Genomic DNA, 69,239 nt, shown 5'->3' on the forward strand with positions numbered 1-69,239 from the left:
TGCCCAGGGGTGTGGCCGCGTCAGCCTTCGCCTTGTCACACAGACTGCGGAGTCAGCTGTCCTTGGGGCCCGCGCCGCACCTGCGGACCCTGGGGGCCTCCCGGAGCCGGAGCCGCGTCCCCGTCGCCCGCCGGGCCTGGCGCGGTGGGCGGCGGCCGTCCGTGGGCGCTCTGACCGTTCCGCTGGCCGTCAGACGCTCTGGCTGTAAAGACGGGCGGGGCCCTGTCACTGTCCTCCTGCTTGGGCCGTCACAGGATGCATGTAGTTGTTTCCTCCTAAATTCGATTTTGATCCCTTGCAAGGACTAAGTGGAGTTATTATGCCTGTTTCCCTGAAATGTGTGTTTCTGCTAAAAATGGAGATCATTAAACCTAGACCGCTGGGGTTGATGCGGGCCACCAGGCGGGTTAACGAGGAAGGGCATGTCCGCAGGGTGCTGGCGCTTCAGCCGCTGACAGCGGCCCGCCCGCGCTGGCCGGCTCGGCCTCATTAGCCGCCTCGCCCCCGACCCTGCAGGCGCCGTCCCCGTTCTACCCAGTGGTAGAGGCCGCCATCCAGCAAGTGACCAGCGTTGGGGGAGCCAAGTGTCCTGGCGGGCAGGCCCCGGCACAGCCCCAGCCCCAGGCCTCTGGGACACACAGCGCTTGCTGGCTCTTAGCGCTTGCCCCTCTGCGGTGCCTTAGCGGGGCCCGGGAGGCCGCCGGCCACCAGGTGTGGCTGGGGGGACTCCGGGGAGGACGCGCCTTTGCCGTACGATGCTTTGAATGCTTCCCCCGTCCCCCAGGAGGAGGCAAGATGACAAGGGGCAGGGGTGGAGCCAGCCCTGACCCCGGCCGGCTGCGGGGGGCGGCAGGGGTCCTACCTGCCGGAGCTACGGGCTTGATAAGTGCGATTTTAAAGGGTGACATCACATAAGACATCACTGTTGTCACGCTACGTTTGAATATGCTGTTTACAAAATCAATTGTGCTACTAGCAAGTAATGCCCTGAGTAGGCAATGTACAAAGTAATCACCCAATCAATTATTAATAAAAATTTTCCAAGTGAAGAGCCTTTACACAAGGCGCTAACAGCGCGGTCTCGGGCGTAAAGCGTCGCGTGTGCACATGCGCGTGCGCGCGTGTATGTGCCTGCGCACACAGCGGGGGCAGTCCCAGGTCCGCGCGGAAACACCCTCCTCCTCACCCCGCAGGGCACGGGCTGCTCCCGGACGTGCTCCGTCTGCCGTGTGGGCTGGGACACGGGAGGGTGGGACTCCTAAAGTCACTGCTTACCAGGCACTTCCCTTGAGTGTCCCCGTGTGCTAAACGTGTTTGCACGCAATGTGGCGCTTGGCCGTAATGGCCCCTCTGAGCGCAGGGTTGTTACCTGGGGAGGGGAGAGTGCTTCCCTCAAGTGGTGCTGAACGATGGAGGCCCAGATGCAGAAAAGAAGACAGAGCCCTCCACCCCGTCTTTGCACCGTAACTGAGGATTAGGCTGTCTCAGCAGCGACCGAGTGTGCCACGCGTGTGTCTGTCCAGACTTCTGTAGGTTCCTAGTCACCCCACCCATCTGCCCACGACGGTCGCCATCCGCCTGTGCCAGCCTGTGGCCCAGAGAGAGGGCCCTGCCATGCCCTTGGCTTCCTTTTGTTTCTGGGGCTCCCTGCCCAGCCTGTTCTCTCGCCCCTGGGCCGCTGCCTGGGCTCCAAGGGCCTCCCTGGGCTGGGGGGCAGGGTGGGGGCAGAGCGCCGGGGCCGCTCCTCCCCCAGCCCATTCCTGGCTCCTGGGAGCAGGGGGACTCTAACCCCGGAGGTGCCTCAGCCTCGGGAGGTCGGTGGGGACAGGCTCCGCCACAGGGACCCACCCAGGTCACAGCCTTTCTGCTGGGCTTGGAGTGAGGCTTGGCTGTCTGAGTTCTGGCCCCCTCTGCTCGCCCGAGGCCTTCCCCCCACCCCCAGGGGCTCCGCAATGCTGCCCTGCCCCCCAGATGCCACGGCGCTCTGCTACGGAGAGCCCAGCCTTTGACAGGCCGCGATGGCCGCGATGGCGCGGAGACATTTCATCAAAGTCAATCCAGACACGTCCGAGTGCTCAGCTTCTTAAAGAGAAGATGTTTTGGAAGCTTCCCCCCTTTAGGTGTTCGGTCAGATGGGGACGTCCGTTTAACCGGTGTCCAGGGAAGCTCCGGCGCCCCAGGCCCTTCGAAGTACGAGGTTCCCACCGCAAGCACCCACACCCTCGCTCCGCGCCTCCTCCGCCTGCCTCGTGCACGAGGAGGCTGCGTTAGGCTAGACTTTGAAGGTGGAACTGAAATTAAAAGATCAAATCAGACCCTGAAACCAAGGACACTGTTTACTAAAGCCTGTTTTTTTTAAACCAGACATTCAAACTCAGTTTTCCCTTCAGTTTCTAATCAGCGCTGAACCCCCCTGCACCCGCCGCTGCCCCCCCCAGGAGGAGGAGGGAGGCTTTGTAAATCATAAATCAGAGGCAGCTGGGAGAGAGAAGACAATTAACGGGGAAGTCCAGGTGATTCGATGAATATTCACGGGGACAACGCAATCAGGGCCTGCTCCTTGTCTGCGTCTCCGTCTGCAGCGGTTCGGGCCTGGGAGTGGAGGGAGGCCCGGCGGCCGGATGACCGCGGCTGCCACCGACGTCGGGGGGCGCCCTGGCGCGCGCCCTGCTCAGTGTGCAGTGGCTCGGGCAGCACCGGCGTCGCGGCCGCTGTCCTTTCTTCATAACAATGACGATAGTGATACACGTCCAAGGCGGGGGAGGGGACAGAGGGTGTCACGGCGCGTGATCGTGGGCCGGGGGCGCTTGCTCCCAGGGCGTCCGCAGGCGCGCGCCGGCTCGGAGGATGCGGCAGCCTTGGTCGCGGTGGCCTTCTCCCTGGGGGAGGCGACAGCCGGTGGTGACCGGCCCTGAGGGTGCGGGGCAGGGACACTGTGCGTTTGCCTGTCGCCGGTGGGCTCAGCCCCTTCCAGCCGCTCCCACTCTTTGGAAAGGAACCTCCAAACCACAGCCCTTAGGAAACGTAGGCATCGTTAGCACTCCAGCAAATAGAGTGTGGAGTGACGCTGTGCTTCGGCCGTGCCAGGGATGGGAGCGGCCGAACGAAGCCCCGGGTGAGCCAGACCCGGGGGCCCGCAGTGTGGCTCGAGCCTCGAGGGCTGCGTGTCCCTGTCACAGCCTCTGGGGACGTGCAGACCCTCCGGTCCAGCAGACTCATGGCCAAGAGGTTCGTCCCAGAGAAGTCGTCAGGTATCATTTTCGCAAAGGATGTTAATTAAGGGACTGTAATAGTGAAAAAGAAACAGTTTAAATGCCCAGCAGGTGTCCAGGTGGGTCAGCAGCTCTAACTCCCTTGTGCGCCCACCAGCTGTTGGGTCCCAGGAAGGGGCGCTGGAGGGTGTTTGCAGGTGACAGGACAAGCAGAGGGCCTCTCAGACACACACAGCGGGCGGGGACCGCGCACGGGGGCAGGGGCGCCGACCTGACAGCGTGCTCGGACACGTTAGGGAAACAAGCAGGGCAGGGAGCCGCGCGGCCTGCTCCCCGCCTTCCCCCACCGCCGGCAGCTTGGCCCCGGCCGGCGGCTGCTGCTTTGGTGCTTCCACGCCCCTGGAGCTCCTCCCCTGCGCTGCCTCACGCCTGGTCAGCCCTCCATCAGTGCAGGAAGCGTTACGGGAAACCCACCTCCACGTGATTTTCTCTCTTCCATTTGTTCACTGGTCGGTTCTGCTCAGGCCCCAGCCCCCAGCCCCCGGGGGCACCTGCTGGGCCAAGACCTTTCCGAACTGTCTTACCTGGCCGGGCCCACCCTCTGCCTCCGGGGAGCTCCCTACTCACAGTGCTTTCGGAAGGATGGGCTCTGCTCCGGCCCTTGCGCTGGGGGGTCCTATGGAAGGGTGGTAATCCTGGAACTTAAAGATTTAGCGGTGGCTTGTTAGAGTCGCAGAGCAGGAAGGAGATGAATGAGCCCCTGGCTCCGCCTGTGTCTCGGGGAAGAGAGTCCTTTAGCTTTTAACTTTGTAAAACTGGTGTCCACTCCTGTTTTGCAGGAGTAGTTATTTTGCAACACGGTGCTTCGCCCTCCAAGGAGCTGATTAAAACAAGCCTGCGGAGCCACCGCAAAGATGCAGAGGGCAGCTCAGAGCCCCGTCCTGGCTCACGCAGGGTCCGGGGCCAGGTGTGGGGGTGCAGTGCTGCGGCGGGGCCTCCTCCCCAGGCCTCTGTTCACATCTCCCTCTTTTGGGGGCGGGGGCGGAGGACCTCTGTTTGATAGTTTAAAAATACGCCTGCACATTCACGGACACTTCTCCATTCAAAGGCGAAGGCTGACCCGGCCCGACTGGCCGGGCTGCGCGACGCCCCGTGAGCCAGGACCGCGCGGAAGAGACCTGCGACCGCTGAGCCCAGCCCCCGGGGGTCTGCGGCGCCCCACCTCCCACCAGGGTCACTCGGCCTGGGCGGGGGCAGCGGCCAGGCCGGGCGAGCCCCCGGCAACCCTGGTGGAGGCCTCACAGCCCCCGAGTGAGCCTCTGGGGCGTGGACCCCGCAGCCCGTGTCAGACGCCGCCTCGGGGACAGCCCTGGGCCCGGGCGCCCGCGGGCCACGCTGACACGCCACGCGCAGGTGCCCGGGTCGGAGAGGCTGCCTGTGCTCGGCCCCCGAGTCGGGGGCTGTGGTGAGTCGGAGCTCCCTCCGCCGCGGCGTCTCCTGTCCCCACCCCTCCTCTGTTTTTTGCTGAACAAATTCCAGATATGTCATTTCATCTGTAAATAATTCAGCAGCATTCTTTGCACTTTTGAAATGAAAAACTTTTGGAAAATTACAGAAAGAAAACAGGAAATACAAATGCACCCATCACTCCAAACGCTGACGTTTCGCTGTTCCCGTCTGCAATACAGCGTTTTAGGTCGGGTGGAAGCCCTCGCGGCGGCCAGGCCCCCCGCCGGGGAGGCGATGCCCGTCCGTCCGCCCGCACCGCCTGCACGCCCTGCCCAGGCACTTAAGCCCAGAGCACGGCATGGCGTGTCCTGACACACGCGTGGCCGTGGTTTCAGCCTTTCCACATCACTGCCCCTTCCGGGGGAAGATGAAATACAGCGACAGACGTGGGCTGCTCCCTGAGCAGAGCGAGTGGCCTGTGTGGAGTTAGGGTTTTCTCCCCCCAGTGTCCCCCACGGGCCGACGTCCCCCTTTGGGGTGGCGTTGCCCGTCACGAGAGCTGCCGTGTGGGGCCGGGCGCTGTGTCCTGCCGGCGGCGCGCCCACTGACGCCAGCTCCCAGGTGTGCGGTGCCGCCCCGCAGCCTCGGCGCCCTTGGCGGGCAGGGCCGCTGCGCCCGCGTCCTGGGCTGTCCTGCGCGTTACAGAATGCTCAGCGGTGTCCCCTGTCTCTCCCCAGCAGGTGCCACCTGGCAACCCCGCCTTCTCAGTGGCCCGGGGTGCCAGTCAGTCACGTGTACACTGTGGTGGCACTTCTTCCGGGCACAGGGCACGTTTACCCCCCTTCCCTGCCCCGGTCCTGCTCTGCGTGGACGGCGGAGGTGGGCAGGATGTGACCAGACACACGGCGGCCCCGTCTTCGGAGGCCCCACGGAACGGGGGCGTCTGGGGACCGCCAGGGTGGACAGCAACGCCGCCCTGACCCGGGGACTCCAGTCAGGTCGCCGCACACTGTGCCGCCCTCCTGTCCTCGCCCTGCCTGCTGGAGGGGGCGGGGGCGGCCTGCTCTCAGGCTGCGGGCCCTCCACGCGCCGGTGGCAGCCTGGCGCCCGCGGGACGGGCTCTCGCCGCGGCTCCTCGGCTGCTGGGTGGGGCCGGGGGTCCCCCTGTCTGATGGGCGCCCGGCCACGGGCCACCGTCAGGCTGCCCTCCTGGGAATGGCTCCTCGCAGCCTCGGTGCCTCGGTCCCCGGGCTCTGTTCCGTTCTCCGCGGATCCCTGGGAGCACCGTCACGCTTCCTGGCACCGATGGGTCACCGGCTGCCCCGCCAGCTGCCGGCCGCGCCCCGAGTCTGTTCCCTACCCGTTTCCAGTTTGCTCCTGGGGCCGCCTGACATCAGGACGCACATGTTGATGTGGTCGTTTTTACGAGGGCCTTTCCTCGTGACCTGCGTTTTTCTCTTCCCTCCTGGGGTCCGTTAGAATAATCCTGTACGTTTTCCCTACTCTGTTTCCCATCCCTGCCTTTGGTGCGTTTGGAATCGGGGCTGTCCTTGGCAAGGACGTCAAGGACAGCCCCGAGGATCTACGACGTTTCCCAGACGGAAGCCCACACGCCCTGCGGTTACTTACCGAGTCCTGGGGGAAGCAAGGCCCCTCCCTGGGCGACCAGGTGCTACCCGTCAGTGGAGGGTGCCCCTTTCTCCTCTGCTTCAGCGCCCTGGCCGACCCCCCGGGGCCTTCGTGACCTGTGTTGGCCTCCTTGCAGCATTACAAGGAGCCTCGATCATCTAGAAGGACAGTCCTCCCTCCACGCTCTTCTTTTCCAGAACCGTCTTGACCAGCGTTGGGCCTCTTACGTTTTTGTGTCTCCTGCAGAATCCATCTCACCAGTTCCCCATGAAAAAAGCCTTCGCGGCTGTGACGGGAGAGAGCGCCACCTTCTGGGCGTCAGGCCTTGCGGCCGTCCACGCCGCATCCCCCGGGGCCGCGCTTCCTGCGCCCTGAGCCGTGTGCTGGTACCGCTCTCTGTGAGCACCTGGGTTGTCTTCCGCTGGTTTGGTGTTAGAGAACTCACAGGTCCTTTCCTTCTGCCATTGTGAACGGGCTCTTTTAAAAAAAGATTTCATTTATTTATTTTTTGGAGAGAAGGGAAGGGAGGCAGAGAAACATTGAAGCACAAGAGAAACAGTGACTAGGTGCCTCTCATTCACTCCCAACAAACCTGGCCCACAAACCGGGCATGTGCCCCGACGGGGAACGGACCCGCGACCTTTCCGTCTGTGGACTGTTGCGGGAGGAGACAGAGGGTGGGCTCCGAGTCAGGGTCCTGGTTTCAGCACCATTCACGTTGCAGGAGAAGCCCGGTTCTTCTCGGCCGAGAGTCACGGATCAGCGCAGAGCAGGGTTTGCTGGAGACGCGTGCTCGCGGAAGCGCGCGGGCCGTGCGGAGGCTGGTGGGGGGTGGCCAGGGCCGGGCAGGGCCGGGCAGGGCCCCGGGGCCCCAGGGCCCTTGTCCAGAGGGCGCCTGCAGTTGGCGGGGTGGCGGGGAAGAAGGTGCGCGTTGAGGACAGGGGAGGCGGCGCCGGCTTCCCCGGCGAGGGGCACGTGGCTACCGGGCGCGGGTGCGTGTGGGGCTGTCCGCCCGAATCCCGTCCGGCCCCAGACCCCACTTCGTCGTCTTCTCGTCAAATGGGTCCGTGACAGGAGGCGGCTCATTGAAGTTGGGGCAGTTGCCCACGGTATTCATGGGCCCTTTCTGTGAGCACCAAGGACCCCCCGTAAAGCGGGTGGCGACCAGAAGTAGGCGATGACCAGTCGTTTTAGGGGCTCTTCTTTGGGCCCTGTGGTCCCCGCCTCCCCTTCCAGGCCTCGGGATGGAAGCACTGTTTCCAAGGCCCTCCCTCCCAGATAGGGGAGGCGATTCAGAGAACTTCAGGGCCCCCCGCCCCTGCCCTGGGCCGACACAGTGTTTCCCGTGAGGCCGGGCCCCCCGCAGTGTTGCGGGCCAGGCTCCGGACTGCAGAGCGGGTGGGTGAGCCGGGCCCGCGCCCCCGCCCCCGCCGCCGGGTTTGCCGCTGTCCAGCCCACTGAGCCTTCCGGTCAGGGTGTGAACCGGCTCTTTTACAAGTTGCGCTTCCTTATTGACGAGGAGCAGCAACACTTTCCTCTTTGTAGGGGGCCTGTAAGCTGGCAGGCGCCTTGCTGAACCGTTTGATTAGTTCTAAATTTTCCTTCTGCGTTTTTTGCAAGCAGCTCGAACGATCTGCTAATAATGATCTTCTATGACCTGTGCGCCCCATTTTGAAACACGGCGCTGCCTCGGCAGGAAGCCTGGTGCCGCGGTCTCCCTGGAAGCCTCTGTCGGGGGCGGGGGCGGGAAGGCCAGGGGGCCGGGGGGCCCAGGCGGAGGGACTGGGAGCCAGGGAGCACCGTGGGTCTGAAGGCTGGGAACGTCCATTTCGGCTGTGGTGGGGGCAGTGGAGTCTGGGAAGGAGCGGGGAGGCGTGGGCGCCGGAGGCGCGGCTGGCGGGGCGGCCGGGGCCAGGCTGTTGGGGATCTTGACTCTGTCCTGTGGGCTGTGGGGGGGTCGGTGATGAGGTTTTCAGTCGGGAGCGGCAGGATAACTATCTTTACAGCGGCCCCATTCTGGTAAAATTTACATGAGGCAAGTTCACCAGATTGAAGTGTGCAGTGGAGTTGGGTTCTGACCGGTGCACGGCCACTGCGCGGCCGGAGCCGGGCCACTTCCCGCACGTCCCCGTGTCCTTTGGACGCCGGCCCTTATCTCTCGCCAGCCCCTGGCGTCTTGCCTTGTCTAGACTTCCTCACACGTGGAGCCGAGCCGTGCGCAGCCCTCTGTGTCTGCCCGCGCTCGCTTAGCCCAACGCCTGTGAGACCGGCCGTTGTTACTGCCTGCGTCGGCCGCTCTGCCCTTCCCCGTTGTTACGATCCCCTGGTGCGGCTCCGCCACCGTTTCCTTCGCGACTCACCAGTCGATGGAATCCGCATCGGTTCCAGTTTTTGGCTATTTCAAGTAAAGCTGTCAGGAACACTAGCAAGCGTGTCTTCATGGAGATGCGTGTTTCCCTTCTTTGGGTGAACACGAGGCATGGGCTGGCCGCGTTCGGACAGGGCGTGTACTTGAGCGCCGGAGGGCAGCGTGTCGGTTTGCACTCCCCACAGCGGTGCGGGAGGGTTCCCAGCGCTCCGCATCCTCACCGACGGGGAACCTCATCCGCCTTTTCGATGTGAACCACCTCGGCGGGTGCGCCCTCATATCTTCACCCTGGTTCTTGTTTGTATTTCTCTCGGGACAAATAATGTTGAGTCTCTCTTCACGTGCCCGCTGGCCATTTGTATTGGTTCTTTTATAAATAGCTGTTCTACTCTTTAGTTTTGTTATTTTAAAATAAAATAGTTTTTTCTTACTCAGTTGCAACAGAGGCCAGAGTGCCCGGGCTGCAGGCTCTGTGTCAGGTCCGGTCACGCAAAGTGTCCCCACGTCTGTGACTGGCCTTGTCCTTTTCTTAATGGCGGTTTTCAAAGAATCAAAATTTAAAATTGTGAGTCCAATTTTTCACTTTTTTCTTAATGATTCTTCCTTTTGTGTTCTTTTTAAGAAATCTTAACCAACTGAAAACGGCAGCTGGTTTTCGCCAGCAGCTTTGTAGTGCGGGCTCGTACGTGCGGGTCCGCGATCCGTCCTGGGTCCCTTCTGTCTGACGGGAGGTAGGAGCTGAAGCTCCCTTTGCTCCGGTTTCCCAAATGGACTTCCAGCTCCAGCACCACGGGTCGCGTGTCTGTTCTTTGGCCTTTGTGTGCGTCTGTGCCTCATTTCAGACAGTTCCTGTTTCCAGGGCTCAGGGTGGCCAAGGTCTTCTCCCAGGGGGTCGCATCGGCTGCGGGCCCCCCCAGCGCAGTCCTCGCGTAGACTTTCCGAAGCCGCCCAGGCTCAGGGAACTCTGCACGGGCGGTGTGGGTCCCGCGCACCGCATGCCCACGCCCCTCGTGAGCGCCTCGGAGGCGAGGCCCCTCGCAGCTGTGGGGAGCCAGCTCCGCCCCGGCCGCCAGCCGCGGTCCCCACCTGCCTGCGACTTCACCAGCTCTTCTCTCGTGTCCTCTTTCTGTCCCAGATCCCGTCCAGGACACAAGCGTAAGTTTGGTCATTGTGTCTCCTAATCTCCTCTTGGCTGTGACCCCATTGCAGGCTTCGCCGGTTTTTGGTGGCATGGACAGCGTTGGGGTGTCGCGTACGCTGTCCTCCAGCCGGGACTCGCCGGACGTTTCGACCGTGGGAGGTGCTGGGGGAGGAAGCGCTGCTCTCACGACGTCGCATCTCAGGCCCGACTGTCAGCGTGATGTCCCCGCGGAGCCCGGCCGTCTGCCTGGGCCGAGGGGGCGGGTTCACCCTTTGAGAAGCCCGCTTTCCCGGGCTGCATCTTGGGACTTGAACCGTCCTGCACAGCAGGGGTTCGGTTCCGCCTCCTCGAGTGGCTGGGCATTCTCCTGCGCGGGGCCGGCTCTGCTCTCCCTCACGCATCCCCCCGCATCCGCGGGGCAGCGTGGGCGTGCGGGCGCTTGTTCTGTGCTCAGACGCCACACCCCTTGTCTTGAGGCTCAGGTCGCTGCAGCCTCGGGCCCGGGGCGCCCCCCTTGGCCCCTGTGGCTGCGGCTCGTCCGCGTGGCGGCCTGGAGGGAAGTGCTCCCTCGCTCCGTGGGGTCTGCGTCGGCGTCCCTGTGAGCCCGGCCGTCCCGCGCACACGCTGCCCCGGCCTCCGTCCGGTGTGTGTTTCGCTTTAGATACTCAAACGTGTCTCCCCGGAGGTTCCCTTCGGCCTCTGTGTTTTCCACGTTCCGGCACGTGCTCCACGTGCGTGCCGTCGCCCTCCGGGCACCCTCGCCTGCTGCTGCTGTCATTTCTGGGCTGGAGTCCATCGACGGATTTGTCTCCTGGTTACGGCGCGTGTGTTCCTGCCTCTGGGAACACCGATGACTTTTGATTGGACGCCAGGCACTGTGAATGTGACGTTGTCGTGGGGCAGAGTTTGCTGGCCTTTCCCTGGCCTGTGGCAGCCACAGAGGAGCCGAGCCCTGAGGGGCGAGGCCATCAGGCTGCGTGGGCAGACCCGGTGCCGCCCTTCCCGAGGGCTGGCCAGCCGCTGGCTGGGCGGGGGCCGCGGGCAGCGCCACTGTCTTTCAGGCAAAGTCTTCCTGAGTGTTCAGAAACAGAAGCAGGTTTTCTGTTCATTACGTGATGTGTAGGTTACAATTATAGCCATTTCTGAAACTATGCCATTGCTCAAAAGAACTAATTAAAGCAGTTAATTTTAGAAACAGATTGGGAAGGACGAAATAAAACTGTCTTTGTTAATAGATGACATGATTTTTTGTGGAGGAGATTCAGAAGAACTGATAACAAAACAAAACACCTGGAAATAATAAACAGTTACATAGCAAGGTTTTAGGGCACAAAGGCGAGGCACCGAAGCCACTTTCTTCCCGCCGTCACGGAACACACGGGCTCTGACATTGAAAACTCAGTGCCTTTTACATCGGCATCTCCCCAACACGGTGCTTTCGTGTAAGTCCCACAAAATACCTACCGGAGCTGTATGAGGAAAACTATACAGACTGATGACAGAAGTCAACGATCCAAATAAATGGAGACATGTTCCATGTTCATGGACAAGAAAAATGGACAGGAAAACTCAATATTGTCAAGAGGGCAGTTTTTCCCAATTTGATCTATAGATTCACTGCGACTCCAATCACAATCCCAGCACGTTATTTTGTGGGCGCTGACAGACTGACCCCGAAGGTGCACGGAGGCAGAACCCCCAGGGCAGCCCACTCTGCGGAAGGAGAAGAGCGAAGTCGCAGGGCTCAGCCCCCACCTCGGGTCTCGCCGTGAAGCCACGGTGATCGGGACAGTGTGGCCGTGGCAACGGACTGGACAACAAGGCCTGTGGGGCAAAGGAGAGAGTCCAGAAATAGACCCGCACGCGCACCGTCAGCTGTGATCTTCGACAAGGGGGCGGCGGCAACGCAACGGACGGACGCAGCCTCTCGGAGAAGCGCTGCTGGGGCAGCGGGACGTCCCCGCGCGGAAGGAAGGACCCGGTCGACGCAGACACCGCACCTTCCCAGGAACGCGCTCCACCGGCGCCCCTGCTCCCAATGTGACACGCAAACCCGTGCAGCTCCCCGAAGGCAATGAGATAAATGCTTGGTGGCCTTGGGTGTAGCGATGGCCTTTCAGACACAATACCAAGGGCAGGACCGTTGGCTTTGCCGCCACTAAACGCCTGTGCCTGGGGAAAGGCAGCGTCCAGGGACGGAGACAAGCCGCTGCTAGGAGGACGCATTTGCAAAAGACGTATCTGGTAGATGGCTGTTACCTAACATGCACAAAGAGCTCTTCAAATTCAACAAGAAAAAATGAACAACTTGATTAAAAATGGGCAAAAGACGTGAACAGACACGTCACTGAAGAAGAGAAGCAGGTGGCAGGCGAGCCTATGAGAAGATGCTCCGTGTCAAATGTCATTGGGGAGACGCGAGCCGAAGCAGCGCTGCGAGACCGCCGCGCGCCTGCTCGAGTGGCCGGAATCCAGGGCGCAGGCCGCGGTGAGGCTGGGAGGACGGGCAGCCACGGGGCTCTCGACCGCCGCTGGCGGGAGGGCAGAGTGAAGGCAGCTTCGCAAGAGACGAAACACAGTCTCAGCCCACGAGCCGGCAATCGCAGCACAGTCCTTGGTATTTACCCAGCGAGGCTGGGACGTTACACCCACACGGACACCTGTACCCCGACGTTGACGGCAGCTCGGCTCACAGCCACCGAACCCGGCAGCCGCCGGACGCCCTCGGTGGGGGCGGGTAAAGAGGCTGCGGCGCACGCAGACGGCGGAACGCCACTCGGAGATAGAGAGCGACAAGGGGCCGAGTGGAGAAAGGACGCAGAGGACTCCAGGGCACGCGGCTGGGTGAGGGAAGCCGGCCGAGCCGCGCACGCGCGATCCCGACTCTGCGACGTCCTGGGCACGGTGACACGAGGGAGCCGCGGAGGGCCCGTGGCGACCGGGGTTGGGGGGACGAAGGAACACGCGGAGCCAGGGGGCCGTCAGGGCAGCGACACTACTCGGTGGGGCACCGTCCCGGTGAGCGCGTCTCGTGGCGCCATCGTTCACACCCACGGGGCGGCCACGCCCGGGGTGCCCGCCGACGAGGCTGTGGACTCCGGGTCACGACAGCCAGTGCGCGCGGGCTCCGCGGTTGTGACACGCGTGTCGCCGTGGGGAGGCTGATGGCGCGGAGGCCGTGCGGGCGGCGGGGCGCGTAGGGGATACACAGGAACTCCGTACTTCCCACTCAACTTTGCTGTGAAAACTGCTCTAAAAATAGTTTATTAATAAAAATATCAGGAAAAACACTAAATTTCAGATGGAATAATATTGCATAATCACTTCAGAAAGCCTCACATTTAAAAGCCATTTTCCCCAAGTGCCGTTTTCTGGGAGTGACTGCGCTGCGCACGTCCCCCCCAGCAGGAGCGCCTTCCTCCCTTCGACCTGCTTAGAAGGATCGAGAATTAATGGAATTGCTTTATTTATACTGCCGCCTTCACTTGATGCCGGCCCTGGTTTTTTTAGAACTCTTGAAATAATACAGACGAATTAATTAAGACGACGACTTGAGTATGCACATTACAGTTCCTTTTTGGTATCGGGGTTTGGATACACTGTAATTTGAATTTACTGCATTTTAATTCCTGAGCACTTTCCCGCCCTTGGGGAGGGAAGAACAGCTTTTCAGGGACGCACGGGGCTGGGCCTGCTGACCTCCCGCCGGGGACGTGCCGGGGTGGCCGAGGGCACTGCCGGGCGGCCTTGTGCCCGCCCGCCCTCGTCAGGTGCCTGAGCCGGGCGACGTCTCCTGCAGGGAACGGGCGTGGCAGACGGCCCGCCTCCCAGCGGGGGCGCCTCCCGAGGGGGCCGCACACCTGCACGCGCTTCGTGACGAGTCAGCGGAGGAGTCCCGCCACCGTGTTTCCTGCGCTTTGTCTGGAAGAGGAGGCGGGACTGGGAGGGACGAGGGGAATTCCTCCTGGGACAAGGCGGGGGTGGGGGCGGCCCTCCTCGCCGTCCTCTGTGGAGAATGCAGAGCCCTGTGGCCCGGACCGGCGTCGGGGCGCAGGCCGCTTCCGGCCTCTTGGGGGCAGCGCCGTCCCGCCTGACGCGACCTCACTGGGGCTGCATGTGAGGGACAGACGCATCCCTCCCCTGCCTGCCGGCCCCCTTTAGTCTGGGAGGTGCAACAGGTGACCTCCCAGAGCTGGGATCAGCTTCCAGCGGAAGGCCTTGCTGAGGGTGGGCCACCGCGGGGGTGGGGACGCCTCCCTATGAAGCCGCCTCTGACCACAGGCAGAGCTGGCCCTGCCCCCGCGCCGCCCGCACCTGCACACGGCCGCCCGGCCCCTGGCGCGGGGAGAGCGAGCTGTGGGGTGAGGCTGGGGACGAGGCCGGCAGCCCGCTGGCGGGCGCCCCTTGGGAGGGCCCGCCTGCTCCGACTCCACCCGTGGTACCGGCCCTGCCGCTGCCCCTGGCCCCCTGGCGGCCTGGCAGTTGCCGCTTTCATTCTCAAATCATGTTCACCCTTGCGGACAGTTAACTGAGTTCTCCCTCACAGCCGAGGCGGAGGGGGCCCCCGGGGCGGAGGGCGCGGGCACTGTTGTGAACGAGGCACACGCTGGCCTTGCCCACCGTGTGGACGTCCTCCCTGGTGGGGAGGCAGCGACACCACGTCCAGCGCCTCTCGGCTCCTGTGCCCCAGGCCTGGATGCTGACCTGTGACGTGTCCTAAGCCAAAGGTGCCACCTGCTCCGGGCAGGTGCGTGGATGGCGTGCAGAGCCAGGGCCCAGGGAGATGTGTCCACTGTGACGGGAATCCTCGTGGACAGGCCCTCTGCTCCCAGGCCTGCGCTGCAGGGACCCAGAGCCACCGTGCCCGCGCCCGTCCCCGGCTCTCTGCTGCCCGGTGGCCTTTCCTGCTCCGGTGCACGGACGTCACGGCGGACTGTCTTCCTGTCGCCCCCGAGCCGCCTGTGCACGCGGGACCCTTGGACCCTGGCCGCCAGAGAGCCTCCCTCGGACGGAGCCGACGCCTCTCACCAGAGAAAGCGAGACGTGGGTTCAGTTTCTCAGAGTTCATGGCAATAAGTCAGCAGTGTCTAACAGTCATAGGAAAAGCATCCTAACATGATTTAATCTTAAAAGAGGTTCTAATGTAATATTCGAAAATTATATTTCAGCTCCTACCTGGTTAGCCTGTGGTGAGTGTATGCAAATATCTGGGGAAATATTAATATATACCGCCAGCTTTAGCTAATTAAAGAAAGAAAGAGTTTTAGGAGGCCCCCTGATAATTTAATCATGGCATCGGTCTTTGCAGATAATTACAGTATTTGTTATTAGGTTCGCTCTGATCTTCCAAGGAATGAGAAATCTGATCTTTTACCACATGAACCAAAAATTCAATTTTATGTAATTGTGACAATTATTCTGATCTGAATACTTTTGAGGCTGTTTCTGGGGACTTCTCTGTCCTGGAGAGCAGCCCGTGCCCCTGGACGCGGCCGTCACTGAGGGCGGCGACCGGCACACGGGCGCCCGCGGCGGGGTCCCCGAGCGCTCGCTCTTATGAGGGTCTCCTCACAGAGGCTTCTGGGCACGTTCTACAGAGCGACAGTAATCACAGCGTTTTCACCCACGCACGGGCGGGATGACCCGCGCGTCCCGTGACAGGGTGGCCTGTGACTGGGGCCACGAGACGCCATGCGAGGCGAACCCGTCCGGCCTGTGTTCCAAACGCTGCTGTCGTTACAGCTTAGAGGGAGAACAGACGTGAGAGTTCTATGTACTTGCACAGTCCCCGTGTGGGGAAAGCGGCAGAAGAAACCGGAAGGACCACGTCCGAGTGGTGAGAGCTCTGTGGCCGGAAGCCACCGGGCTCGCCGGCATCCGCCGAGAGCGCCTGCTAGTGGGCCCACCGCTGGGACAACCAGCGCGGCTGTCTCCGCGCGTCGCCTCGGCTCGGAGGGTCTAGCTCCCACCGGGACCCCTCCCGGCGCCGGGCCTCTTGCATCTGGGGCCTCGCTCCCAGCTCAGGACACTCGCTGGTCCTCCCAGGTGGAGCCCTTGGCTGTGGCCCTTGAGACCGAATATGGGAAAGGACACCGAGCAGACCATCATAAAAACAGGGCGCTGACCCCCGAGCCTTGCAGGGATGGCCCGTGGACCCGGCCCCAGCCCTGCAGGGAGGCCGGCGGGCGGCCTGCTGCTGTCAGGGAGACCTGCAGAGGCTGGCCCAGCGTGTCCGGCAGCGGAAGCCTCACGCAGCCCCTGGGCCGTCAGCCCCGGGCGGCCGGGGCCTGACCGACGCCCGACAGCCTCCCCGATGCTGTCCTGCTTCCAGCTTGGGCCCCTCCCTCGCGCGCCCCTGGAGCCCTGTGCCACCCCTAAGCCTCCCGCTGCCCGGCCGGCCCTGGGGTCTCTGTGGGACCCGGGGCTGCGGGGCCCCTGCCGTCCGCCCCGGCGTCCTCGGTTACCCGCCACCCCCACCCCTCGTCGGGCCTTCACCCAGACTCGCCTGCGGGGACTTTTGCTGCTGGAGCAGCGCTCGGAGGCCCAGAGGTGTCAGAGCCAGGGGTCCCTGTGGCCACACCCCGGCCCTCACATGGCGCAGATGAGGAGACGGGCCACACGGAACAAAGCAGCGGAGGGCCGGGCCCGCGGGCTCTCGCGCTGGCAGCATCCTCCGTCCAGGCGTCCGCCTGCGGCGCGTCCGCGCTGTGGTTGGAGTCCTTCCCGCTCGAAGGGCGTGGTCCACTTACCCACTCCGCTTACGACTGTGTTTTGGAGACATGTCAATATGTAAAATGTGGGTTATCATCTCCCGCTTCGGGTAGAGCTGGGGTGTGAACCTGTTTGTCTCCTGCAAGTCCTGTTGTGAAGCTTTCTGCGTTGTTAGCTACGGAACGAGCCGCTCGCCGGGACGGGTGACGCTGTGACGCGGGCCGGGCTGTCCTGGAGGCGGCCGGGCAGCGGCGCCCCCCGAAGCCTTCCTGCCGGAGCCCCTCTCCAGCCGCGTCCTGCAAGGCTGCACTGGCGGGGCCGCGCGGGCTGCGCCCACAGCTCCGGACGGCCTGTGCGGGCCTCTGCCGGCCACCGGCGCCCGCCCCCACGCCCGGGACGCGGACCTGCAGACGGAGGCCACCCTCCCCAAGGGCACGACAGCGAGGGGCCTCTCTGCTCCCTGGGGATGGGCACCCTGCCCCGGGGATGAGGCGGGGTTGCGCAGGCACCTTAGTGTCCTGTCCGGCTTCCGAGCAGAGCTCGCGCTGCGTTTTGTGTTTCTCGATTTTACTCCCATCAGACCTGTGTTGTGGTGAGAAGACCTGACAGGAGCCCTGTCCGCCCACCTCCAGGCCGAGTGCGCGGTGCGGTCCGGTGCCTGAGGCACCAGGTCGCCCAGCGGAGCGCCAGGGGCAGGGGCGGCAGGGCTGCCTCCCCCTTCCCCAGGGAGGCGGCCACGGGGCAGGTACCCCTCCCCGGCCCTGGAGCAGCCGCCCTTGCGTGCGCCTGCTCCTCTGCCCTCCAGCAGGTGGGCACCAGGGCCCCCGGGCTCCCTGGGGTGGGAGACCCATCTCCTCACGGCTCGCTCTGCTCGTCCCGGTGGGTCTGGGAGGTGGGCGTGTGCACTACGTACACACGTGTGTCTCGTGCATGTGTAGGCACGTTCTCTCTTGTGTTTTGAAAACACGTTCTCTGCCACAGCTCTCTTATGGCAGATGGAGCTGGCAGAAGTGGCCCGACTCTGTGTCACCCAGAGGGGACCACCAACCCCGAGCTCCTCGCTGGGCCCAGCCAGCTGGCATCGCCCGGCCGGGGTGGGCATCGATGCCTGCGCCGTGACTCCTCTGGCCGGGCCTTCCGGGGCGCAGCCGAGTGCTGGGAGGGAATCAAGAGAGAAATACGGTCATATTTTATCAAGGAAAGTTATTAAAACACTGACATCCTGCCCGCCCAGGGGCGCCCTGCGGACGGGCTGATTCAATTGCGCGGCCCTGCCTGAGCTGCCGATCGAAGCTGCCGCTCCAGAAAGCACAGCCACCACTGAGTTCCGGAGCCTTCCCGGGGGGGCCCCAGGCTGCGGCGGCCCTCTCACTGCGGACCCCCAGCAGACGGGGGGAAGGCCGGCCCTGTGGGCCCCAACGCAGCCTGAGCAGGTTGCTGTGTTTACCCTCCTGATGTTAACTCTTCTCAGGGAACGTCCTAGATGCAACCGCCGCCGGGAGCACCCGTCCTCCGGGGGGACCATATGTGAAGCTGGGGTCTCCCCAGGGGGGCTGCCTGGACGGAGCTGGGACTGTGCACGTGGCCCCAGGGCGCTCAGAGCCGCCCCCTGGTGGTCCGGCAGGGGTCACCCGACGAGCCGCGTGGAACCGTGGGGCAGCGCAGGTCAGGGGAGCGGCGTCTGCGCCGGCGCGCGTGTGGTGTGTATGTGTGTGCACATGTGTGCACGAGGAGACATCCTTCGTGCTTAAACAAAACGCTTTCATTCAAGGGAAATGCAAATAAATCATCTCTAGGAGCGGACAGAAGGAGCGCGTCCTCGGGCTGCTGTGGAGAGCTCGCCCCCGACGACCCTGCGGTGGGGCCGCCCTCTGCTCTCGGGCATGTGTGGCTGCATCCTTGGCCCCCGCCCCCCTCCTGGCCACCCAGCACGCTGTGGCCACGCGTCTCCTGGGCAGCGGGCGGGGGCGCCCTGCACTGGGAGCAGCTGTGCAGTGGGCGGAAGCGGAGGCGGGCTGGCCGGTCCCCGTCGCCCGTGCTGGGCGGGCGCAGCGGTCAGGGCGCAGCGGTCAGGGCGCGGCGGTCAGGGCACCGCTCGTGGCGGGCGGAGGGCCCGCTGAGGCTGCATCTCCTTCGCTTCTGTGCGTGGTCGGCACATGGAGCTATTTAGGGGCCAGTGTTAATGGAATAGTCCTGTAGGAGATTTTGACAGTTGAAAAACTCAAAATCGCCTGTGGAATAAGATCACTCTGGCACCTGTGGCGTTGATGTCACGTGGGAGCCGCATCCAGAGCAGCCTCTCTCCCTCCCTCGTGTCCTGACGGGAGGCTGGGTGCCTGGGGGCCAGGGGCTGACCAGCCCCCGCGGGCAGCCAGCGGGTCGCCCCCCGGGCCCTGGAGGGCAGGGTTGGCCAGAGGCGCCCCCATCCCCCGGAGCTCCAGGGCGTCCCGGCTGCCCGGCCTGTCGGGCTGGGCCTCGCTCGGTGTGGGCTCTGCCTGCCTCCCGGGCCCAGCGCCCCCACTCCCTGGGGCCCGGGACCTGCCCGCCCCCGCGCGGCGGCCCCCACACCAGCTTGTCTGCGCGGGGGCGCTGCCGCCTGCAGCTCTGGGGCGGGGGCGAGGGGGCGGGACTGACGTCTGCACCGACCACGGTCCGACGTTTAAGGCCCAAAGCAAGGCGGAGCCCGGCACACAGCGAGGGCGCCCGTCCCCTCCGAACGCGGGGCCGGCGCCGGGCCGACAGCGACGGGACGTGGCAGGAGGGTGACGCGCGGCCTCCGGGAGCGCCGATGCCTGGCGCCAAGTCCTCGGGTGGCCGCGCCGGCCGCGCCGGGTCCTGGGGCGCGGGTCCCGGGGCCAGGAAGGAGGATGGTAGCATTAGCGCATTATCAGGGAGACTAACGCCGTTACGTGTTATTTTGAGTGAAACAGCAATTTGGGTTTTACGGACAGAAACCATCCATTTCAGCAAATCGATGTGTGCACCGAAGAGGCGGGCTCGCAGCCCGGCAGATATTGACCCCGGCTGATTTAGGGAGTGGGCGGCGGCCAGACGCGGGGCGAGCCGCAGAGTCGGAGCAGGCGCGGAGGCGGCGTCCACACCAGGGGCTCCGCTGGGCTCCCGCCCACCCAGGCGGCCCGGACGAGGCCCCCAGCCTGCTCTCGGCCGGAGCCAGCTCTCCCCCCGACGCCCAGGCCGGCACCCGGTAGACTCAGCAGCCGTCATCCATCAGCATTACAGCACCTTCCTCTCTCTCCTTTTTGAGCATGAAAATGAGCCAGTTTTCAAAAGTCCTGGACCATGACCCGGTCTCCGGGCCCTCTGTCCTGTGCACAGAGGACGCAGCGTCGCCTGGGCGACCGTGGGAAGCGGGGCGGAGCGGAAGCCACGCTGGCCTCTCGCCCCTCGGCGCCTTTTCGGGTGGCACCTAAACGGACAGGCCCCCTCTGCCCCGTTAGCTCAGAGAAGCGGGACGTCTGGGATCAACTCCGTGTCAGGTGGCAGCAAACAGCTCGAGACCCACTCCAAACCGGCTCTCAGGGGGCTTCCTCTCTTCACCCTCCAGAACCAAGTGGTGTTACGCGAACGAACTTCGGCACAGAGAGGCCCTGCTGAGGAGTGGGGTGTGGACTGGCCTGTGTGCACACGCAGAGCAGCATTTTCATGTGCCTGGCCGCCCCGCTTGCTCGCTCCGCATCACCTGGGCGCAGCCCGTGCTGAGCTCAGCCCCGGGGCCCAGAGCACGAAGGCGCCACAGGTGGGTAGGTGCGAGCAGAGCCGCCTCTCTCCCTCCCTTGGATGGTGGAGCCGCGGATGGTGGGAGAGCACGCTTATCTCCCCGTAGGGGCGTGCGCACCCTGTGGGTCCTGAAAAGCAAGACGCCTGCTAAGAAGGGCTCTCAGCGGCTTAACAGGGCTCAAGGCAGCGCCTAGCAGCTGCTTGTAAACTGGGCCTCTCACACAGACCGTACTGCCCGCCTCTGCCTTGAGCTGCCCACCTGCCCCGGGCTTCTGCACCGCCCACTCACCCTCCTCGCGCCTGCCCTGGAACTGCGTTACAGCCACCAGGACTGAGCTTTACCCAGCCCAGCCAGGAATGGTGCAGCTTATTGGCCAACCCATCAGAGCGGCTCCGTTCTGACCAATCAGGACAGTGCCATTTGGACCCAACAGCGAGGACTCGGAGCCCCCCTTGTATGAGGGACCAGGGACGGGGACTTCTGGCCACGTAAGCCAGCCCCCCTCTGGCTCTGAGAGCGCCCTTCCCTCTCCACCCAAGACTGGCGCTCGCTGGGGACCGTGTGTCCCGGCGGGGGCAGGGCTCTCGGCGGGCGCGTGCCCCGGCCCAGCTGTTCTCACTGAGCAGCGCCCTCCTCCTCCACGCCCCGAACTCGGGATCCCTGTCGGTGCTGAACTGACGCCAACGGCCACCGTCTGAAAAACCGCGCTGCCTTTACAAATGAAATGAAACCCTGCTGTCCCCGGACCGGGGTCAGTTTCCAGCGATGCCCAGGGGACTGGAGGGCGTGGCGGTTGGCAGGAAGGGACCTGGCAGCCGCCACAGGGGACTGGCGGGTGGACCTGCTCCGGCTCCCGTGGGCCAGCTGGCCACGGCCTGGGCGGTCCGAGGACACAGGCTCGCGGACACGTTCTGAGTTGCACGGATGCAGCACTGGCTCATTGCAAAGCTTTTCTTAAAGAACCGCACACAGCTTTTAAGAAAGCTTGGCTCCGACTTCAACACGGCCTCCTGCACCTGGACTCTTCCTCGCTGTCACACTTGTCAACGAGCAAGATGTGTGGGAAGGACGGAGCGCGGACCCAGCTCGAGCGCCTGGTGCCTGCCCGCTGCAGGGCACAGCGCGGCGTTCGAAGGCCGGCTGACGCGTGACGGGAAGGAGCTGACGCGTGCACCCCACTCGTGCTTTCCTTCGGCCGTGACCTGAAGCCGCGGGAGGGAGGGAGCCGCAGGCAGAGCGGAGGGGGCCCGGCCGGGGAGGCCCGGAGCCTGGAGCGCGACCTCGGCTCCGCCAGCGCGAGGCCAAGGGGGGTTCAGCACAGGGGCCGGAGCCACGTGGGGACCGAATCGGAGGGCGTGGCGGTCACGCTCGGAGGACGGCTTTACAACGATGGGTTTGAGCTTTTACAAGGACGACAAGCGACTGATGAGGAGCCGTGAAGGGAGCTGACAAAGAGAAGCAGGCAGTTGCCTGTGGCAAGACCCGCTCCCGGTTGCGGCCCCGGGAGGGTGGCTCCCAGGTGCCCACGCTGTGCAGGGAGCGGCTGTGACAAGCACGAGTGTGTGAGCGTGAGCGTGAGCGTGGGAGGGCGCTGTGTGCGCGTGTGCGCACGCGTGGGGCGCAGGTCAGGGTCGAGGCCCCGGACCCTGGTCTCCCCTCCCCCCCTTGCTGGGTGCCGTCGGTTTGGGCACAGGCCCGGGGTCCCGGGGGGCCCTCCTCCTGCCGCCCTGCACCCTGGTGGCCTTTGGAGGACCCTGCATTGTCAGGGACTTTGGGGGGAAGCTCCCGCATCCTTTGAGGGTGTGGCGGGAGCCCCCTTGGGGGGCTGTCGTGAGGCCACCTGCCCAGAGCTCCTTTGCGCTGAGGACACCCGGTGCTTCTCCATTTAATGTGTCTGAGGCTTGGGTTTCCATGGAAACCCCCATAGCAGGAAGCCCAGGCCCATGAAAGTTTTCCAACTATCGTTATTTTAAGGAGTCTCATTCCCTCTTCTTGGCCTACTCAGCGAGCTGTTTCCATGGAAACTGGGATGGACACTGTGGGTCGGCGAGTTAGGCGGGTCCGGCCATCCCCCGGGTGCCTGCCGGCTGGGCAGGGGCAAGGCCGGGGCACCCTTCCCTGGGTCTCGGTGTCTCCATGCACCTGGAAGGAGGTCTCTGGAACGGCGAGGGCCAGCGGGACCAGGTCGGGGCGGGGGGCGGGGCGGGGGGCGGGGCGGGCGTCTGAGGCCCAGGGCGATGCAGGGACCCTCCACGTCCAGGGTGGCTGCTGGGGTCCCCAAACCCCATGAGCACGGCTTCAGCAGAACGCCTACGTCTGGTTTCCTTCTTGGTTAATGTTTAAAAGCATCCGCTGAATTTTGAAAAGTAGCTAAACACCTTTATTTCTGCGCAGAGACTTGAGGGAGGAAGGGCGGCTGCATCCTCTTCCTCCCAGAGAGGCCGCGGCGCCGCTGTGCCCATGCGCGCCCAGCGCCTCTGCGGCCCGCCGCCCCTCCCCCCTGGGCACCTGCAGGCCGCCCTTGCCGTCGGGGGCGGGCAGACCCCTGTGTGCCTAGACCCGCAGTGGCCGCCAGAGCCCCCTGCACCCTCTCGCTGCCCCACCCCCACCTGCCCCACACCTGTGCCCCCCTCCCCCGCACCCACCACAGGCACTTTGCAGCCTGTTCCCTGGGGACTGACCCTGTGCAGCAGCAAATGACACTTTTCTTTTAAAAAACATTTTCACGGACTTGGCAGGAAAAATGGTCTTATGTTAATGACAAATGCCATGTGATGTTCATGACAATAATGCCAGATGATCTTTCTGTTGTGCGGTCTCCGGAGGGGACCTGCCCTGCCCCGCCCTGCCCTGCCGGTGGCAGCACCGCGTGCCGGGGATGGGCTGCCGTCGGGCTCCGCACGGCTTGCTGGCGTCCCCTCGAGAAGAGGGAGCCCACACGTGATTCCAGAAGGGTTCAGAGTTTTATACGGTTTTCCTTTCTTTTCCTTAAAAACAGGGTGTATTTTTGCCTGTTGCTGCTGTTAACAGTTACTGCAAAGTTTCTTTTTTTGGGCCGAGACGTCAGAAGTCTGAGCGGGGTGAGCCGGGCCGGCTCCTCCGGGGCAGAAGCATCCGGAGACTGTTCTGGAAGCCGCCGCGTGCCTTCGCCAGCAGCCCCAGCCTTGGCCTTCAAAGCCAGACGCGTCATGCGCGTGTCTCTGTCCTCTGCTGTCACCTCGGTTCCTCTCTGACTCTGGCCCTCCTGTGAGGTCTCCCCGGGGACCCAGGTGATGGCTCAGCTTGGACCCTTCGCTTCCTTGCCTCTGCAAGTCCCCTCTGGCAGGGAGGGTGACGGTGTGCACTTCGGGAGCCCTTGTTCTGCCCCCAACACAAGGCGGATCTGCATTATTTTCCTTCCTACGTATCAGGGAAGTTTTGTAACTTCCTTACATGTAAATCTCTCCTTTGTAGAGCAATAATCCTATCAAAAATGTATATTTTCTGCTGCTGTAAATGAAAGATGTCAGGATTTTTCCCTCAAATGATTATTGCTGCTGTTTAAAAAAATACTGACTGACTAACATGGCCATATTTTCAACAACTCTACAAACTCTTCTGAATTCTCATAGGTGTTCGTCTTACTTTCTTGAACCTTCTAGGCACACACTCACCGCACCGACAAACCGCAGCAATTGTAACCCTGCTGTCCGGTCACCGGAGGCCACTCTGGCGGGGTGACGGGGCTGCTCCGAGCCCCGCCGCAGCCCCTCCCCCACCCGGGACGGCGCGGAGACTGCGCCTGGCGCCATTAGACAGAGTGTTTTTCTTCCAGGAATCAGTAAATTTTCACTAATTTCCTCAAACATTGCCAGAATCTGTTTTCTTAAAGTACAAACATATACAGTATGTTCATCATTTAAAATACCATTTTCTTAATGCTTGAAAACGTTCTCTAGCTGTTTTTTCCGAACTGTGAACAATTAGAGAACAGTGCATTTCATTTCAGAAATAAGCAGCGTTAGCGATCTTCACAAACATCAGATTGTGGGATAATTGAATTAGGGGGCACACCACCCTCTCTGCCAGTCGCCGACCGCCACAGTGGCGCTGACAACCCCGAGGGGTCACGCCGGCCCGTGGAGGCAGCCGCAGCGTCGGGACGGGCCCCAGCTGGCGAGCCTGCACCTCCCTCCCCAGGCAGTGGCCGGCGATGCCTGACTCCGCGCGGCGCGTGCTGGGTTGGACACCCTGGCGGGGCAGGGGGATGGGCCGTGGGGGGAGACCCCGACTTCTGCTCGGCAGGTGCCCTGGTGGCCCCCACACACTGGCACCCGAATGCTGTGCCCTGACGCGGGGGCCTGGGCAGGGCCCGTGGGGGCGCAGGGGGCCCGGGAGTCGCAGGTGAGAGGGCTGGCGGCCGCACTCCCTCGGGCCTCTCCCCGGCCCGTGGCGAAGGCCCAGGCCCCCTCCCTGGACCTGTGGCCGCCGCCCCAGGGACACAGGGGCCCAGGGGAGTGGGCCACAGCTCGGCCCCTCACACGAGCTCTCTTCTGTGAGCTTCTGCCAAGGGGCTCCTGGCATAAAAGCATCAACCACAAATCAGTGACAGGGAGACAACAGGACAGCGTCTGAATGTGGGGAAGTCAGTGCACTTCTAAACACTGCCCAGGCCGAAGAGGGGGTTTCAGAGGACACTAATCAGGAAAACGGAAATGAATAAAAACGAAAACACAGCAGATGACGCGGGATGCGCCTAAGCGCTGAGAGCCAAGTTTACGGCATTAAATGCTTACATCAGAACAAGGAGGGTCTCCGATTCATCTCCTGAGTTTCTAACTCACGATACTAGAAAAGAGCAAAACAAGCCCAAAACAAGCAGGAGGGAGAAATGATGGCAGAAACCACCGATGCTGAAAACAGGAAAACAATAGACGCGATGAGACAAAGACCTGGCAGAAATGAGGAGACACAGCCACCAGCAGCAGGAAGGGGACGAGGCTGTCCCCACGGCCCGTCGCTGGAAAGACGCCGGAGGGCGGGCCGGGCTCCGGGGCTGGAGCGTCGTCCGCCACCTGCGAGGCTGGGGCTCGGGTCCCGGCCCAGGTGTGTGCGGTGTGCGTGGGAGGCGGCCGCGCGATGTCTCTCCTTCGTTTCCTCTCTCCCCCGAAGAGCAGCGAAAACGTGTCCTCAGGGGAGGATAAAAAAAAGATAATGAGGGACCATCACAAACAACTTTATGGTCATAGATTTAACAACATGGGAGAGATGGGGCCGTTCCTTGAAAATCGTGCACTATCAAAATTCAGCCAAGACGACCTAGGCAATCTGAATAGCCCGATGATGAGCCAGAAAATTGAGTTTGTAGTTAATATTCCCCCCCAAATAAAACCTTTGGGCTTTGATTGATTCACTAGATAATTCTACTAAAAGTCTAACATGTGACTACTAATTTTACACGATTCCTTGCAGAGCACAGAAGGAAGGGGCACTTCTCAACGCATCTTGAGGCCAACAGTACCTTGATCCGAAGCCGGACAAAGATAGTGCAAAAGAGAGAAAACTACAGACCAACCTCTCTTACCAACTTAAACACACACATTGCCATCGAACACCGGCAAACCCAATCAGATGATGTGTAAAAATGGAGATGGGGACACGGCCGCCGCCCTGGGACCCGCGGTCGTTGAGGGAAGGCGCCCGTGACACCCGCGTGGCCTCGTCGGCCCCAGTGACCGCCGTTCGGATGCAGGAGTTTGCAGGGGTCGCGGCCCCTTGGAGTGATCAGCCCGTGTGCCCGCGTGACCTGTGTAAACTTCACCCTCCAGGACAGGCCCTGTGAATCACTGTCCCCACGGCGGGGGGCACACAGGGCCTCGCCCCCGCTGCCATTCCCCCCCCCCCCACAGAGTGCAGCCCTGCGACCTGTCCCTGGCAGGCGGCCGCCCTCCCGCGGTTGGACCTGACGGTCCTTCAACACAGCTCTCCCGCTGCCTCCTGCTTCGGGGCGATGCCATGTCGCCGAGCCCACCGCGGCCTCTCCCCCCTGCCCGCGGGTGTCCCCGGCACACGGCCCTCCTGCCCTGTGTTCTTGGCCCCGCCGTTGCTGGCTGGCTCGGCCCGCGGGCCCTGTCTCCGCCCAGACGCGCAGGAGGCAGCGTGTCCGCCTTCCTCCCACAGAAGCACGCGCCCAGGCCGTGGCGCACGGAAGCCGCACCTGCTGCGCCTGCACAGGGAGAGGCACTGTGTGCGTGGTCTGGGCCGGCCCTCTGTCCGCTCCGACCGCAGCCGCCGGGCGCAGGAGTCGCTGCTGGAGCAGTGGGCGGGGGTCCCAGGTCATTGGCCAGGCGTGTGTTCTCCTGTCTCCACCTCACTTTGCAAGATGCTCTGCGTGGCGGCCGCTCGCGAGGGATGCGGAGCCGCCGAGCTTCCCCACTGGGCTGGGCTCCCAGGCTGCCCAGGGCCTTTAACTTTGGGGCTTTTTCTTTTTTTGCCAACATTACCTCACTTTATTATCTTCTCCCTCGTAAAATAACTTAACATAGACTCTACCCTTGACCTTCAGGAAAAAGAAAGTATCGTCCTTTGCAACAACGTACACGCATTTCATTTGTCTGATTGCTCGTTCAGCTTACATACAAAGACTCATCAGCCCACATCAGCATAATCACACGGGCGCTGCCCACCCCCGCTCTGCTCCCTCACGGCCTCAGCTGTCGACGGGTCTCGCTCCGGGCACCTCAGGGAGGGCGAGTCCTCCGGGCTGTGGGGCGAGACAGCTCGGGGCGCCGAGACCCCAGCGGCCACGCCTGCCCCAGCTCTCACGCTGGCTCATGGGGGCGTCCTCGGGAGCGGGCCCTGCGGCGAGGGGTCAGTGCCGCCGGCAGGTGCCCCGGACTCGCCACGGAGGGACTCGGTCCTGTCACCCTGCCAACCGAGGCTCCGTGGTCTGGGGCCGCTGGACGCCCGCCCAGAACGTGGCCCACAGTTTCCAGCGGGGGGAGGGTGCTGGGGACGCGCCACTGGCTCCCGTCCTTTGTCTTAGGGCAGCTCCTGGGCAGGACGCCCCTCTGCAGCGACTGTGCCCGTGGGATTTACAGGGCGGCTGAGCGGTGACGTGGAGGGGCCAGAGCCACCGAAAGCAGAGTCACTGTCATTCACAGCTGCCCTAGAAAGGGGAGAGACGGCAGTTGCGCGGGGCCGCCAGGATGGGTCAGGGGCGGCAGGCGCCGCGTGTGCCGGAGCTCCGGTGGCCCGTGGCCGGGACTGCCCGTGGAGCGTCGCGGTGCTCCAGCTGCCACACGTGCATCTGGACCGGGCTGGGTTCAGGGTCAGGTCGTGGGCGTGCAGGAGAAATTGAGGCCGCTGCTCATAGGATTTGCACCCATGTTCTCCGGGGACTTACTGGAAGCAGGGAGCACCGATCCGCCCCAGTCCCCATGATTCTCCCGGACCGCCGAGACCCGGTCGTCGGAAGGCGGTGCCGCTGCTGGGCGATGCCCGTGAGGTTCTGTGCTCAGCTTTGGGGCCCGCAGGGTGTTGGCTGCCCGCCCGCTCCTCGGCGGAGCCCCGACAAGCCCCTCAGTAGCCGCACCCGCCCCCGGCTGCCACCCCGTCCCGGGTCCTGGCCGGCTGCAAGGCCGTGGCGGCTGCCAGACCCGCCCCCAGCCTCTTTCTATTCAAGTCCATCCTCCCCGCAGCTGCTCAGAAATCGATGTGGTTTTCAGGGAACTAACCTTAAAATGTGCGTTAGGGCCCACGTGATAGGGCAGGGGACAGAAAAGCGAGTCCAGCTGAGCCGGAGCACGCAGTGTGCTCGCAGGCCACGTGACCGAACGCCCGGGGACTCATGAGGAATTCATGAGCGCCTGTGGGAGGCCCACGCACGCTCCGCGAGTTAGCCCCGTTGTTTTCACGAAGCAGCACCTCCCTGTGGCAGCAGCAGCCGGTCAGGACCCACACGCGGAGGGACCCGTTGCAGTGACGGCCAGGCCCCGGGCTGCAGCTGGGAGGGAAGCCCCAGGCCTCGTGGAGCCCGGCCAGAGGGGGCACCATGAGTTTGTGGGCGGGGCGGGGGGGGGCTGTTGCTCAGGGGCCCCTGAATCACAGAATTAGCAAAATGATTCTTGGATTAAAACACCGGCACATTCTAAAATCATGGAATTCTCCCGAGAATAAACATGCAGTGGAATATCGAGCACATGACCCAGGTCCCACCCGCCAGCTTGAAAAACAGGCTTTTTATTCCTCGCCGTCCGGGACAGTTTCTCACCCCGAGGATCGCAGGCTTGGTGCCCACGGGCTGGGTGCCCACTCACCCCGGGGGCGCACTTCCCCGAAACAGGGAGACGGGCCCTCAAAAGGGTCAAAAGGGTCATTTCTCAGGGTCTTTTCAAAGCGTCACTCCAATGCGCTGCTGTAACGAGATCTACAGGGATTGTGTTTTCTGCCTTTAAGAAAAAAGGAAAAATGCTATAAATCATAGTTTTCAGGTGAAAGATTTAAAAAGAAAATCTGCAGTAACTGCAGCCGTTTGTATCAGAAGCCGTGAGCGGGGGGGCTGATGGGACACGAGGCTGAGCCTGGCTCTGGGGAGCGCGGTTTCCACGGTCTGTCCCCGCCGCCGGGACCCGCCCCCACGCCCTCGCTGGGCCGCGACGGAGGCAAGTGGCCAGTCCCTCCGGACACCCTCCCACCACCTGAATTTATTGTGTGAAATAATCGCTTCTGAGTCCATTCTGAAATGTCAGGGAGTGAGTAAAGCCTTGAATATTTATGGACATGGGGACCCGCCTGCGGGACGCGGAGGGGCCTCGGGGCTGCCCGGAGTCTGCAGGCAGGCGCCGTGGGGGTGTGGGCCCCCAGGGCCGCCCCTCAGACCTAGGACGTTCGCCGAGCGCTGCCCGGGGGCTGAGCCAGCTCTGGAGCGGGAGGGGGGCCGTGCCCGCCCTCTGGGTCCCTCCGCCTGCCCCTCCCTGTCTCTCCGTTTCTCTCCCCGGGTGCGAGGTGTGTGGAAGGGGCGCCTTCTCGGAAAAGCCACATCGGCTCTGAGGCCCAGCGAGCCTGTGGGGGCCTCGCCAGCGGCGGAGGCGCTGAGCCTGGGAAGCTGAGAGGCGGGCCACCTCGGACCCCTGAGACTCTGGTGCGTGACGGCCGGGGGAGAGTCCAGTTCTCGAGTGGGCAGCACACGGGCAGACGCCAGCAACGCCGCCGCCTTTCCTGAAGAGCCGCGGAGCGCGGAGCTGCGCAGGCCAGGCGGCCCTCGCTGGAGGAGCATGCAGGCCTCAGGAGCCGAGAGTGCCCTGCGCCCTGGGCGCCATCCCTGTGGCCCCCCGGTCCCCTCCATTGGTCTGGGAGCACAAGTTGGGCGGCAGGTGCTCAAAGCGAACGGCCTGTGTCGCCGTAGCCAGGTCCCGTCCCTGTCCCCAGAGGGGGACGCGCGGGCCGGGCCTCCGTGCGGGTCCCCAGCCCCTCTGCGCTCTGCCTCCAGGGCGCGTGGCGCAGCGCCCGCTCGCCCCCGGAACCCAGCGTGCTTTGGGGTGAGAGCCTCCCAGCTCAACACGGGCGTGACTTGCAGACGGTGCCTCCTGCAGCGCGGCCCGAGCCGGGGCGGCGCTCGGAGACCTGCCCAGCAAGGGCCGCTCAGCGTGGCAGGGGAGCCAGCCCCACTGTGCGCTGGCGCCGGGGCGGCTCGGCCTCCGGGCTGCGCAGCTGGAGCGGGGCTGGCCGCCGGCAGGGGGAGATCGGGGGCGTGACCTTGACTGTCGGGGCCCCTGCTGTCCCCCTGGACCGCAGAGTCGGCTCAGCGGCCCTTGCGCGGCCGTGGGAAGCCCGTGAGCCCGTGTCCTCTGAAGGCGCTCGCCGGCCTCGGGGGGACAGAAGCCTGGGTGCCAGGCCCCGGCGCAAACAGCAGCGTCACTGCGGGCCCAGAGCGGGGAGCCTGAGGCCCGGAGGGGGCGCCGTCGGCTCAGGGCCCAGAGCCTGTGGGGGGAACGGCAAACCCACAGTCAGGCAGAGGGTTCATGGGGGAAGGGAAGGCAAGGTGTTCCAGGAGCCGGGGAGGCCGGCCTGGCTGTGGGCGAGGCTCCTGCTGTGCGCTAAAGCAGACACAAGGGCTTCCACCCACCCACCCACCCACCATCCACCCACACACCCTTCCCACCCACCCACCATCCACCCACCATCCACCCACACACCCACCACCCACCCACCCCCCACCCCCACCCACCCACACACCATCCACCCCCACACCCACCCCTCCCTCCATTTCTCCCTGTGACTCGTGCCGCTCGCCGGCTCTATCCCAGGTGCTGTCCCGGACCAGGTAACGCCCAGCAGGGAAAAAGCACCTCAGACAAGCTTCCTGCTCCCCCGAGCAGCTCATGAACTCCGCCTCCTCGCAGGAAAGGCAGATAAAGCATGACAACGGTCACCTCCCCTGCTGGGGACCGAACATGTCCCCCCAGGTCTCATAGGTCGAAGTCCTAACCCCCATCGGGGGGGCGGGTCTACGGGAGGTCACAGGGTCAGAGGAGGCCGGGAGGGTGGCGTCCTCCTGGCAGGACCAGCACCCTTGTAAGACGGCACCCGAGATAAATGAGCCCTGGGGACCCCGTGCCCAGCCAGCGGGTCTGGCTGACAAAGCCGCCGCGCACGTGGACGCTGCTGGGGGTGGGGGCGGGAGGGAAACGGGATTCCCGCACTCGGAGCAGGTGCCGTGTGACATGCGGCGGGGCTCGCTGATGCCGCGGTGGGGCCGTCACGCGGCACGTGTGAGAAAAGCGAGAAGAGACGGAGGAGAGATGGCCTCTCGGTCTCCCTGGCTTGGGCCGCGCTGGCACCCCCGGCGCCAGCCTCGCACACGCCAGGACGGTGAGGGCGTGAGCTCAGCTGTTCCAAGCCGCTCAGTCCGCGGTCCGTTTAGTGGCCGGGACACTCCCACCAGCCTACAGGACAGAGAAGGACTTGCGTGTCCCCGAGCAGAGCAGAGCGCCGGGCCCGGCAGGCTTTGCTGCTGGGGATGAGAGCGCGTCTGAGCTTTAGGTCCGGTTTCAAAGAGCCTCCGGAGGGGACCCGCGGCCTCCAGCTCGTCCGCGAGCTGCTTCGCACACGAGGGGCGCGCCGGAGAGCTCGCCAGCGTTCGCGCCACCCCCCGCCCTGCTGCGAGGGCCCCCCTGCGTTACTTCGGACCCCGCCTGCCTTTGCGCTCACGGAGGCGGGGCGCGTCCTCCTGCCGACCGCGCCCAGGGCTCTCTCTGAACGAGGAGAAAGGGGCTGAGCTCTGACACCGCCCGCTGGGTCGGGTGAACTCGGGCTGGCAATGAGGACCCCCCTGCCCGCGTCCGTGACACCCTGGGGCGGCCTGCAGGGCAGAGCTCAGCCGGCAGGGGCTCCGGGGCGGGAGGGGCCCCGGCTCGCTGGGCCCCCAAGGGGAGCAAGGTCAGGGCTTGAGGCGGGCGCCCCGAGCCCCGGCTGCGCTGGGAGCCGCTGGGGGGCGCGGCTCCCGGGGGCGGGGAGAGCCGTGGTTGCCTGTGTCCTGGGGGGCGGGGGGAGGCCCGCAGTCCTCCCAGGAGGTACAGGGCCGCCCGTGATGTGGCAGCTGCCTGTGCTGTGATCATCTCCAGGGGACCCCAAGGCCTCGTCCCCAGCGCACCTGGCCCTGGGCGGCTCACCACGGACAGGCAGACGCCGGCCGCAGAGCTCTGGGGACAGCGCGGTGGCCGGGGGCAGGCGGCAGGCCCTGCGGGGGGTGGGGCGCGCGACAGGTAAGACTCCCTTCGTTGTTCTGCATTTCAAGCTCAGCGTGAGCCTCCCCTGAAGGACCTACTCCGAGTCCTGCACTTGTGACGGGGGCGCCCTCCCCTGGGGCAGAGGCTCCGCTGGAGGGCGAACCGCTCGGAGGAGACCGACCGAGCGGCAGATCAGGACGGGAGGTGAGCCTGACCCCCCTTGTGCGGTGGCCGGGACGCGGGGCGCACCGGCGTTGCCGCCTGCGCCTGGGGGGCGTGGGCTCGCTGGCCGGCCTGTTCCTGCTGCCCCCGAACCTCCCGTGCGTGTTCGCACCCAGACCGCAGGGCCTCTGGCTGCGCGCCGGGGGGCCGGGAGCAGGGCAGCAGCTCCGGCTTCCTGGTGGTCGGCGTCGCGGTGTGTTCCCTGGCAGCGCTTTCTCCCCCAGCAATGGAGAGCTGATCTGTGGGTGACACGTTTTATGAAGCAATTTTGATTTTATTTGGAACTAGAGAGTAGGCAGTATTACGTCTTTTTGAAAAATGGTATTTTCCGCAAAAGACTTTGTTATCTACACCAAAAAGGACAGCAACAGGCTTAAGTTGAGCCGTCGGCACGACTCTTCAGAGTTCACGTTCGGTGGGGCATGGAAGGGGAACCGCAGCCACAAGCTTTTCAAGGATAAACCCACGTGAAGAGCATGTTTCTGCAGCCGCAACCTCCTGAGCCACGGCCGGAGAGGCCGGGACGGGGCAGCGGACGCTCGGCCACGCGGGGGCCGCACCACATGCGCACACGCTGCGCGGGGCCGGTGGGGGCAGGGAGGGCGCTGGGGTGGGGGGTGTCCGGGAGTGGAGGGCCCGGGCGACAGGAGAGCCCCCTCCTCCGGGTGGGCGCGGAGGCCAGGAGGGCCGGAGCCGCGTCGCTGCCGGACCCCGTGTGGCCCTCACCTCCGCAACCAGAGGGGCCCCACAAGGGCGGCCCCGTCTGCACCTCATGGTCCCGGCTTCCGTCCCAGACGTGCGGGCCTGAGCCCCTGCTCGGCGCAGACGCCCACGGCCGCTAACATACCAGCGACGATTAAGCCGCAAAGCCACCCGGACGACGAGGGGGGACGTCGCCCCTGCCGGGTGGGTCGGCGCGCCGGGCTCGCAGGGGCGGGCATGTGGCGTGCGTTCCGGGGGTGCGGCCTCTCGTTCGGTGCCGACGCGCCCTCCGGAGCTGCCGCCTGGGATCTGGCGTCGTCACGCACGTGCCCCCCCACCGGTTTGCCGCCTCTGGCAACCGCCTTCCTGTCGTCTGTGCCTACGACTTTGTTTTGGTTTCCTTCTTGGGCTCGCCTGCCTCCTTTTTGTTTTATATCCCACATAGGAGTGAGATCACCCAGTTTTCGCCTCTTTTCCACCTGGCTCCGTTCCCTCGGGTCCGCCCGTGTTGCTGCACATGGCGGGATTTCGCGCTTTCTCGGGGCGAGGGAGGCTCCGCCGTGTGAGCGCACCGCCTCCGCTCCAGGCCGCTCCCGCGTCTTGGCCGCTGGGGTAACGCCGCAGCGGACGCAGGCGCCCGCCTCTTTTCAAGGCCGTGTCCTGGATTTCTGCCGGTAAACCCAGGAGCGGAATGGCTGGGTCGGAAGGTCGCTTCATTCTTGCTTCTTGAGGACGCTGCGCAGGGCCTTCCACGTGGCTGCGCGTCCGCCTCCCCAGAGCCCCTCCCATCCGCGTCCTCGCCTGCTCCCGCTGCCCCTCTCTCTAGCGACCGCCGTTCTGGCAGGTGTGAGGTGGCTCCTCGCTGCGGCTTTGATTTTCATTTCCTTAGTAACTAGTGAAGTTGAGCACCTTTTCACGCGCCTGCTGGACACGCGTCTGTGTGACTTGCTTGGAAAAAGTGTCTGTTCAGACCCTCTGTTCGTTTTTCAGTCGGGTGGTTTGTGTCCTCGCCGTGGAGCGGCCTGCGTTCCCTGCATGTCCTGTCGGAAGCATTGCTTGCGAGTGCCTCCCCTTCGGCCGCCCGCGTGTCTGTGGGTGCAGTTTTCTCGGCAGCACCGTGGCCTTTCACTCCGTGGCCCTGCTCGCCCGCGCCTGTCCCCCCGCCGTGGGAGGGGGCCCCGGGGACGGCGCGCGCTGGGGCCCCGGAGCCGAGGCAGCTGCGCGTGGCCGCCGTGGGGGCACATCCTGCTGCCCTCCCTGGGCTGAGCCTCAGGGCTGCCTCTGGGCGCCCGGAGTGGCCGTCTCTCTGGGAACCCGGCCAGGCCAGGCCACGGGCGGGGCCGGAGGGGGCGTGAGAGCGTTGGCCTGTGGCCCGTGGGGAGGGACGGGCCGGGGGAGGCGTGACAGGGCCTGTGCCTTGAGTGGCGCAGAGGGGAGGAGCCGTGGGGAGCGGGGCCAGAGGGAAGGACACCAGCCCGGCCGCCGGGCGAGGCGGCGAGGCGCCCCCGGAGGTTTCCGAGGGGCACAGCTCCACTGACGCGTGGGTTTTGGACTCTGGCCTCCAGGACCAGCAGGGAGCCAATGGCCGTTGTCAGGGGCCCCCCGCGCACAGGGATGGGTGGCAGCTGCCCCTGGACACGGCCACACACGCCCACACCCTGTGGCTCCACTGGGGCCCTCCTGGGTGGTCTCCTTGGAGATGGGGGCCGTGGGCCGGCCCCTTGTTCGCGGGTGTGTCCTGGGCCAAGACCGACCACCGCTCTGTGGGCAGGCGGCTGGGCACCGGGGGACCCGGAGGAGAAGAGCCAAAGGCGGCGCCAGCCCAGTCCAGGCGACGCCGCTCGCCAGGGAGGGGAGGCGGGCGCAGAGGGGCTGGGACGGGACGCGGGGCCTGGCGCCTCCAGCGTCTCAGGCGGGGACAGCGGTCGGCGGGCGTCCCGCACGCCGGGCCACAGCGGCGGGGCTCCGCTCCGAGGACATCAGAGGGCGGCCGGTCCCTCTGGGTCCTGCTGGGCCGGCCGTCAGCGCCTGCCCCCCCACGGCCCCCACACCCCCCACATCTTTCTCCGAAGGCCAATTTCTCTTCATCTTTTCGCGCTTGCTGCGCGCGGTGGTGCCGCGTGTTTCTGAAGAATCTCCGTCTTTTGTGCTTCTCTCGGTCCGGAGGGATTTTGGAGGCCTTTTCATCTCCCGTGAACAAAAACGCTCCGGAGAACAGCCGCTGACAGCCGGGCGCCTCGCCTGGATAGGGAGTGAGGGCCGCTCTCCTGGGCGGCTTAATTGCAGGCCCCCTCCCCGCTCCGCTGCAAAACATCAAGTCCTTGTCATCTCACAATTCAAAAAGCTTAACAGAAAAACACACTGTGCTGTTTTGTGGGGGAACCTTTACCTGCTAATTCCAGAACCTTCTCTCAGTTCCGGAGCCCATCCGGAGCTCCTGGCGCAGAGCCTGTTCTCGCCCTGCAGCGGCACCGGCCCGGCCCGCCCCGACCCGCCGGGACAACCGCTGCAGCCGCAGGGAAGCCCTGCAGTCCCCTGACCTCGAGGGACAGGGAAGCCGCGCTCCTGCCCTCTGCCCCCGGCGCCCTCTTCGCTTTCTCTCCCGCCGAATCTCGCCCCTTAAACACCTGCCCCGCCTCCTCCTGCCGCTCAGTCGCTCTGGGTGGACGCAGCCCTCAGACCGGCAGGCTCGCCTGTGGCGTCCGGCGCCCCCTCCCTTACTGCCCCGGGCCCTTCGCAGTTGGCCCCCCCCGCCGTGACCCCGCGGGTGTTCCCTGTCCCCCGCATCCACTCCTCCTCCTCCCTCAGAGCGAGCGTGGCTCGGGCCTCATCGCACCCACGGGCGCCCCCACGTGGGCCCTTCGCCCTGGCTCTGCCCCGGACGCCCAGGCCCCGCTGGCCCTGGTGGGTGCGCGGGCGGGGCGGGCGTTCGTAAGCCGACCGGTCGCAGTCACGACTCCGACTCTCGTCACCCCTAGGGACAGGTATGGGCCATTTTTCTCCTTCTGGCCAGGGAAGTGAGAGTATCATGTTGATGAACGAATCAAGGGAGAGACATCATTTGAGTTTCAGGGACACCCTGAAGGAAATAATATATTCCAAAAGGGAAGTAAATTTTCATAAGAAACAACCACCCCTTGGGAAAGCATGTTTGTTCTTAAGAGGCCGGAAAGTGAGCGCGGCCACGCCGCCCCCCCCGCCCCCCCGCCCCCCCGCCCACGGTGGCGCGTGTGCGCATGCGCAGGGCCTTCCGCGCAGCGGCGCGGCCGGAGCCGGGGCTGCGTCTGCGGGAGGAGAGCCCCGAAGCTGCGGCAACACGACCGTCCCCGTGGCTGAGGCCCGCGCGGCGGCAGCTGCGAGCAGGCGTCTCCGCGCTGAGGCACATCCCCGCCACGCCAGCCAGTTCCCGGGGAGCCGTCGCTGGTACCGGTGGGGCCTGTGTCCAGCCCCGGCTCCCTCTGCTCCGGCTCACGCGGGGGCCCCGCCAGCCTGCCGTGCCTGGGCGGGGAGCCCTGCGACCCCAGCGCACCTCCCGCCCCCCGGCTGGGTGGCCGCCTCCGCTTCCTCCCCTGTGACGTGGGCATAGGCCTGGTGCCCGCTCCCGGGGTGGCCGTGAGGGCCCGGCGAGAGCATGGACACGGAGCCCGCAGAGCCGGCCCCCTGCTCAGATGCCGCGCGCCGCCCGCGCCGCCCTCGCCGCCTGGCATGACCGGCGCAGCCGAGCGGCAGCGCTCCCGGCCATGCCCGTGGCTCCCAGCGGGTCCAGGGCTCTCGGCCGCCCCCCCGTGGCGGCCCCAGGGCTGGCGTGGCCCCGCGGGGTGGCTGTGCCTGCTTCTCTCTCCGCGCCCAGGGCTGGCCAGGCCCTGAGGTGGGCGCTGGCCCCGGGGGTCCCGCGTTGCCATGATCACCTCGTCCGGTCCTGACGTGCGGGGGGCGGAGAAGCCGGTCCGAGCGCGGCCGCCACAGGGGCCGGGAGCACAGCTGTGTCCTCCTCCGGGGCCCGGGGCCTCGTGTCCGGTGCTGCCAGCCCGGCGCCTGCATCGGAGCCTCCGCCGGCGGGGGGTCCCGGGGGCACGGCTGAGACGTTAACAGTGACAGCATTTGCCAGCCACTGACTTTGAAGAGGATGTTCTAACACCGATGAGAAGTGAAGCCACATTGTTGCCCGGACGGGAAGAGCCGAAAACGCCCAGGGAGACTCAGGGCAGCTTCACGCCGAGACAGTCCTTCGTCTGCCTTTTATTTCAAGTGGTCCGTTCCTCACGTTAAATTGAGAGTCACCTTGCAAGAAACGCTGTGGTGCAAGCCAGCTGACGCTTTAGTGCAGGCAGGACCGGAGGCTGCTTTGTTCCCCTGAAGCCTGGCGGTCCCGGCGGGTGGTCCCGGTGCCGGGGCGGCTAGAGCAGGGCTTCCTTAGCGGGCGCTGCTGGGGAAGGGGAGGGTTCAGTTGTCCTCCCAGGTGGTGGTGTGCTCTGCCCCTCCCCGCCCCCGGGGAGCCCGCCGCCGTGCCAGGCCGATGCTGTCCTCGCATTGCCCCGCCTCGGAGACGCCTGCCCGTGGGGCGGACAGAGCAGCTGTGCCCCAGGACAGGCTGCCCGCCTGCTCTCAGGGGACAAGGACATCCCGTGCGCTTGCAGGCTCCCCAGGGCCTTCCCACTGTCGCGGAGCCCGGACGCACGGGCGACGGACCCGCCGCTGTCTCCTTCGCTGGAAGTCATGTGAAGAGCCGTGGGGCAGGGACGGGGAGGGGACCCTGTGGGGCGCGGGGTGTGGCCAACCCCTCCGTCTGGGGCACACAGCCATCGCCAGGTGGCCGCAGGGACGCCCTGGGCAGGGGTGGGTGCAGGGCCCCGGTGCCCTGAGGGCCCCAGAGGCAAGAGGAGGCCCCGCAGCACGGGGAGCCAGGCGGCAGGGGAGGCCCCGCGGGGGCCCTGCCTCAGTGCTCGGAGGACCGGCGGGGACCCCTGCCAGCTCTCTGGGGAGGAGCGGAGGCGGCTGCGCGCGCTGGGAGGCTGCGATTGGCTCGGACAGCTCTCGGGGCGTGGTCGCCCTGCGCCTTGGGCTCCCGGGACCGAGGGGCGGCGGCGGCTCCTGCCTCTCTGGGTCCGAGGGCCTGGGCGAGCCTCCTTCGTCTCTGGAGGCCTGCGGTCGTCTTTAAGACCCTCCCACGCCGCGGGCGATGAACCCAGGCGGCACCTCAGCCAGCCTCACTCAGAGGTAGCCGGCGGGGGCCACCCGTGCGCCCGGGGTGTGTGCGGGCCTGGCAGGGCGTTCGTTTCTGCAGCCAGCGGCTGGCAGACACCGACGTCCCCACCTGCCCTGGCCGTTGCTGTGAGTCCTCCCGCTCAGGCTCGCGGTCTGCGCTCCCCTCTCTCCGGGGGCAGAGGGGCCACGTGCACGTGGAGACGGGCCACTGAGTACCGGACGGCTTGTCTGGCCTGTTGGGAGGCCCCCGCGGAGGGGAGGCGCCGTCAGAACCCCGGGAGAGGCGGCCAGCAGTGTCCGCTGTGACAGTGGTGCCCACGGTTGCTGTCACGCGTGTCCAGGTGGGCCTCCAGCTGCTGCTGGGAAGCAAGTGGACGCCCCGCCCCCTGTCCGGGGGCTGGTGTGTGCAGGGGCGTTGCCTGCCTCTTGCTGGCTGCTCCGCGGCCCACCCTCTGGAGTCTGGTCTCCACAGAGCTGCCTTCACTGGCTTTTCGAAGTCAGTTTTCTTCTTCTTTTTTTAAGATTTTATTTATTTATTTTTAGAGAGGGGGAGGGAGGGAGAAAGAGAAAGAGGAACATCGATGTGTGGCTGCCTCTCATGCGCCCCCTGCTGGGAGCCTGGCCTGCAGCCCAGGCCTGTGCCCCGACTGAGAATCCATCCCGTGACCCTTTGGTCTGCAGGCCGGCGCTCGAGCCCCTGAGCCACACCAGCTGGGGCTCAAAGTCAGTTTTCAAGATCTAAAACCGCAAAAGCAAATAAATTAGTTCAGGAAATGGCCAAGAAATGGCGGGCTTCATTCTCAAAGGTGGGGCCCGCATCGCCTGCGATGGCCCCGCGCGCGCGCGCGCGCCGCCGTAACCGCGCGGCTCGGAGGGGTGGCCAGCCGCGGGGATGTGCCGAGGGCGCTGCCACCCTTGGAGAGCGGGGAGGGCGGCACTGCGTCCGCTCCTCACAGGAAGCCGCCTGTTAGCAGAGGACGTTTATTGTCGTCTCCTGAGGATTAAAGACACTAAAGATGGTTGATACTTAAAATTATGTTTATGCTCTCTGTGGAAATGTGATAAAAACCACGGGGAACCTGCCTTCTGGAGAGAGCCCCGAGCTCAGGGCACGTTGCCTGGGAGACGGAGCGGTGGCTCCCGTCCCACTCAAGGGCACTGTGGCTGGCTGCTGCCCGCCCGCCCGGCGGGGCGGCCCCGGCCGCTGTGCCCCCGGCCCCTGGGGTCGGTCCGGGGCCTGGGAGGCCGCAGGAGCCGGCCGGCCCGGCCCAGGCCAGCTGGCGCCCAGCTATGCCCCCTTCGCTAACAGGCCAGCGGACGGGTGTCCGTGGGCGCGGCGGCGGAGGTTCCGACGCAGCCGCTGGAGGAAGGCAGGCCTTAGCGGTCCCGCAGGCGTGCTGATGCAGAGGGAGGGAGACCTGCGGCACTCTCCCGCGGGGTCTCCCGTGGAGCCTGGAGGGGTCCGAGCGGCAGTGAGAGCGGCAGGCCCTGTTCTGGCGGGAGCCCCGGCCGGGCTCCCTGACGCCCTGGCTGTGGAAGCTGGGGAGGCGCGGGGAGCCCACTGTGCCCGGGCCGGGGGGCGCGACAGGCGGGAGACGCAGCGGCAGGGTGCTCGCCCGCTCGTGAGCGCGTCTGTGGCCGACGCCGGGACTCGCAGCTTGCGGGGGGCAAGGGTCTCAGACCGGCCCCAGGGAGGGGCCGTGCACACCCGGAGCGACGCTGTGCGCCCCCGGCTGCGGGGGCGGAGCTGGGTGCTCGAAGAGCCGGTGCTCCGTTCGTCTGGCCTCTGTGCGCCCACAGGCCCAGAGACGCACCCTCTGGGCGAGGGCCCGGCCCTTCCTGACAGCCGAGGTGCTGGGCCGTGGCCCCCGCTCGAGCGGGAGTCTCTGGGGGCTTCGGGGACACAGAAGGCGTGGGGTCGCCAAGGCTCGCGGAGGGTGGCCGCCCAGCGCTGGCCGTCCAGCTGTCAGGCAGGGTGGGGCGCTGGGGCAGGCCCGCTCGGCCCCCGGCGCTGGGGTGTTGCTGGCAGTGTGGCTGGTGGGGTGGCCTGACCTGCTGCTCCGCTGCCTGCTCTGCCCGTCTCCTCGCCTGCAAACGGGGCATCCTCGTGCCTCCGACGAGGAGACGCCGTTGCTGAAATGCCACAGCGGGTCCTGGGCGGCGGTCCATCACGCCCCCACCCGGTCGCTGCTGTCCCCAGAGGCTGGCCCAGGCAGCGTCCAGTGTGGCAGGTGCCGAGAAGCCGGGTGTGGGGCGGCGGCGGGGGCGGGCAGAGCTCAGGCCGGGTCACCCCTGGGTGAAGGAGCCGCCCCGCCTGTGGCCGCCGCCAGCTCTGGGCCCGGGCGCAGGGGAGGCAGGTGCGTCCCGGGCCCCGCTGAGAGGAGGGGGGTGCGTTCCCGCCTTGTTCCTCCCCTTCGCGGGGCCGCCCGGGCGGGATGAGTGGGCTTTTTCCCTGAACGAATCCTTGCGTAAGACAATACTGGAGCAACGGCCCTAAATTTGCAGTGACAACTAATAAAGCTAATTAAGGGCAATCAGAGGGCCCTTTCTTACCCATAAAGACATTAGGGTAACTTCCAACATAGGAAAATGATGAAAGATCAATATGGCTCGTGGACAAAACGCGACGTGACTGTGTGAGTCAACAGGGACTCACCTGAAAGCAGAACAGTTCACACTTGTAAAGTAAAGTAATCTAGCATCAATCATGAAAACCATGGCAAAGTGGCAAGGAGCCGGCCGCTCCCGCGGGAGGCGTGAGAGCGCAGCGTGTCCGCGCGGACCGGCCGCAGGCGGGGTTTCTGGTCTGCTTTGTCTTTGACAGGGTGTGAGGCTGTGAATTTTGCGTCGGTGTCTTGGGTTTTGCCTTTCTTTGTAAGTCCGTACTCGTAAGCAGAAGACATGTCCGTACGTGGATATACATATTGACACACACACAACAGACACGTATGCCTACATGGATGTGCTACCAAACCAAAGCAGGCCCAGACACCCCATGTGCGGCAGAGCCAAACCCTGCACACGGGGCTTGCGGGGGAGACGTGAGGGCTGCTGCAGGGGTGGGGGGCTGGGCGCCAGGTCAGTGGGGGCGGGGAGCCAGGGCTTGAAACCCCACCCCCTGTGGCTTTCCACCGGGGTGTATGAAGGCAAAGGCTGAGGGTCTGGGGTCTGGGGTCAGGGGTCGCCGACCAGGACAACCTCAGCACAACAGAGATGAAAAACCACCTTTGCGTTGTGCGTTCACCTTCCGAAGCCTCTTTGATGAGGATGGCGCTGCTTCCCTGGCCCCCCCCACCCCGGCCCCCAGCCTAGGGTGCGGGGGCAGCGTCAAGACCGTGCATCGCGAAGCGTGGGAGCAGGGCCCCCCCAGACGGCGCCGGGGGCTCTGGCGCCCCCAGCGGCACCTGCGAGGCTCCCAGGTCAGGAGGAGTCAGCTTCCGGCAGGTGAGCCCGTGCCCAGAGACGGCCCGAGAGCCCAGATCGCGGACGCAGCTGGGTTGCCTGACCCCTGGAGGGGGGCGGGCCGGGCAGAGGCCGAAAATGGAGGGGGGAGAGGAAGGTCCCCGCATAACGTCGGTGCGTCACATGCTGTCCGAGCAGCTTGCGTGTCCTGTTTCATTTCACCCCAAAGCCCGGGGGTGGGGGGCGCGGGGGCTCCCTCACAGCCTGCCTTAGAGTTGGTGACCCGCTGCCCAGGCCCTGGCAAGGGCCGGCTGCAGTCCGGACCTGGTTAAAGGCACAGGCCAAAGGGGGGGGGGCAGGGAGCACGTGGCGCTGAGGGACGGTGTGTGGGCAGGGACGCTCCCGGGGGAGCCCCAGCCCGGGGGGCGGCGGGGGGCACCTCCCACTGGAGCACTGTCTGTGGGCAGCTCCGTGAGACCCCAGGCGGTGGGGGCCCGAGGGGGCAGGCTTGCGGGCTCGGGTATGGATGCCGCTCTCCGGGCGGTTCCCCTGCTAACGACATTGCTTACACAGTAACACGACGTTGTGTGAATTCCCACCGCGTGACAAAAATGCACGCATTAAATCAGGTGAAAGAAATAACTGCTAAACTATGCAGGTGGGGGGAGGGGAGCTGCCGCGCCGGGCGCCCGCGGCCAGCCCCGCCCATCAACCCTGCGGGCGGGCGGCCGGGGGGTAGCGGGGCAGCCGCCCAGAACCCGGGGGCTGGACAGGCCCGGAGCCCCCACACCCCAGGGTCTCAGGCCCCTCTGTCACGCAGGATGCTCACAGGACAGCCCCGCCACCAGCAGGTGCCCTCGGGGGCCTCGTTTAGTACTTTGTTTTCCTGCTGACAGAACACCCGATGGAGCAAAGAGGGAGGCCACCGACGTGGGCGCCCACACCGCGGGGCATCCTGCGGGGGCCGCGGGCCACGTGCGCGCCGAGCCGGGCTCCGTCACAAGTTCCCGTCGGGAAGCCTTTACCTGGAGACGGCTCCTCCGCGCCGGGCCGGGCTGTCACGGCCGTCCCGAGCCCCGCACCCCGATGGCCCTATGCCCACGCGGGGGCCGCTGCCGGCCACGGGGGCCCCGCTGGCTCCGGATCCGGTGGAAAAGGAACCCAGCCTCCCCCACCTGCCTCGGGCGGCTGGCGGTGCCGGTGGGCTGCACTCTGTCCCCGCTGGGGGGCGGAGCCCCATGCTGGTCTCCGGAGCCCGCACCCCGGGCTCCTGCGTGATGAAGGCGCTCTGATTGCCCCCCGAATCGCGAGTGGGGTTGCTGGGACTGTAGCCGAACGCAGCGTGAGGCGCTTCTCCCAGGGAAGCGGGAGTGTCGCCTGGCGAGGGGATGCGGCCCGGCCCTGCTCTGGGGAGAGTGGGGGGGATGCAGGGCGGGCCCCGGGGGCGGGGCCTGTGCGCGGCTCCGCCCGCGTCCCACACCTGAGGTGTCCACCTCACTCGGAGTTACCGTGTGCTTAGCTTTGCGGCTTCGTTCAGCTCTGGGATTTTCAGAAACATTTTCATTTTGAATTTATTTTTACATTGCAAACAATCAGTGCATTGTCCGTGTGTCCTGCGTGTCCCCCGAGAGCCTGCCAGTTCCCCGTGCCCTGCGTGCGTGCGGCAGAGGACGGGGGCGGGGGGGGGAGCTCCCCCACTTTCCCGTGTGAGCAGCGGGTCGCCCAGCTCAGGAGAGAGACGAGCTGGGCTGCAGGGCCTGCCCACAGCCCCGGTGAGGCCAGGACGCGACGGCCCGTCCCGAGCCTCCGTGCTCTCGGTCCCCAACCGCAGGCCGCAGCCCAGCCCCGTCCCTCGGGCGGTGCCAGGATGCCTGGTGGTGGGGCAGCCATCCCACGGGTCAGCGTGGGCTCCGGGAAGACCCCCATCCCTGGGCTGTGGGGAGCAGGCGCCAGGCCTGGCTTTGCCCCCCTGAGCTTGTGAGGCCCTAGGGGCCCGAGGCCACCGCTCGCACAGTGTGACATGTAGAGGAGGTCCCCGCAGGCCCGGACGGGCTTCTCCTGGTTTCAGAGCATTGGGTGCTGGTGGGTCCGCAGCCAGGATGCGTCGCGGCCGCTCGGGAAGAGGACGCAGCAAGTCGGCATTGGGTGCAGAAGGCGCGTCTCTCTCCGGGGGGTTAGCAGAGACACCAAGACGCCGACCGGGCGACGAGGTTTCTAGGAACTGAGGGCAGCGGGCGCCCTCGCTGGGTCACTGAGCCGCTGTCGCTGTCTGACCCGCCCAGAGCTTGCTAAGACCGACGCGGCGGGCACGCGTCCTTTCTGATTTTTAAGTCCCGGGGAGGTCGCTTCTCCCCTACGAAGTGCTCAGGTCAGGCCCGTTGTAGGCCGGGGTCTCTGGCCCGGCTTGCCCGCCGCCTTTCGCCCTGGGTGCCGTGCACTCTGGGAAGCGGCCACAGAGCCAAAGGGCCTCGGGTGACTGATTATTCGGTGGACCTCGCCCAGGTTGCGATTTGGTCTGAGGTCATTAAAACAGCCTGTTGGAAAGCAGCCTGGTTTGGGGTGGGCTGGACGGCCAAACAGCGTTGGGTTCTTGCGCCTTTGCTGGGCTCAGCGTCCCAGGCCCTCCGTCCACGAGGTGACCCCTCGCCTTCCAGTGGCACCAGCGCAGGCAGTTCAGGTCCCACGTGCATGTGGCCTCCGTCCCGCCGGCCGGCCGCAGACCTCGGCTCCAAGCCAAACAAGCAGACGGGGTAAGGGGGAGGGTGCCTTTCGGCCCAAGGCCCCGCAGGCCTGCTCCTGTGACCAGATCGTGAGAGCAGCCCCCAGGGCCCCACAGCCACATCCCGGGGGCCGGGGAAGAGCCCCGCACCCCCCTGTGCCGACGGGGGCGGGATAGGGCCCTGCCGGAGGCCAGCGCGCGGTGGTGCTGGCTGACGCTCGCGTCCTCTGCGTGGGGGGTGGGCTGAGAGCCCGGTGTGTCCCCACGGTGGGCGTGCCCCTCGGGTTCGACGCTGGTGTCACACAGCGTGGGGCCGGAGCCGCCCCTGCTGGAGGTTCCAGTGCCAGCGCCAGGCCCTCCCCGCAGAGCCAGCGCCCGCTGTCTCGGGCTGGAGGTCGCGTGGGCGGCAGGAGATGCGGTCGAGGGGACTGACGGGACGGGGCCTGGGCCGGAGGTGCGGTGCCGGGAGCTCAGCGGCCAGGGCCCGGTGCTGTGGGGACACAGGCGGGTCGGCGCGGGGGCAGGTCCCGAGCGTCAGGACACCGACAGCTCTCAGTTCCCTGCTCAGCGGCTGCGCGGGCATGTGCACCGGGCATGGGGTGGCCACCCGTGTTGCCTGGCACCTGTGTCCCGCACGGGACACACCAGCCCTGCTGGTCCCTTGTCTGTCACAGCCCTGCTCTGCCCCCGTGATGGCAACTCTGTTCTGCTGGGACCCTGGGAAGACGTGGCCCCAGGGAAGCTGTGGATCCCTGGCCCGCATGTCTGCCTGGCTCCCCAGCAGCCAGCTCTCCTGGGGGGACGGGAGCGCCTGTGGTGTCTTCGCTCGGGCTCACCCTCGAACGTCACATCAGGAAGCCAGCTTTCCAAACACGCCTTCTCGGGAGGGTCCCGCCTCCCCGCTGAGGTGCCTGGTGGACAGGCCGGGCGGCTTGGCCATTAGGAACCATGAGGTGGCACCACGTGCGGCTGGGTTGTCTCGAGAGAAGAGGGACGTGTCCAGGTCCCGGTGGGGACGTGGGGACCTGGGGCTCAGGGGCTGCCGGTGGGGGTGGAGGCGGTGCAAACCGCCGGGCACTTTCTCAAAGTTAAAGGCGTGCCTGTGAGACCAGCCACTTCTCCCCTAGGTGCTTACCCCCAAGAGGAAGTGTTACCAGTAACACATGCAGACTGTAAGCGAGCTCACGCTCAGCGGGGAGGGAAGGAAACCGTTGCATATCTGCTCAGGGGGAAATTACTCAGAAATATGAAGAGTGGGGACTGTTGCTGATAATCAAACGCTGCGCAGGGATCTTGAAGTCATTACGCTGAGTGAGAGGAACGGTCAGGAAGGAGCGTGGCTCACGGTTCCGTCTGCAGAGGACGCCCCACAACGCGAACCGGAGCCCAGGGACAGGCAGAGGTCAGCCTGGGCCGGGCTCAGGGCCAGATGGGTGTGTCCCTCATCCTGACGGGGAAGGCAGTGTCGCCAACACAGTTTCCAAAACTGACCGCACAGAGCGCGTTCGCCACTTGCCGGCTGCTCCCCGACACCGCCCCGGCAGCCTGTGGGCCGCATGTGAGGTAACGTTCGCAAACGTCCGTGGCCGTGGCCACCGGCCCTGACGCTCGGTGCCCCGACCCCTGCCGGTCCCTGGCCCCTCCAGGCGGGGACAGGCCGGTGTGTGCCGTTCCGCGTCAGCGGGGGGGCGTGGAGTCGGGACAGCATGGCCCAGGCGCCTGGCGGTGGCAGAGATGCCACGTTGCAATCGATCGATTGTGAAAGTCACCCTCAGGTCGGCGCCCACAGGTCACCGTGGAGGCAGAGAAAAACCTCAGGCCTGCGAGACGCAGGGAGAAATGGCTGCCTGTGATTTATGGTTTTAATTAAGAGTGTTTAAAGCTTCAATTAAAAAGGTACATGAGCATTTAGTATTTAAGAAAAATGCCTTTGTGTTTGGGTCAATTGAAGAACATAAAATAAAATGAGATACATATCTCTAGTTGGAGGCTTCACGTAGGAAAGCGATGTGCGTAATTAAAGAGCGGGCTTACACCGGTTTGGGCGTGAGGGCCCTATCATGGGCGGCGGCTCTTTTCATTGCGAGACGGCTGGGCATCAGAGTTGCTGCTAACGAGGCTGCTGCCCGTGGCGGGTGGGCTGGGGGTCGAGCCCTCGGGAGGGGCTGCTGTGGGCCCAGCCCGGCGCGTGCAGGCAGGCTGTCCCCCACGCAGAGACAGGCCTGCTCCCGGGGCACCAGGCCTGCGCGGCGCTGCGCCTGGCATGTCTCCGTGGGGACTCCCGTGAGCAGCAGCAGGTCCCCGTCCCGTTACTGACGCCCGGATCTGCCATCTCATGAGCGCAGGGACGCGGGGCCCGGAGGAGGCGCCATCCGTTTGCTCCCCGGCAGGGTCCTGAGCGCCTCCGTGTTCGGGGTGTGGGCCTGCAGGAATGTGGACGCCTGCGACCAGGGAGGCGCCAGACCCAGGACCCAGGCTGGCTCTGGGCCTCTCACTCTGGGCCTGGGCTGGTGGCCGCGGGGGCTGGGATGGACGCCGGGCCCGCGAGCAGTGCTCCCACTCAGGACGACGGCCGCAAGGCGGGAGGACCGCGGAGCCGGGAGGTGCCACTGTCTGCAGGGATTGCAGCCGCCGAGCGACCAACCCACAGGCTTTGTGGGCTGGGCCCTGGCACCACGCGCCTCCCAGCCATGATCCCAGTAAGGCCTGGGACGTGGCCGCCCCGTCTCAGCCCCCAGCGCCACCAGAATCCCACGCGCGGGCTCTCGGCGGAAGGAGCCCCCGGGACCCTCGGTACATGCTGACCCGGGCCTTCCCAGGCCAGGTGCGCCTGACTGGCACCGGTGCGCACCTGTCCGCACCTCCGGTTCCTCGGCATTCGGTACCTGCGGCCTCTTTCCTACCCTCCTGGGCGCCCCGTGGGGTGAGGCGTCCCTTCCACTCCCCCTTTGCTCACCCCTGGTCCTTCTCAGGACGGCATCCCTGCCTGGCTGCGGGGATGGCTGCTGGGTGGACCGGGCTCCGGGTCTCGGGCCTTCCGAGGTGACGTCCGCTGCCTCTGGCCCACGTGAGCCTGGCTGGCGAGCCCGCCCGGTGGCCCTGCCGTAAGGCCCCTGTGCTAGGAAGGCGGGTTTTACCAACTAGGTGAACATAAATGAGCTTCAGAAATGAGCCACAAAAGAGCAGGTCGGAGAAGCTGCCTTTGAGTGACAGCCTTATACCTCCCTCGAGGGGACCGTCCAGCCCACAGAACCCAGAAGTTTCAGGAGCCCAGGCTGAGCCGAAAGCAATGGGGGAGGGGGAACCAAAGCCAGGGAGGGTCTGCGTGTCCCTGGTCTGTCCCAAACCGCGACTCCTTGGCACCTGCCGCATGCATGTCCCGCCGGGAGGCCCGCGAGAAGCCGCTTAGATGGGCACGGTCCATCGTCCCAGGCGCGTGGGCCTCCCCGCTCTGGGCTGCGGTTCAGGCGCCGTAAGGAGAGTTGTGGCTGGACCCACCGCGGGGGCCGCTCCAGCCCCAGCTGCCGTTGGCTGGGGGCGTCTTTTCCAAAAGATCCGCGTCCCACGGTCACGCAGGACCGTCCTCCTGACCACAGACCCAGCACGGAGATGTGCGTCGTCCAACACTTCCATGGCTGAGCAGCTGGGAAACTGGCTTGTTTTCCCATCACACCTGGGGTAGGCGGTAGAAGGTATGTGCCAGCTGTTGGCTTCCTTAAGAGAAACATGATGTTTCCATAAATAACTTTAAAAAAACTGCCAAGAATTGGCACATAAACTTCCAGAAATCACCCATGCTTGGTGCTGTCACACCAAACTCCCCGGGTTTCAGGGAGCAGCGCCCCCACCCCCGCCCCGGCCCCCCTCCCTCATCCTCGATGGCGGACAGGCCAGGCTCCACCCATCAGAGGCCCAGGGGTTAGGGCAGCCTGCTTTGGGGGACCCATCCGTGGCCACGGCTACTGGCCCGGCATCTGAATTTTGGCGGCGGCGGCAGCAGCGGTCCCTCCCGAGGGGCAGCGAGGTGGCGGTGTGCAGGAAGGCCCCTGGCACCCTGCGCCCGCCCTGGGCTGCGGGCCCTGCCTCCCGCCCCTCCCCCACTTCCGTGCTCACCCAGCGGCCATCTCTGTTCGCTGTGTTGATCCCCACTCGAGCCTTTCCAGACCTGTCTGGTGTTTATATGTGGACATTCCTCTGCGCTGTCCTTGCTTTTCTCGCTGGACATTTTAAAATACAGAAGATAAAAGGCCAAGGTGATTTTGAAGAATTGTGTACTAGACATCAAGATTTATTGTGAAGCCAAAAGGATGGAACAGATTGGGAACAAATACAATGACCCTCAGGCCAGTGAGAGATGAACTCCATTGTCCAGCGCTTGGCGCTAAAAGTCAGTGTGGGAGCCCAGGCTGGCATGGCTCAGGGGACTGAGCGCCGGCCTGTGAACCAAAGGGTTGCCCGTTCGATGCCCAGGCAGGGCACAGGCCTGGGCTGCGGGCCAGGTCCCCAGCAGGGGGGCGTGCAAGAGGCAGCCACACTTGGATGTTTCTCTCCCTCTCTTCCCCCCTCCCTCCCCCTCCGTCTAAAAATAAATAAATAAATAAATAAAATCTTAAAAAATAAAAAGTCACTGTGTGGGGAAGAAGGGGAGGTACGTGGAGCCGGGAGATCGGTTGCCCCTGCCGCCAAAGCAGGCCCTCAGGTCCCTCGATACAGAACAACCCATTCCTATCTAAGCATGTAAAGTGAAACAGTCCAGGCTCCTGGTGGCCTTGAGCAGCACGTGTTGGCGACGTCACGGGAGAGCCCGGGCTGTCCCAGGGACAAGGGCTGCCTGTCCCCGCGTTTCTCACCCGCCCCACGCTCGCCCCCAACCAAACAGAACAATCGAAGGAAAGCCTGCAAAGGAGAAGCAGCAGCTCAACCACAGCGACCAACCAGCCACAGACGAGGAGAGCGCATTCGCAACGCGTGTCACCGGCAGGGCGGGGCCTAAAGCAGACGGAGCACTGTTTGTTCCCAGCTGAGGAGGGAAGCGGGCCTGGCTGGGGGTGCACACGCTGCACAACACGCAGACGGTGCCTTGTGTGTGGGCTGTGCCCCTGAAACCCGTGTACTTCTATGGGCCAGTGTCACCCCAATAAATTTGATAACTTTTAGAAAAGGAACATACAAGTAACTGGGTAGATAAATGAGCCAAGAGGCAAACAGGGAGTTTGGAGCAGAACAAACGAGAGAGGACAAGGAGCAGGGACCCCGGTGGGACCCTGCCTGTGGCCCCCCATGATGAGAAGTGCCACCGCCACACAGCGTGGGGCCCTGCGCTCCCCGGGGGGAAGGAGCCGGGGACAGCCGTCCTCCTGCAAGCAGCTCGAAAGCTGGACGGCGTACGTGGGCAAGGCTTCCTGAAGCTGGGCGGCGGGCAGCGCGGGCAGCAGCGGACAGGGGCGCGGACAGCCGGGAGAGCGTGTCCGAGCCAGTGGGGCGTCCGAGGGACCAGCCGTCACCTGGGCTGGGGACACGGGGATTGGAGCTGGAGGAGGTGGCGGCAGCTGGAAACTGTGGTCAGAGCACCGGAGGGACGGAGAGCCCCGGAGGCCTGGGTAGGACCCGAGGACTGTGCCTGACCCTGAGCTGCCGCGGCGCCCAGCCCGGACGCCTGGAGGAGGAGCCCCCGGGGCGGGGGCGGAACTGCTGTGGCCCAGCCAGGCTGCCGGCGCCGGGGCTCCCACCGGCGGGTCGGCGACTCCTTGGACCTGGGCACTGGGGCCGCTGCTGGGGGCGTCCCCCACGGATCCCGAAATGCACACGGCGTCTGGGGGACCCTGAGGAGCCAAAGCAGTTTTGAAGAACCAATTCGAGGAGTTCCACAGCCAAAGTAAAAGCGCACTACCCAGCTTGGCGACCGCGTGGTACGGTACTAGCGTAAGAACCGGCGGGTAGACAAGTGGGAGGAGAGGGAGTGCAGGAGCGGAGCCACTGAATGTGGCTGGACAGCTGCCGACAACGGTGCCCGGCCGGTGCAAGTGGAAAAGAGCACTCGCAACAAATGCTGTGAAAAGTTGAGTGTCCGCGTAGAAAATGGAGTCTCAGTGCTTGCCTCGTACCATGTGCGGAGTTTAACTCAGAACGGACCCGGTGCCTTGTGTGTGGGCTGCACCCCGGAAACCCATGCAACTTTATGGGCCAGCGTCACCCCAATACGCGAACACTTAAAGCTTCTTAAAGAAGCTACAGGGAAAAGCCTTTGGGGTCCGGTGGAGATTCCTTGTGTTGAACACAAGGAGCATAAACCAGAAATGCCACGAAACCAAGAGACTGGCCTTCATCAGAAGGAAAACTTTTGCTGTGAGAACGACGGTAAGACCAGCCGCAGGCTGGGAAAACGTATTTCAAAATGGGCCTGGTAAAGGTCTTGCATACTGAATCCATAAAAAGCCATATAGCCCAACAGTTAAAACAGAAATGAACGGAGAACAGTCAAAGACTTGAGCAGACAGCTGCATGACGTGGTCAGCCAGCGCCTGAGAGGCGGTCACCCCGCCAGTCGTATGTGAGTAGGAACAAACATGAGTTAGCGACGGCGCCGCCCGCCCGCTGCAACAGGTGCGCAAACAGGCCCCCATGGACCCCACGCCCTTCACGTTTCCAAAGCCCCCACAGTGAGGCAGAGACCGGCCCAAGTCGCTCGCGTGCAGCCTTGTGACTTTACACCCTCAGGCTGAAGGGAAAGAGAGACTGTGAGCACCCCCGGGCGTCCTGAGTGCGCTTTGTGGAGCTGAGCAAATCGACAAATGCGCCGTGGGGGGTGCGGCGAGGCGCCTCCCTTCGGCGGGAGAAGCAGGGGTCCGCGCCACGGCGTGAGGCTGGAGCTGGAGGTGGCGGGCGGTGCGAACGCGTGGCGGCAGGTGACGCGCGGATGCGGGCAGAAATGGATGCATTTTGCACACGTGCGATTCTCCACCAGAGCGGTGGGGGGCATGGTTCCTGGAGCGTTTCCTTAATTAGCCCTGGGCTGGGCAAGAACAAAATGGTCCTGAGTGTCTTTCTGTGGAGAGCGCGAGCACATACACACACAGTGACAGCGCCTGTCAAAAGGACAGAGGACGCAGCTCAAGGGGACTCCTGCTGGCCGAACGGGGGACAGTCTGCGTGCCAAAATAAACGACGGCAGTCATGGGTTATGACACATAGATGAGAATCCACGAGATTATCCCACGCGCTCACACTCACGGAGGAGGGAGCGCCCCCCCGCCCTCCGGCGGCGCAGGGCGTGGGGGGCTGGGAAGCCGTCGTGCCCGAGCCTCGCAGGTGGGTGCCCCGGGCGGGGTCGCCGGGGAGGTTGCGCAGCTGGGGGAGCGCAGGGGAAACGCAGAGAATGTGCATCGTCTCAGAGCGTCTCCCCACAAAGCGCTGGTCAACTACAAGGGAAAACGAGAACTTCACGCAGAGTCCTTCTTTGGGACCACATGTGACGTCACCGACTTCCCCTCCTCAACTCAGCAGGCTGTCTCTCCGGGGCTGGCCCCGCCACCACCTGCCCCCAAAGCCACACACACCTGCCAACTCCATTACAAAGTCCCCCCGGGCTCCTCGGCGTGGGAGGGCCTTGTCTCCCGGTGTCCGGCCACCGCCTGGGTCACGGCTCTGCTCACCTGCGTTCCCAGGTTGCCCCTTCGGCTCCAGTGTCTCCCGGCGGGCCCTGCCCGTGGCACTTACGTGGTCTCCTGGTCTCACGGCTCCTCCATGCACGGCGGGGGGTGGGGGCAGACAGCGGGGAGGCTGCTCACTGCTCTGCCAGACCTTCAGCACCTCGCCCTGGTGGGCGGCACCCCCCGTCCCCACCTCCCGACTCTTTGACACGGGCCCCTCCTGGGCACACCTTGCTGGTTCAGTGTGAGGGGAGTTGCCTTCACTCCCCAGATGGACAAGCAGAAGGCGGCGTAGGGTCCAGGGCCTCTGGGTGGCCAGGCGGGCAGCCCCCTCCGCCCCGTCGCAGGCGCGGCTCCCTGCCTTCCAGTCGCGGGCTCGCTTGTCTCCGCCCCGGAGGCAGAGGGGGCTCCTGGATGTTGCTGCTCCTCCGACATGGGGTGAAAGCTCTGCTCGCCACCAGCCGTGCGCACAGCCGTCTCCACGGCGCACGTGTGCTGGGGGCGGGGAGGGCGTGCCTGCCGCTCACTGCCCAGCGCGGCGATGGCCGCGGCCTCATGAAAACCTCCCCCGAGCGCACGGTGACTGCTTCTGTTCGGAGCGTTCCATTTGTCTGAGAGTCGCTTCTACTCATTTATGACCCAGGGAGCCCGTATTTCAGTTTTATCAGGTTTAATAGGTTGTGAACAAAGAATAACAAATCTCTCACCACATGAAATCACCGGAAATGAGCCACACAGGTGCGTAATTGGCATCTGAACGACTTCGAACTGTGAGCCTTCGCACACAATAAGGAAGCCTGGGCACTTCTCTCTGGGGTCAGCCACAGGCAACCCAGCGGGGTCTGCTCGAAAGGCAGCCCCTTGCCGGGTCGCTTCCGTAACCAGGAGCAGCAGCTGGAGCCCGCCGGCGTGTGATGGAACGCAGGCGCCGGGGAACGGCAGCGGCGCACCTGAGGCCGCTCCAGCCCGGCCCGAGCGAGGCCCGGGGAGACGAGCAGCCACACGGCCTCAGGACGGACCGCAGCGGGCGGCCCGGAGGGCGTCCGCCGTGCCCGCAAAGCTGCGATTTCGACAGACGCGGGCTGATAATCTCCTCATATGGACACACGTGTAAACACGCAGCCAGCGGCCGCCACGGCCCTGAAGGCGTACCGGCTCCCAGCCTGACGGGGCAGGGGACTCGGAGCGGGTGGCGGGCTCGGGGCCGCTGGGCCGTCGGTGGTGTGGGCGTCCGCTGCGCCGGGTCCCCGCGCCCGCCCTCGGACCTCTCGGCCTGCCCCTGCCTGTGAGCGTCCCCTTTCTGCGTCCGCTCTCTGACCCCAGGCGGGCCTCGGGCACGGTGCCCCCTGCTTGCACCACACGGACCAAGAGAGGCCCTGACCTCCGCGCTGCTCGGCAGCCCTTCCAGCGCCTCTCTTCCCACCAGAGCCTTCGCTGCCTCGTGTCCTGGGCCACCACAAACGTCCCCGTCACGCGGTGGCCCTTGCCCACCTGTGGCACCTGCCGCGCCGCCCGTTCATTGAAAAGTTTACCACCAGCCCCCATGCGTGTCCACCGCCTCAGCCACCTCAACACAGAGCCTTCCGTGCCCCCACGGTCGCCAGGCTCTCCAGAGCGCTGAAGTGCGCACGCGCATGTTCACGTGCGCCAGGAGGTTTGTTACAGCGCAGCGCCTCGTGGGACGTGGCGGCTGACAAGCCCGGGGCGCTGCAGGGCGGGCCGGCGCTTCAGCTCCCGTCCGAGGGCCGGGCAGGCCCAGTGTCTAGGCTGCAGGGGCAGCACCTCCTTCCCAGGGGCCTCTGCTCCGCTCAGGCCGGCAGGTGACGGGGCGAGGTAGCCAGCGTCACCCGGCCCCCCCCAGCCGGACGCTCCTCCCGCCTAGAAACACCCTCGCAGGCGCAGCAGGCGGGTGTGGGGGCGCTGATGCCCTCTGTGGCCCCCTGTCCCTCACGGACCCCCAGGCTCATGCTGTCACCGTGCCCGGGGCCCCACCCCGACCCCGGTCATGGCCCTCTCCGCGTCCGCTGTCCCCTCCTGTGGCCCCGGGCTCCCCCAGACTCGGCCTCCCCGCCGCCCCCCCCGCCCCGAAGCTCCACTCCCCACCCCCATCGCCCTGCCTGGGAGGGCCCCGCCCGGAGCCGCCCCCTGCACCTGACCCGACCCTGGCATCTCAGCCGTCACCGCTGGCCTCTGGGCCCGGCACCCTTGCCTCCATCGTTCGAATCGTCTCTGCTCGGGACCGCTGTCCCGTTTCACCGGGAGAACAGAGGGTCGGGAGGCCGTGGCTCCACTTTTCCCGCCGGCCGGCCAGCTGGGCGCCCCACCCGAGCCGGTTGGTGTGTCTGCGGCCGAGCCCCTGGTGCCGCCTCACCCGAGATGCTCCGGCCATTCGGCTCACGTGAGCTTTCTCGTCCCTTTACGCTTACAAAATCATTAAAAGAGGTTTTTCAAAGGCAAAACAAGGATTGAAAAACATCAGTAAAGTGGAAGGACGGACACCAAAGAAGAAAGCGTGAGGAACGCGTTGGGAGCTGGGACGCACCCAGCAGCGAGCGCAACAGACAAGGACGCCCCGCGCCCGGGAGGCAGCGGTGCTCAGGGTCACGAGACTAGACTCACCGAGAGGAGTTTGCCAGAGAAAACAAACGATTCGAGAAGGAGGATTTCAAAAGAGAATTATTTTCTATTTAAGTCTTTGTTCTTGAAAGGGAAGTGTGGGCTGCGTCATTAGCATCAGACAAAGGCGATTTCAAGGTCAGCGGCGTTGAGAGAAATGTGGAGGCACATCTCGTTCCTCCCCATCTGGGCTCCGCAGAAACAAAGCCTTGAGGCGAGGGCTCGGCTGGGGGCGGCTTGTCCGGGAGCGACCGGGCCTGCGGTGCACGGAGAAGCCGACGGAAATGGGAGGGGCCGCTGCGGGGCAGGGGGCTGGAGCCAGGGGTCACCAGTGCACAGAGCCAACGGGCTCGCTGCCTCTCTCCTACCCACCCGCCTATCTACGTCTTTCTGTTCTCTCTCTCTCTCTCTCTCTCTCTCTCATCTATCCGTCCATTCACCCATCCATCCATCCAAAGAGACTTGTTACAGGCGTCCGCTCGCACAACAGTGGAGGCTAGGAAGTCTCCTGATACCCTGTTCGGATCATAGCATCTAAAAACATGAACTCAAAATGGATCGCAGGCCTCACTGCAAACCTAAAAATGCAGAACCCTAGAAGAAAGAAAATAAAGCCTTTATGATCTTGGGTTATGCCCAAAATACTGAAGATTTGACACCCAAAGGACAATCCATAAAAGAAAACAGCGACAAATGGGAACGTATCGAACTGAGCAGCCCTGCCCTCTGAGACACACTGTTGAGGGAGTGAAAGGGCAGGTGCAGACTTGGATAGAGTGTTTTCAAAATTGCATATTTGAAAAAAATATTTGTACACAGAAAATATGAAACTCGAAATGAACAATCCAATTTTGAAAGGGCAAAAGATTCGACCATACACCTCACAAGGATGATGTTCAGATGACAGACGAGCGCCTGGGAAGATTCTCAGCGTCAGCAGTTATGAGAGAAACAGCCGTGCGTTGCCCGTGAGCGATCGTTGCCAGCGGCTGGAGCGCCCGGCGCTGGGGAGGCCGTCCCCCTGCCCCCCTGGGAGCCGGCAGGCAGCAGCCGCCAGTCTCGTCCCAGCCGAACGCACGCTGCCACCTGCCCCGCCCCGCGTCTTCACCCGAGAGCAACGGAGGCCGCGGCCGCCTGAAGACGCGGATCGGTCACAGCGCACTCACATGGCAGAACCATGCTCAGCACTGAAAAGGAGCCGTCCAGCGATCAACCCCGTCAGGGCTGAAGCTCCGAATAGTGATGCCAGGCTGAAGAAGGCAACCCCCACCCCCGCCCCGGGAGGCCCGCAGGGAGCAGGCGTGCCGCCTGTGCCCTGGGAGTGGGGCGGGGCAGGGGCGGCGTCACACCCAAGCCCCGAGGCCCGTGGTCGCCCCGCGGCGGAGGGCAGGGCAAAGCAGCGCGGGGGCCGGTGCCAGCGCCCTGCCAGATGCAGGCGGGGAGGGAGCCAGACTCCGCGAACGCAGGCAGCTCCCCCGGAGCTCCAGACTCGAGCCCCAACGCCTGCCGTTGGCCCGGTGGCCTCGGCGACCGTTCCAGGGTCTGAGGACGAGGAGCACGGCTCTCACGCCAGGTCCCGGGTCCCGGCTGCACCGCGTGGCCGTCTTCGACCGGCTGAGGCGCCCGTGGCGGTCCCCGTGAGGCGTCTGCGCCACGGGCCTGGCGGCTCCGCAGATGCGCTGTTCCGGCATCTTCTCTGCGCCGTGGCCGGTTCCTGGGCCGGCGCTGCAGGAGCCTGCCCCGCGCGTTCCCCCTGTGCCCCGGCGGCCCCTCTCCTTTGGGGTCCAGAGGAATCGGCGCCTGGAGAAACTGACTCAGAAAAACCTAATAACCAGCTGTTTTTATAAATGGCCAGGTTTGACAGGAAACAAGATTGAGCTTCCTGGTTGATAAATCCCTGTTTTGATTGGTGTGAATGTTTCCCTTCGGGACTCTGCATAGGAACGAGGTTCAGGAAAATGAAACCGGTATTTCTTCGTGCAAAAGCTGCTCCTGGTTTTAATGGCGGCCAGAAGCCTCTCAGTCGCTTCCACGCCCGAGCGGGCTCACGCCTGTCGCTGGTCTGTAACACCCTCCCCGGAGGGCTCTCCCCCGGGGACCCCCGCGACCCACCCCCGGGCCCTGCTGCCGGCCTGAGGCTGACCCCGCAGACCGTGGGGCCTGGTGCTGAACGGAACAGAGAGCCCCCCTAAACACATTACCGGCCCCGAGGACCCTACTCATTCGAGCAGCGGCCGGTCCCCAGGCTGGAGTGGGGAGTCCCAGGCTCGGTTCTTCCCAGGACCCAGACTCAGCCGTCTGTCCCAAGGCCTCTGTCCCTTTCGTGGGGAATGACAGTTAGAGACCCCCAACTGGGGCGTTTATTGTACTGGGTTTCGTTGTTTCTGGGCCCTTCCAGGTAAACAAACGGGAAGATTTTTTTTAAAGGGGGAAAAGTCACGAGGTTATGCGTGCGCCTCGCCGCCCCTGAGGACCCTCTCTCCCCGTCCCTCCGGCTGCCTGCCTTCGCGTGACTGTCTACAGGGATCGATGCAGGCACAAAGGGTGCGGCTTATTCACAATACACTATATATTATTCATACTTACACACGTGCAAGTAGAATCCCCACAGGCCTCAGCCGCGTGGCAGCTGGCTGTCACCGAAGCCAGGGGGGCGCCGGGCTGCCAGGCGGGGACCCCGGCCTCTGGCCCCGCCAGCCTTCCCATCTGTTCCCGGGGCCGCGGCGCTCTGGCTGCCGTTGGGACGGAAGGGCTGGAGGAAGATTGAACACCAGAGCCCCAGCAACGGCGCATCTGCAGGTCAACGGGAAGGGGAGCCTGGGCCAGGTCGACACCCCCTCCCCCGCAGTCATCTCTGGAGAGCGGGGTCTTGGGTCATTTATTGTGTTGACCTATTTATTTTCTGCTTTTTCTGGGCGGGGAGGGAACTGTATCTTTCCGCTGCTTGTGCTGTGAAGCATCGTTAACATAAGCGACAAGCCAGCAGGATGCGGGGTGTGACGTGGGGGTATGTGCTCCGTGGGAAGCACAGCTCCCTCCCCCGCTGCTGGCGAGGACGCTTGCTGCAGGGCGGGGGCGGCTTGTGTCCCGCCGGGTGTCTCTCTGTGGAACAATGTATCTACTACTTTGTAAGTTTTGACCATCGACCTGGCTGCTGAGACTGCTCCCCGGGGGGCCTCTCTGGGTGTGTCCTGAGGCCGAGGCAGGGGGGTCAGCCCCCCAGTGGGGCTCCTGCGACCCTGACCACGTTGCCCCCAGCGCACAGTGATTTCTAAGAAAGGCCACATCCCAGTGTATAAATACCGCTCATTGTTTAAAAACTTTGTTTTGCAACACCGAGACTTTCCCGAAAACTTTCAATGAATAATTCATTTTCGAATACAAAGTTTCGGGACTTTCCTGATGACATAGAACATGTCCCTTTTTTATTATTTCTGGTAGATGATCCGGTGTCATTGCATTTCGCTGTCCCAAGGGGACGTTTTGGGGAACCGGCCTGGAAATCACATCTCAAGCGGAGTTTAATACAAACCGCAAACCGAGAGGACCGGCGACGTTATTGTATTAAGAGATCGTTTACCCCACACATTTGCAGGGAGACGCTATCTGTGGAGTCTCCGTCTTATAACCGCCTGCAATTCAGATGAGCTTCGCTTTATTGAATCACAGCGCATTATGGCACCGTGCGCCTCAGCTCCTGCTCGGAAGAAGACAGTGCTTTCTTTCTCTTTTTAAATGAAGTTCCCCTTCCCACCGAGTCCAGGGTGGAAGTTAAAGAATTCTGCATGATATGCATATTGTACCATTTTCTTCAAAATGAAAAGCGAGTCCGTTTTCACATCGGCTGACTCCAGCCGAAGGGCAGCGTGGTTTTGAGCCAACGTGGCAACACGCGGGGGTCCCCAAAGACACGGCCGGGCCAGGCAGCGCGTGGCCGGGGCAGAGCAGCGGCGGCGGCGTGGCGAGTTCTCCGTGCCAGCGGAGCAGGGCGGCCAGGCGTTCCCTCCACCGGCTGTGGCGGGTGGAGGACACGCCTCAGAAACGTCGCTAAGTTCCTCGACGCGTCCGAGGCGGCCGGGGGCCGAGAAGCAGGCAAGCCGCCCCCCGGCCTGGGAGCCGGCCGGGGGCCCTCGTCCCAGCACATCCACGTGGGACGCACCCTCTGTGGCCTCCATGGGTCAGGATGAACAGGCCCCCCATTACCCCATCTGAACACAGACAGCTCGTGGGCAGCGTCCAAGCCCCCTGGCCAGGGTTGCCGTGTGCGTCCACGATGGCGAGGTCTTCCCGCAGACCCTGGGCTCGGTCACCTCTGTTCCGGCTTCATGCGACTCTAAATCTTTGTTGAATAAATCAGTAGCCAGCACGTGCCTCACAGGTCCTGTCCTGTTCAGCGCAGGCCCGTGACCTCAGAGGCGCCGTTCGCAGCGTCCTCAGCAGAACAGGCGGGCTGGCTCCCCCTCCAGCAGCAGGTCCTCACCCCCTAGAGGCGCCGCGTCTCCCTGGGGGCAGGAGACACACGCATGCAGGCGAAAGGCCCCGCAGCCACACGCACGGCCGGGTCGGCAGGCAAACGCGAGCAGCAGGCCCGGTGGCGGTCAGTGGTCCAGAGCGGCCATCGCGACCGGCATGGGGGTCCTGCTAAAACACGTTCTGGACGTGTATCCTGGGGACATGGCCCCCAGCTCTGCCTTCCAAGCTGTGGCAAAGCCTCCTGGAAACACGGCTTCTGCGTCCCCCGCACTGCCTGCTGGGGCTGGATCCGACCCACTCAGCACCCGAGAGCCAGACCCGGCCCCCAATCCCCGGCTCCTCAAGTCCTTCGGCTCCTGCTCTTCGTTGAATCGCAGCACTTCCGGCCTCTCGAGCCCACTCAGCATGGACCACCGCAGAGCCCGGGCTGGGGCGGCTGGCTGGGCGGCCGGCAAGGCCTCGCCGCAGACCAAGCCAGCTCGTCGGGTCCAGGATCCCTGCCAAGTCCCCAGTTTCCGTGAATTAGACTTTATCTGAACGCAGGCTCCGCTTGCTCGGGCCTGTTCCCACGTGCATGCTTCACGTTTCCCTCTGATATTAGCGAGCAAATCTTGCGATTCGTTTCATGGAAATGTCTCTTCTCGGGTTTGATGTTATAATTAGCTTCCTGCCATGGAGAGAGTCTGCCTCCAAGTATGGCTGGTTGTAAAGGGAGCGGGCGGGGGTTTTGCGAGCGCCCAGGACCTCCGTGCAGCGTGGCCACCGCGGGAGAGGCTGTGCCCGTCTCTGCGGCGATAGAGGGGCTGGTGTGTGCGCAGGGCCCCAAACGCCCCGACTCTCGTTTTTCGTTCGCTCTTCTCCCTGATGTCCCACGTTTTACCTAAGAGACGTGGGGGTGGTGGGCGCAGCAGGCCCCCAGGAGTCAGCCTTGGCGGCTGGCGGGAGGCGTGCGTCCCGGGAGGCGGCCACGGGGACTCCTCGCTCTGCGGTCCCGTCCGTCCTGGGCTGGGCGTTTTCAGCTTTGAACTAGTTTCGGGTCTAAGTTCCTCATCACAGTCAGAAGCCACTCACCAGATTTGTTTCCCGTAAACGCTTCTGCTAAGCATCCTATGGAGTCAGGCTCTCCGTGGCAGGCGTTGGAATGCACTCCAGCAAATCTCACACTTATTATGGATTCCTTCGCGGTCGTTCAGAGTGTATTGATCGCTGACAGAACGCGTGGGAGGCAGAAGGGGCCCACAGGCAGGAGTGAGGCCGCCGGGAGGGACGTCTGACTGGCAGGGCCCATGGCCCGAGGCCCAGGACCAGAGCCTCTATCTGCCCACGGCCCCGTCGGGAGGCCTGACCCGGGACGCCTTGCTCATGACACCACTGCACCTTGACGCTGCTTCACGGGCCGGGCTCTGCTTGGCCGAACCTGGCGTGCACCGCGCCTCCCACACGGGCTGCGCCGGGCTCGGGGCCGGGGGCGGGGGGGGGGGCGCTGAGCACACGTGCCCGGGTGCGCCCTTCCTCAGCTGAGGCCGCGCTCGCCAGTCCTCTCGTCCTCAGTTCACGGTTGTCAGCGTGGGCGTCGGCTGGTTTAAGGGAAGACAAACAGGTGGAGGAGGCCGGTCTGTCGCCCTGGGCGTTCGGGGGAGGCGGGTGCTGCGTCCTCAGCGCCGGGTGGTCGGGGAGCGGCCTCCTGGAGCTTCGTTCACGATCGGCGAATGTTCCGCAACTGTGCGTTCTGTCCACACGACTCAGTTCCACACCCTCCCTCCCTCCATGCCTTGGAATGAGAAGATGATTAGACGCCGGAGAAGCTGGGAGTCCAAGTGCACGTGGCAACGCTCTGCAGTCCCTCTGCTTAGGGGAGCGACGCCCCGGGGACGAGTTCTGTTGCTCTCCGTCTGCACACAGGGGTGTGTGAGGACGCCCCACGCGTGGGCGTGAGCTGCTCCACGGCGTGCATGCTAACACCGAGAGGCAGCTGAGTTGCGATGGTTAGATGTGGCTTTACCTCCTGCAGCGCCAAAAAGATCAACTTATTTAATGATGATTTTAAAGCTCAAGTCACTCACAGAGGACCCACGAGGTAAACGTGCCTGGGGGTTGGAACATTGGCCATCCCTGCACCGAAGGTCCGGAGGAACAGAACAGGGAGGGATGTCGCGCACTCAGAGTCGACGGGTCTGAGCGGACGCGGGAGCCCTTGCGTTCCTGGCTGCTCCTGCGCTGGGCGCGTCCCGCCTCCCTCGGGCAGCGCGAGGGGGCGGGGGTCCCGAGCTGGGCGCCCCCTGAGCAGGAGGGCCTCTCTGGCCAGCTCGCTCCCGACCCCGGGGTCCGGTCAGCAGCTGAGGGCAGGATGAGGCCCCGAGCCCAGAGAACCTTCGGCCCCGCCTGGTGGGGAAGCCCCCTCCTTTCCGCCGCCCGCCAGGCATCTGTTAGACACCCAGGGCGTGCCTGCAGCGGGGCGCGGGCACAGCTGTGAACCAGGGAGATGACGTCTCAGAAACTCGAGGGGCCCCAAGTGTCACCTTTGGTGGGCACAGCCGGGGGTGGGCTGGTGGGGGAGACGCACACAGCCGCTTTCTCCGGAAGAGGCAGGAGATGCGTGAGCCAAAGCGGGCAGAGCCCACGGGACCGACTCGCCAGTGGGCTGCTCGGGGGACGTGCCCATGGGCTGGGCGTCTTCCAAGGAGGCGTGTCTGGAGGGGGGAGGAGCCTGCTTTCATGTGCCAAGGCTGGGGTCCCCGCCGGCATGCGTTTGGGGGGAAGGCTCCGAAGGGCGGGGGTGCCGCAGCCTGGGCTGGAGCTCAGGCTTCATGTCACGTTTGTATAGAGAAATCAGGGCTGCCAGTGACTTCGCTTCCTTTGATTCTTTTCCCCACAGAAAAAGGAAAGATTTTATGGCTAGGACTTGTCAGGCCCTGGGCCCTGATTGACGTTGGCATTTTTAAGAAAGTATTGCGTTTTATGGGCGCTGTCAGCTCTGGGCTCAGGAGGAGACATTTCACACGCATGGCACATCCGTGTCATTTCTATTGGCTCCAGGACCACACTTGTTGAGGGCTTATTAGTTCCAAGCGCATGATTCACTGTTCACACCTGGAATGTGACATCTGCAAATTTTTAAGTTTCCCGCTGGGAATTCCTCGCGGACAGACCCGGACACCGAGCTGCTGGGGAGTGCTTTCCTGCCGCCCTGCCGGCCCCTCTGGGGAGCCGCGGTGATGGGAGGGCACCCGCCCGCCCTGTCACGGTCCCGCTGGCCCCGCGAGCTCTGCACACCGGGGCGGGGCTCGTGGCCGCAGAGGGGACGGGGTCCCTGGCCGCATGCCGTGTCCTGCTCCCTGTCCGTCCGTCTGTCCCTCTGGCTTACCTGCGACCACAGATGAGCGATAAATGGGACGCTGTTGGTCAGCCGACCAGACGTCACGCCCTAGCCCTGGTGCGGCACATTTTGGCCGCACCCCACTGGCCGGGGCCCGCTGCCAGCGGCTCAGGTCCCGAGCCTGCTGCGTTGCCGGTCCCCCAGCCCCGGGGCAGACCGCCTCTCACATGGAGGGCGGTGCGGGAAGGCCTGCCTTCCGTCCTGCCACAGGCGTGGGCGGAGGGGTCACCAGGCATAGCCTCTGCAGGAGCCGCGCTCGCGCCCTGGACCCTCCAGCGTCCCGACGGACCGGCTGCCCAGAGCGCGGCCTCTCCCTGCGCCCTCCGTGTCCTGCTGCGAAGGCGCGCCCCCGGGGGCGGGCGCGGGGGGCTGAGTGGCGGCTGGGCGGCCCGCCTTCGTCCACGGGGACCTGCAGGACAGACGGGGCGGCGTGTGCGCCCACTGAGAGCCGGGGCTGAAGTCCCTCCCCTTTTGCCTCCCCCACTCCACACGGCCCCCACCCGCAGAGCCCTTTGGTTCTCAGCTTTACTTCACGGGCTCCCCCAGCTCTCCGGGTTTCCCCTCCGTTTGCCACAGGCAGTGTCAGGATCAATTTTTTTTAAAGCAGCGAAGCTTCTGAAAGTCCCTTCCGTGCTGTTTCAGAAAGCGCCCCTCTCGGAAGCCAAGCGCCACCCCTGAAGGCCCAGCGCTCTGCGTTCGCGCTCCTCCGCCGCGGTGCCCACGGCCCTGCATTCTCTTCCCGTCAACGCGAGCGCAAGCATCGCCGACGCCGAGAAGCTCTGGACGACGCGGCCGCACGCCCCCCACGCACTTGTCTGCGCGTCAGACGTCAGAGGCGCTCCGTCCCATGGAGCGCCCGACTCCAGGCAGCCGGGTCACTGGCGCCGCGTCCTGTTTGACATGTGCCGCAGCCACGGAGGCAGGCCTGTCTGGCCTGCGCTCGCGGCGAGGGACATGGGAGTGACCCAGTTTTCCGGAGCGGCGGGTGCCCAGGAGCGTCCTGGCGTTTGCCTCGTTCAGCCACCGCGCGGAGGAGAAGGGCTTTCGTCATCGTGTCGCCTTCTGGGAGCTGAGTGACGACGTTGAGCGTGGGCTGCATCGGCGAGCGCCCACCCGCGGCCCTGCATCTGGGTCTCGAGTCTCCTTCGCGGTGTTGCCCTGGGTGCTTCTCCTTTGCCGCTCCGCCCTCTTTCGGGAGCCGAAGCTCCGCAGAAGGTCCCCAGGCGAACGTCTCCGCCCTCTTCACCTGCAGGGAGAGGGCGTGGCTTCCAGCGCGCGTTTGAACCGGAGGCTGTTCTAGGGCCCCTGGGTGTAGTTGCCAGGAACCGTCACAAAGCAGTTAGAGCCAGCAACAAGGCTCTACTGTCATGATGCCGGAGGAGAACTCCATTCGCCTGTTCAGCTGGCGGTCCCTCCTGTTCGCTCCTGCACGCCTAAGCGGCTAGTGTGCAGGTGTTTCTGTCTCTTTGCAAACCTGACTCCCTTGCGGGCTTGCTCTAGGGAGGTCAGTTTAGCTGTTTGTGGCTTCGCGCGATGTCCGGCCCTAAGGGAGATAAAAACGCACCCTGAAACTCGCTTTGGCTTCACGAGGGGCACAGTGTGTCCCCGACAACTCTGCCCAGCTTCAGGTGCCTTCCTTCACACCGGGACCGCGACTTAGTGTTTGTAACCCCGCGCTTTGCCCACACGTGCGCTGTCTCGCAGGCCTGGGGAGCGCGGGGCGACCAGCAGTGCCGGGCACGGCCGGTCCCCAGGATTGAAAGCTGTCGCTGGTCAACGGCCTGCTCCTGCACCAGGGCCGCGGTGCGGCGCCCAGCCCGGCCCCTCGCCTCGCGGCCCCAGGAGCGTCCTCCCAAACCTGCTCCTCCGGCGGCGGCGGCGCGGGGCACTCACGGCAGAGACAGGGGTCTGGGCAGACGCCCTGTGACACGACTTCAGCGCCTCCCTGACTAAGCCTCGAGGTGGGTGGGGGGCGGTGACCCAGGCAAGCGGGCGGCCAGGCCGTGCTGGGCGTTGGGGCTCCCTGGTCTGCCGAGAGAGGACCCCCGCAGCTTGACCTGCTCTGCTGAAAACCAGCCAGACGTTCCCTCAGGCTCTGGCTGTCTCACGCTGTGGAGGGGATGACCCGCCCCTGACGTTCAGGGGCCTGGGGGGGCCTGCGCCCCGGCGGGCGAGAGGCCCGGCCCGAAGCATCACCTGTGCGGGCGGAGGCGTGCACCCGGCAGGCGCTCCTCCGCCATAGGAGGCCAGGAAGCCACCTGCCCGGGGGCGGGGCAGGGGTGCACCAGCCAGAGGGCTGGGGAGAAGTGGTCGCCTGGAAGCTGCTGTTTTCCAGGTGACATGAACGAGCCTGTTGCCCTTTGTCCTGTGCTCACGCCCGGCGGCTCGGGGTGGGGGCCGCCGCCGCGGGACCCAGCAGGGCAGGTGTGGTTGGCAGTGGGGGTGTGTGGGTTTCATCCTGTGACCGTGTCGTCCTGTTCTGAGACAAACGTCTTGCTGTGTGGAAAAGATGCTCGAGGCTGTACTTGTTAAAGCCAATTTCACTTCGCTCCGCAGGCCCGGCGAGACTGGGCGCAGTGGGTGCGGGGCACCGGCGGGAACCCCGGCCTCGGCCCCGGGCTGACCACCTCGCTCGCGCCCTTGTCCCGTGAGCTGCCCGCCAAGGGGAACGCGGGCGTTTCCCGAGGGGTTTGCTTTGCTGACTCTGGTCAGCTCCAGCCTCACACCCGTGACCTTGTGGGATCCGTGGAACAAGGGTGCCCATGTGTTTCCTGTCTCTCCCCCCCGGAGCAGCGTGGGGCTTGGGGCCCGGGCCGCTGCCCAGGGGAAAGCCCGCGTGCAACGCCGACTGCCTAGAACCTCAGCCGCCCCTCCGTACCCACAGCGGGTGAACAGTGCGGGGCAGCCTCGGGGCAGGTCTGCATGGAGAGCAGGGCGGGTGGGGAAGCCGCCCCAAAGAAGGCGCCAGCCCCTGCCCCCGCTCCCAGGTGCCCAGGCAGGAGCATCTCCTGCCACCAGCGTTTCCCAGCAACCTGGCTGCGGGCCAGGTGCTCTTGAGGCACGAGGTGTAGGTGACAGAACTGGCCTCCCACCGAGAGGCTGTGGGATGAGCCATGAGGTGAATCACCAGTGAACAGGAGAACCCGGACCCCAGCTGGGCAGCACCCTCGAGTCCCAGGCCCCTCCACTCACCAGGCAGGGTTGGGGGCTTCCTGGGTACCCTCTGCCCTCCCAGCTCTGCCCGCGGCCTGCCCTGCCCCATAGGGGTTCCTGCTGGACACCCCAGGGCGCGTCTGCGGAACCTCTGCCAGGAAGCGGCGCTTGTTCTAAGGGCAGGCAGGGCGAAGGGCAGCTGCCCCACGTTTGTGACGTGGGTCCCTGACCCAGGTTACAGGCTGCAAAGGGACCCGGCGGGGGGATGGGACGCGGGGAAACGCCGCTGGTTTCGGATTTGGGATGAGGTGGGTCTGACCGAAGGCCGCTGATCTCATTACAGTACTCGAAGACACCCCTTTGTGGGTGGCCCCCAGCCGTGTCCCCCCAACATTAATAAGCTTTTTATTAGATTATTTAGAAGACAACAGCGTTGATCATTACCTTCTCCATAAATCATTTGAATAACGTTTGTGGGTACTGAGCTAAAACTCAACCTTAAAGCGTGTTGTGATGTATTTTTGCAATAAAAATATCAAGTTCATTTAAGCAGTCACTTTTTAAAGTGCTGTCTCTCGCCCGGTGGGTCTCCATTGATCAGGCCATCAAAGGCGACGGCGGTGCTGCCCGTCCCCAAGGAGCCCCCGCACAAACCACCGGCTCGTCGGCCCGCAGGCCGGCTTCAAACTCAGGCCCAGGTGGGTCTGGACAACAGCTGACTGAGACAGAGGCTGCAAAGCGAGTGGCAGAGTGACGACGGCAGAGGCTGCACTTTGAGGATGTCAGCTCATTGATACCATCCTCCGCACGTTGGGTATTCTGATGCCTCGGTGACGCCGCGCCGCAGGCTTCCCGGGAGCCCGCTGCATTTGCCCCAGCGCGTCCACCGCCCGGGAGAGGCGTGGGGGTGAGCGCTGTCCTCGCCGTGGCCGGGAGCTGCGAATGGGTTGTCTTTTTCTGGTTCTCCACCACATGGCGGGTGCTTCCTCTCCGGCCCTTGTTGGAAGGCTCACCGACACCTGCGGCGGTCGGCGCGCTCTCCTGTGGGCCCTCCCTGCGTGCCGGCCGGGCCTGACGTCCGCCCCTGTTCTGTGGCCGCCCCATTCAGAGGGTCGCCAGGCTCGAGCACGTGCAGCAGACGAGAGGGCCTTTGGGAGTGTCGCTGGCGTGCTGCGCGGGGCACGGAGCCACGCTCCCCGGGACTGCGGGCAGGTCACGCGATGGCTGCGGTGCCTTCGGGAGGCCCGGGGGGACCCGCCGACAGGCAGAGCTGGGCTGGTGGGAGGGCCACGCGAGGAGACTCCCCTGGCCGCCCTGCTGGGCCCAGGCCCCCCCCCGGCAGCCGTCTCTCTGTTAGTGCTAAAGCCCATGCAGTTTAGAAAGGGGTCCAGCCTGTCATTGATTCTGAGACTTTTTTTCTCCACCTCAGTATGTCTGAAACTGAGAAGCGCTGGCGGTCAGCAGCATCCGACGGTCGCTGTGGCCAGCGGCGGTCCCGGCTGCGGACAGCCACCCCAACCTTAGGAAGCGGTGCCAGAGGCGCACAGGCAAACCTCGGACACAGAGACGCTGGCTTCTTCAATGCCCAGAGAGCGGCGTTGTGGGGAGGGCAGGTCCCCGAACAGACGGCAAAGCCAGGCTGCCCGGCAGGGCTGAACCCCCGCAGACCAGGGCCAGGGCCTGCGGCTCTTCGCCTGGTTGCTTTCTAAGACACCCTGCATCGCCCGGCCTCTGGGGGTCATAGGGGTGACGCTGTCTGGCATCCGTGGAGACAGAGACTCGGTTTGACAGAGATTCCGAAGAGTCAGGCCCTGAATGTGAAGTTTTAGAAAATCTTTTCCAATTGTTTATACTATGTTAGGTCACATCATATGATAACCATGTTGTAACCTACATACGGTTACATGCATGGGTTGCAAGTGCACAATCAGCTTTGACAGACACAGGTACCAACGGAACCCACAACTCAGTCACAGTGAATGACATTTCTTTCCCGCGGGTTCTTCCGGCTCCTTCTCTGTCACTCCCTGCAACCCAAACCTTGACAGTGAACAGTGTCGGGGTTTTTGTCTCCGTTAGATCCGCATGGTGTGTTTCGCATGTCCCATGTGCAGAACCATATAGCATCTCACAGAACGCACGCTAGAGCGTTGCCCCTGTGCTTGAAAGAATGGCAGGGAGGTGACTTGGGTTGAGAATGTTGTACAAATCTCTCTCCTTGATAATTCTTTTTACTTGTTCTGCCATTTGTGATTTGTCTATTTTAATCTTAACTTTTGCCAGTTTTTGCCTTTGAATGTTGAGGTTCAGTGATCAGGAATACGTCCCTTAGGATTATTGTACTTCCTGATGAACGAACCCTTTTATCCTTTCAGAAGCAACCTCGGGGCGCCCGCCAGCGCATGCGCCCAGAAGCCGGCCTCCTGGGCGCAGGCATCCTGCGCGGGGCTCCCGTGCTCCGCCCGCGGGCGGCGTCTTCAGCGTCCCTGCACAGCGCGCTGAACCTGTGCCTGGGTCGCAGTAGGTAGCTGGATTCTGTTTTAAATCTTGTGTGGCAGTTTCAGTCTTTTAATCAGAGCGTTGAAGCCATTGCATTAAATGTGATCATCGACGAGGCTGGTTTTACCCCGTCGGCCGCCTCGCCAGTTTCTATTTACCGCCCCCGTCCCGCCCCTGCCCCGCCCCGCCGGCGTCTTGTTCCTTCTTTTCCGCCTTCCTACAGATTATCCAGCTGCTTCGACAGCACTTTATTCGGACCTTCCCCTGTTCTCTTCTCATCGCACCGCTGCTCCACGGGCCAGACTGCGTGTGCGCCCGCAGCCCCTCCGGGTGCCCGTGTCCTGGGAGGAGCGCGCCCTGCAGCCCGTGTCCCCTGCCCTTCGGCGTGGCTGTCGGGCGGTTTGCCCCCACCAACCGCGCGCCGGCGGGTCGGCGCGGCCCGTCGGCAAACAGGCGCTGGTCCGCGCCGTGACGAGGAGCGGGGACAGCTGTTCACCGGTCTCGGTTCTGTGCCCCGCATTCCGTCCCCAGGCCCGCGTTTCCGCCTGCCCGCTTTCCGTTCAGGCGAAGGGCTTCCTTCCGCAGGTCTGGCCCCGCGGGCCTGTCGGCTACAAGTTCTCGCTCCTTTCACTTCCTGGAGAGCGTCTTTCACCCGCTTCGGGTTTCTTTTCGGCTGAGTATGGGGCTCTGACCTGGCGGGGTGCGCTGTCTCACCATCCTCGCCGCTTTGTTTTGGGGGGAAGTCGGCAGCTCTTATTGCCCTTGTCTCTGCCACGGAATGTGTATTTTTCACTCGCCGCTCCTCAGACTTGTTTCTTTGTCTGCGTTTCCCTCAGTTTGTCCGTTTTCTTCCAATTTATCACGCTTGGCATTTATTTAGCTCCTTGAATGTATGGATTTTTTTCCCACCAAATTTGGGAAATTTCCAGCCAGTCCATTTCACCTCTTCCCCTGCCCCTTCCTCCCCCTTTCCCTGGCGCTGGCATTTAATTACACGTAATGTAGACTCCTGCTGTGTCCCCAAGCGCGGCTGAGCCTGTGTTCAGGCCCATCCAGCAAGGCTTGGATTTTCTGGAAACAAACTCTGGGTCGGCCTTAGATCGGTGGGCACAGGAGTCCCCGTTTTCTGTGCACGCAGTGCCTCCTGCCACTGCCGTCTCGCGCGATGAAGGCGCACGACAAGATTAATGGACAGAGAGTGCCGCATTAGCGTTAACTAAAGTCAGTATTTTATTTTTATCCCTTCAGTTCTCCCTTGACGCCCCT

This window comes from Pteronotus mesoamericanus, unplaced genomic scaffold (assembly GCF_021234165.1).
Source record: "Pteronotus mesoamericanus isolate MK-2021 breed Mesoamerican mustached bat unplaced genomic scaffold, CSHL_Meso_final contig_1201, whole genome shotgun sequence".
Classification (NCBI taxonomy): Eukaryota; Metazoa; Chordata; class Mammalia; order Chiroptera; family Mormoopidae; genus Pteronotus; species Pteronotus mesoamericanus.